Source organism: Monomorium pharaonis, chromosome 3 (assembly GCF_013373865.1).
Source record: "Monomorium pharaonis isolate MP-MQ-018 chromosome 3, ASM1337386v2, whole genome shotgun sequence".
NCBI classification, from domain to species: domain Eukaryota; kingdom Metazoa; phylum Arthropoda; class Insecta; order Hymenoptera; family Formicidae; genus Monomorium; species Monomorium pharaonis.
In genome coordinates, this window is record NC_050469.1 from 16420144 (window position 1) to 16482045 (window position 61902).

The window sequence follows — 61902 nt, forward strand, 5'->3', positions numbered from 1 at the left end:
GTTTTTTATCAAATTACGATAATATTTACACTACTTATATGGTATAACTCTCTGAAATTTCTTCTTACAGTTCGTGGTTACTATCATAGATAATAAATCATACATAATTTTAATATAAAATTTTCTCCGTGTAGATTTACAAATATATGAATTTATTAAATGTTTGAAAACTTATAAACAATATTTATTTAATTCAAGAAAATTTTAGTATGTAATGTGTGTGTGTGTGTGTGTGTGTGTGTGTGTGTGTGTGTGTGTGTGTGTGTGTGTGTGTGTGTGTACATACACGAAAATGTTAAACATTATTTGTTTTGTGTAAAGTGAGGTGTTTATTATCAATAGAATATTCTTTTCAACCGTTAAAAATAAGATAATTATTAAAAAAGAATAAAATTAAAAATGAATAATTGATTTTCTTAAAACTAGAATCATATTTTTCTACGTGTGCGTGTATTGTATAGTAATCAGCATGAATAATAATAGTGATATAAAATCGCGAACTAAGGAATGATTATTCATTTTCCTGACACAAAGTGATTATTATTCTTTTCTCGCACACACACACACACACACACACACACACGCACACACACACACACACACACACACACACACACACACACACACACACACACACACACACACACACACACACACACACACACACACACACCAAACACACACACACATTACATACTAAATTTTCTTGAATTAAATAAATATTGTTTATAAGTTTTCAAACATTTAATAAATTCATATATTCGTAAATCTACACGGAGAAAATTTTATAGTAAAATTATGTATGATTTATTATTTATGATAGTAACCACAAACTGTAAGAAGAAATTTCAGAGAATTATATCATATAAGTAATGTAAATATTATCGTAATTTGATGAAAAACATAATAAAAATTTTCATAATTTCTCCTTGTCACGCGTTTATTACTTACCATAATAATTTTTATCATAAAGTTTTTTCCGTGTATTATAAGTCTATCACAAGGATTAATTTTATTAAAAATATAAATATCCTCGTTATTTAATTTTTAATTAAGAATATAAAGTTGAAACAAACATTTTATTTGGTTGTTATTTCCATTTTAATCGATAAAATTTTCTAATATTGTTTAAAGAAGAATAAATTTATTTTTCAGCACATGATAATAGCTTCTTTTAAAATTTATAACAGTTTACAACATTTAAGACTATCATCAAAAAAATATTTTTTATTAAAAATAATCATTATTTATTAAAAAAAATAAATTTAGTAATTGCTTCTTTAAGCATTAAAATTGATATTTTTTTGTACACATGTATGTACACGTACACATTGTGCGTAGCCATTGCCGCTTGTTGTAACAACTCCCTCCGCGCGCCTAGCAATCTCAAGGTTCAAGCGCTAGGAAGGGGCGGCCACCGCGGTCGGGCGCTTGACGTGCTTGCATTTGCCAGTAGGCCGGGCTAATACAGAAATTTTACAAGTCTATAACTCGTTAACTATTGCGAAAATGGAAAAACGATGAGGATTTTATGTTCAGCTTAATGCGCTCTACCTGCTTATAAAAATTGCATAAATCTTTACCAAACACCCTGTATATTTGTACTTCGCAGATCGCATTCGAGTTTATCTTATTTATCGCATGCGTCGCCTCACATATATGTTCGGTGTTTATTTTATTACATCCTCGCAGGTCGATTTCGCTGATAGTTAGGTTGTGACCGAGGAATCGATCGACGGAATATCGTGACCTAGTGAATACTTGGATTTCTCCTTGACACGGTCGCCAGCTTTTTTGACCCAATAAGAAGCAAGGGGTTGCAGTACGGTCCTTCCAATGCCCTCGGAACTGCTGTTGCTATGTGGGAGGCCGCCGCCGTCGCTGCGCGTGGCGTCCCGGATGCTCACGCTACGATGCTCTGCTCGTCGCGCTGGGCCTCGTATGCGTCGCACAAACTCACTAATCCTTTCTATATTTCTGTTTTAGGTGCTGCTGCCGTCGCTGAGGATCGCCGTCGTCGCTGGATCACCACACGGGAACTTCGCCAGGTAAGTATGATTTTTAGGTTTTGTTTTTACCCGCGGTCGCGTTTTTAACGAGGTGACTTTTCTTTCACAGGATTCGGGCTCACCGTGAAGACGAGGATGCACGAGAGAACAAGTGAGTAACAGCGCCTTAATGTTTATGAACAGTAACAAAACGGTTTATTCATCATTTATTCAGGTATGATAAATGTTGGAGAAATGACACACACCTGTCCGCGGCGCTTATTCACACAAGTGTTATCGAAAATGGACAGAGCGGGCTATTTCGCTTCGTATCGCTCACGCACAGACGCGTGCTATCGATGTCGCACATGCGACGCGTGTGTATACGCTTTAACGTGTCGGCACACGGAACGATCGCGCACGATGTTGCTCGTATCGTTGTTATCGCGCGAAAAGCTCTCGAGAGCTCTCGCGGCTCGGTTTTATACCGCGTGGGGACATTTCCCCCACTCCGGTCGCATCGGTCAATCGCGCGTAGCGTCGGTCGGGATCGCGCGGAAACGGCGCATCCGCCCCACTCTCGCTCGCCTGCCCAATGGCGGTCCGCGCGCTGGCGCTGTGTCGCGGGTACTGTCGTGCTTCCCCCGCCATCGTGGTTTGACCAATCAGGATGAAGTGCGGTATTCTGCATCCGAGTGTGATAGAGATTGCTCCCTTTGTCTTTGGCGCTGGTTTCCGCGCCTTTTTGGGTATTGCACCCAAAGTGCAGTTCTATTGCACTAAGTGCAATCCTTAAATAACGCCTAATACATACGTTACGGCGTTTTTCATGCTTTAGGTTACTGAACAAGAGGAATACGTTGAAATTTTATACTAAATATTATAGAATAGTAAAATATAACGAAAATGCGTATGATACTACAAAAGAGATATTTAGACGAAGGAAAATTATATTTAACAAAAGAAAGTAGTATTCCTGCAGCTGAGTCTGCAGTTCTAAAATAGTTATTAATTAAAAATGAACTTTGACTGCCTGACTGGCAATTCTCTAATTCTTCGCGCTGGGCTTTACTTTTTCAACGCGGAATAGAGCAACAGATAATTATCATATTTTATGAAGAAAGTATTTGGTATTTTATTTTTAACCTTTTCTCACTTAATACTAATGAATATATATTTGTAATAATAAATGTATAATAAACTTAGCTTAAAACTAACCTATGCACTATGATTAATTGAAAGTACTAAACTTAAGGTTAAATAGGTAAACGCGAGGTCGGATGTTCGCGCGCAAGGGGGGTTTTCTGAGGTCCGGTGCGCGCTCCGTTGTTCCTCAGCCTCCCCTGTGAGTCGGGGCGTCGTCCTGGGTCTTTGGATCCTTGACTGCGACTGTGGTCTTCTCGTCGCCTCTCCGCTTTTCCACGCGAATGACTGGATAGGCCCGGATGGCGGCCTTTTCCCTGGCCAATGCTCTTTCCGGTTGCTGCTGCTGGGTGCTCCCTGAAGGCGGTCTCAAGGTACGTTTGTTTTTCCGCGTTTATTGCTAAATATTCTGTAGTCGTTTTTACAGATGAGAAGATGTTTAGGTGATTATGCACCGGTAACGCTATTATCCGCATAAGTTTATAGATCGGTAGGCTGGCTAAGGGAAATCTAAGTATCGTATACATGTTTTTTATGTCACAATAGGCGCTGATGTTAATCAATTTTTCTATTTTTAACTAGTCGTAATTTCGCATACCTGTAGGAAGGTAGAGTCCCTGGGGCCAGGTTAAACTAGCCTCACGGAGGGCTTCCATTATTTGGTCTATATTCGCGACTTTAGGGTGAAGTATTCCCTCTTTTATATATGCTAGATATTCGATAATGTCGGACGCGTCTTGTAGTAGATCGTTCGTCAGAGCGTTAAGAACTGTGAAATGTTCGTCTAAGTCGTAACGTCTGTTATGTATTAGGTTTTGGTTTTGTATTTTCTCTAGGAGTGTCGTCAGTGCGTTTTCGTTTTCTTCGATAGTTTGTTCCAACGTCTCCACGTGGGCTATCGTGGCGTTGATTACTTTTAGTTGATTTTCTACGGCGTGTTTTAATGCCGCATTGTTGTTCTCTAGTAGCGTCAGCTGTTCGTTAATCGTTTTCTCGTCGTCGGCGTCCATGGTTCCGAACAGTGTCTTGGCTATGGAGCCTACTCCGTCTATCAGTCCGCGCCGCTTATCTGTCGGCGTCCTGTATATCATCTGTATGGTGTGTATCAGATGTTTTGTCTTATTGTGCCCCTTGTCTAGGATTCCATGCAGGTTCTTGCATGTTTTTACATTTGCTAGTAATGATTTGCACATTATGTCGGTGTGTTCTATACTTTTGGTTATATGCTCTAGCCTAGGTGCTAGTGATGCGATGTTCATCCTTATCACTAGTTTCCAATGGGCTACGATTTGGTATAGTCGTCCGATTTCCTCATAATAAATCCCTGTTGTCCTTGAATTTTTCTATGTGGTACGCTGGTTGGGCTAATAGTCCGTCGTTGAGGCGCGTGCAGGTGATTATTCTGCAAGTTCAAGGTGCGTTATCGTCTCAGATGCTCAGACTTTTATCTTTGGTTTTTTATGTCAGCGTTTTGAGTCTTCCGGTACTGTCGTTACTCTTTGTTGGAGTTAGTCTTGGACTGATTTTCTTCCGTGCGTGTCGCGAAAAACTATTATCTAAATATGCGTTCTCTAGCTCCAGGTGTTATCGCGCTGGATTTTGCTCCTGACGAAGGGGAAATTTTTGAAGTTTTTGAGGACTTCGTAGAGAATGCGGGGGAGTTCCTCATGGGCGATGGGAAGATCGAGGAGGAGGGTTCTTTAGACGAGGTTCTATCCGGTGAGGAGTCCGATAGGGAGGATGAGCGTCCCGATTCTCCCTAACTGGATTTGCCTGGGCCGGAAGTGGATTTCGTTATAAATCCGTATTTTTTTCGTCGCGTACTTGACGATGTAGACGTCTCGGATTTCGAGGATGATTCTGATATGTTGGAATTTGAAGGTGATCGGGATCCCGATTTCGGGGTTCTCGTGGACCAGTACTTTGTGCGTGCCGCCTCCCCTGATGGAGGGGATGAGGAATGATCATCCTCTCTCTCTCTTTTTTTTAGTAATTAGCTTGTAGTGATTTATAGTTTGTGTAGTGCTGTAGTTACTTAGTTTTTTATTGTGTTTTTATTATTATTATTGTTCGTGCCCTTATACGTGGATTATCTTTATGGATTAGCTGAGATGCTGGGCTGTTCCTAGGTAAGTCCTTTTTATTCCTCGATAAATAACTTTAACCGGTTCGCGTGTACGCGTAAAGTCTTTCGTCCCATTTTTATCGTATAGTTGACGTCGTTATTTTTCGCGATTATTATGTACGGTCTGATCCATTTTGCGTCTAATTTTTTCGATCGGCCGTGTGTTACCGTTTCGTCGTAGAGCAATACCTTTTCCCCAACCTTAAAATTTGCTGGCCTTGAGTTTTTGTCGTATTGTTTCTTCGCTTTTTGTTTTTCTTCTTGTGCCTTTTCTTTTGCTATTCTGCTTGAGGCTCGCAATTTTTCTCGTAGCTCCTGCGCATAGTCTTCGTAGGAATATGTCAGTCTAGGCGGTTGGTTTAAGGCTGTAGGTAGGGTCGCTCTATGTCCATATATCAGTTCAAAGGGGGTTAGCTCGGTTACGGTATGTGATGTCGTATTGTACGTAAACATAGCGTACGGTAGTCACTCGTCCCAATCTGTCTGATCGGTGTTTATATAGTGGCGTAGATATTTTGCCAGAGTCCGGTGTGATCTTTCCACTGTTCCGTTGCTCTCTGGGTGATATGCAGTAGTTTGCATTTTTTCAATCTTCAGCAATTTGCATACGTTCTTGAAAATTTCACTTGTAAAATTTGTACCTTGATCTGTGAGTAGTATTTCTGGTATTCCGTGTTCAAAAATTATTTTAGTGGCAAATGCTCGTGCCACTGTATTTGCATCCTGACTTTCTATCGGGATCGCCTTGCTGAATTTTGTAAGAATATCTTGGAAGGTCAAGATATATTTATTTTCTGTGGTCGTTATCGTTAATGGTCCCACGATATCCATAGCGCATTTTTCAAATGGTTTTTCGGGGGTATCCGTTATCACAATAGGCATCTTTGTTTTTGCTTTTAATTTGTTTTTCTGGCAGTGTTCACATTTTGCGATGTAGTCTTCCACATCTTTCGTGATTCCTCGCCAATTATGGTCCAATCTTATTCGCTTCAGTGTGCGTGCAATTATTTGGTGACCTCCTAGAGGAGCGTCGTGATATTCATATAATATCTGTTCCTTTTCTTTTTCCGTGTATTTCCGGTTTGCTGTTTCTTCTTCTTCTTCTTCTTCTTCCTGTCGGTTTTTACGTGCTCCGTGTCTTCTATTACGGGGTGTCGGCTTAGTGCATCGGCATTGGTATTACCTTTGCCTGCCTTGTGTATTATCTCGTAATCGTATTCGGCGAGCTTGAGTCTCCATCTTATCAGACGAGATCCCGGGTCTGTCACATTAAATAGCCATACGAGTGGCTTGTAATCTGTAATTATCTTAAATTTTGTGCTGTATACATATGGCTGAAAATGTTTCACGGCCCATACGATCGCTAATAATTCTTTTTCGGTCGTATTATTGTGACGTCCCCGCCAAATAATAATTTTTTTTTTCTTTTCTTTTTCTTATTCATATTCTTAATTATATTATTATAATTAATTACATATTAATTAATTGTGCATTTATATAAAACTACCATTATTAATTCGCGAACAACATTACTATTATTAATTGTATTAATATTACATATTAATTAATTATGCATTATTTTCTATTTTTATTCTCGCGTACAATTATTGTAACGCTATTATTATTTTGCGTATGATTATATGAGTATTAAGTTGTGCCGAATATATTATTTTAAATACTACAATTCTATTATTAAGTTGTGTATGTTTTTATTATTAATATTTGTATGTAAATTTAGAACAACTAATTTGCGCATGATCCTAGCATTGTTAAGTTCCATATTATCTTATTAGCATAATTCCGCGATATGCGCGCGCTCATAGACTATATTAATCCTTATGTATGAGTTTCTAGCATAAGTATGCGACAATAGAATAGGAAATTGTAAGAGCGACAAAGAAAGAAACAGCGACCGTACTGCGTCTCTACTCCCACTACTATTCCTCCTGCACATGGCGTCCGTATTCCCACCATTACTATTTCTCGCATACGGCGTCCGTATTCCCACCATTACTATTTCTCGCATACGGCGTCCGTATTCCCCTATTACTATTTCTCGCATACGGCGTCCGTACTCCAACTATTACTATTTCTCGCATACAGCATCCGTACTTCCACTACCACTATTTTGTAACACTTTGCTAATCCACTACACCCCCACCCTTACTGGTGCATCCCCAAAACAGCGAAGCCTCGCGCTCGAGCGTTACGCAACGAGCCGCCAAAAAAGAGACAAGGGTGGGATATGCACGAGGAAGGGTTATGCAACGATATATATTCTTATGCAAGAGGACCAGAGCCTCAGATTTAGATTGTGGAAAGATCAGATCAGACTTAGAACAGAGTTTAGAATTGAGTCGTCTCAATCCTTCTATTTCTTCCATTTCAAACTTAGATTATTTCCATTTCCAACTTAGAATATTTCCATTTCAAACTTAGATTATTTCCATTTCCAACTTAGAATATTTCCATTTCAAACTTAGAATATTTTCCATTTCAAACTTAGAATATTTTCCATTTCGAACTTAGAATATTTTCATTCTTTACCTTAGAATATTTTCCATTTCGTAATTAGAATATTTTCATTTTTTACCATTTCGAACTTAGAATATTTCTATTACAAACTTAAAATATTTTCATTCTTTACCTTAGAATACTTCCATTCCGAACTTAGAATATTTCCATACTTTTGCGTATGTTTAGAATATTTACTAGCGATCACTGATAATAACCGACGTTTTTATATTCAAATATTAATAGCACCGCGCTGTAAATCCTGTGTTTCAATAATTTAATTGTAAATTTAAGATTGTAAATATACTGAATATTTAGTGAAACTCTTATTTCCTTTTATTCCAACAATTACCTCTCCTCTCATTCGAATTCGTGACGAACATAATCTTGGATATTATAAAACATATTAATTTCAAGTCTTTACTCGAATATACACTCGATTAATCAGAGACTGTGAGTAAGAGCCATCGGTGCGGCTGACCCGCACGGTCTGCGACGACTGTTTCAGTCCTGATTGATCGCAGGTTCATTGTTGCCATTTTTAAAAATGAGTACGAATTATTATTCTCTTCGTTATCATAAAAATATTTTCATCACGAATGCCGAAACAGCGACGTGGCGGACGTAAATACCAAGTTCGCAGAGTTAAAGCACAATTGTACCAGACATTACCTACTCACGGATTTCTCCACTACCTCGGTGTAGAAGGAGATTACGCGGTCGCGGATAAAACCGAAACGCTCGTATCCTTGCCAGTTAGAGTCAGTGATTACAAATTAGTGCCTATCATTTTCCACTCGCATCAGGCCGTCAGTCATTCCTACCGAAGACCCGCGCTTTGCTGCCTACACCACTCGCCCATCGACAGAGAAGGACGTCCCTGAGCACATTCTGTACAAGCCAGTACGAATCTCCGTTGGGAAGCGACCTGTCGACGTGACACATATTTCTAAGGAGGATCCAAGGTACGAGTTTTACGCCTCCAAAAATAGGGTAAGTGCTTGGATCAATTCTCAATACCGAACAGTGAATTCGGAGTGCCTAGAATCTCGCGAAGAATAGGTCTCGCCATTTTTACGCGGCCACGTGGCTGAGCGTGCCTCGCGCCATTTTGTACGCCGCGCAACGACGCCGTCGCATCGCTCCGGCTTCCCCACTACCGCCGCTGTAGAAAGCCGCCTACTCGAGTCAAACGTCTCCCCTCTACTCAGCGCCGTGATTTCTCTAACCGCCGCGTAAATTTTAATATTTAATATGCGCCTCGCACAAATATCATGGGCGTGATTAATCGCGTTTCCCCACGAAAGTATGAATTTCCTCTTCGTTCACGCGGAATCACAAACGAGATAATTTTGTGCAATAAAGTTTTCCTTTTTCGAAATCGCCTTAATAATTCAATTCTCTGTCACGATTGCATCGGCGATCAATCCGACCCTAGCAATTACAACGAAGAAATCCGTCACTATATCCACTGCGGTACTAGTCCTATATATGAAGAGTGCTCCGAATGTTGCGTAATCTTAAATACCACTGTCTCATACGACGATTGCAGCGACTGCACCGCGAAATTTGAGTCGTTTATAATACCTGCCCTTTCCGCGCGTTATCACACCCCTTTTTATAATATTCCGATTACCGTAACCGTCGCACGGTCTATATCTCTGTATCGTCTTTACGATTCCGACGAGGACACCGAGTAAAGAAAGAACGAGCAAGTTATGTGCCCTCCGCGTTCGCTTTATTCTCCGGCGACCTTTAACCCGAACGCGCGTTCAGCCCATTATCACGCATGGATCGCGTCTGCTAAATGTTCTATCTCGCAAATTTACCAACACCGCCTTGACGTAGAACATACAATCTGTTCCGCGTGTTATATCCGCGCTTCTTGGGAAGTCCGCTCATCCTACGTTTTGAAACGAAGACACGCTGTTCATATCGGATTTACTCAATGCTACGACGCGTGTATTTCCTGTTCAACGCGTTTAACAATTTTTAGACTCATCGATGAATGTCTTATCTGCAACGATATTTTAAACGATTTTATACAATACCTAAATCTAACGGGAGAAGATCCGTACAATTCGGAACGACCCACGTTAATCGCGATTTTACAGACAGACGTAAACTCCTCCGAATAAACGTCGCGAATAAGATTTTTTTTTGTCGTGAAATTGCCTGAATTTGCCTGCCACTACTTAATTTCCAGAGGAACGGTGGATCGCTCGACTCTGTTCCTCTAACCTTTTTCCCCCTCTTCTCCGGCTACGGGAGAATATCGGCGACGCCGCGCGCCGCCCCTCCCGCACGCCCGGGACGTAACATTATAATTATGTTCTGCTCGATTCATTATTCTGCTTGCGTAAGCAATCGGGCGGTCTTGGCTGACGGTGCCTTGAGATAACACCGCTCCTACCGCGTAATCTGACGCGTCGGTAGTGACGAGAAATTCTTCACTGAAGTCCGGATATTTTAATACCGGTGCGGTAGTTAATTTTATTTTGAGTGTGTTGAACGCATTTTGTTGCGTGGTCGTCCATGCGAATTTTTCCCCCTTTTTTGTTAGCATTGTTAAGGGTTTCGCTATTTTTGAGAAATTTTCAATAAATTTCCGGTAGTACCCCGCTAGTCCAATAAACGCTTGCACGTCCTTTACTTTTGTAGAAGTGGGAAATTTCTCCACGGCGTCCAGTTTTTTGGGATCGGGTAGAATTCCGTCCTCGGAATTACGTGGCCTAAGTAGTTCACCTCCTTGCGCATGAACTCGCACTTCTCCGGCTGGAGTTTCAAGTTACTGTCTCTCAGCCGTGTCAACAGAGCGGTTAGCCGTTTGTAATGCTCGCTCAGGCTCGGCCCGTAAATAATAATATCGTCTAAATATACTAGACATTTGAGACCTTGTAAACCCGTTAAGACTGAGTTTATTAGGCGTTGGAACGTCGCGGGGGCATTCCTTAATCCGAACGGCATTCGAGTGAACTTGTAATGCCCGTACGGTGTGGAGAATGCCGTCTTCCCCTTATCTTTTTCTGCTACTGATATCTGGTGATATCCGGCAGCGAGATCGAGCGTGGTGAAGTACTTTGCGTTTCCGAGTTGATCTAATATATCTGTTATGTTCGGGATCGGGAAAGAGTCTCCGATCGTAATTTCGTTGAGTTTTCGGAAATCTACCACTACTTTGAATCTCGGTTTTCCTGTAACGTCAGGTTTTTTCGGGACGACCAGTAATGGTGCGTTCCATTGGCTTTTGCTTTGGCGAATTATTCCTTGTTCTAACATTTCACGGATTTGTTTATCTACTTCCGTTCTTTGTTTTTCGGGCAGTTTGTATGGTCGTACATTCACGCTCGCAGATTCTGTCCTGGTGTGTATCTCGTGTTGTACGAGAGTTGTATATGTGAGCTTGTAACCGGACGATTCCACTTTCGCCGTCGGGTCGCGGTATTTCGCGGAATTTTCTCCGGGTTCTTGCGTTATTCAGCAGAATCGCCGTAATCTAGACTCACCGTTGCTTAGGTTGGTCCTTCTGTCGGTCGCCAGGTCGGTTTAACCTTCGCTACCGCCAAGGTCAGCTCGGCTGCGTGGGAACGCTTCGTGTGACGTCCCGTCGTTTTCCACCCCCTCCTTTTTTATTTTCCTATTTTCAATATTTTTATTTTCACTTTTAATTTTTATATATTTACCTATTAACTATCCTTTATTCTTAAAGACAACTCTATATCATTCTTAAATAAAAGCTAAAACTCGTTCGTACCCACAGGAATAAGAATTAAGGTCTGTTTGAATCATTGACGGAAAGTACAGATTACTAGAATAACGTCGAACCAACCCGGTATAGTAAAACCGAAAAAACCTAAAACCCTAGATACTTATTTCAGAATTATACTCGTAATTACATATCCGCCATAAGGATCTAGTACATTAAAGCTAACTAGCGGTCAATTTTATTCTACCTTAGTAGCGTCTCTTAATTTTACTAATACATATACCTACCGTGTACTTACCTTGATACCGCGAATGACGTCACCGCTCTCTGTAAATATGATAGCCACATTTAGACCGATGTTACCTACAAGAAAAACTAAATTATGAATATTCTATACTTAATCCAAAAATTTTGTAACCTCCATATCTCGCACACCAAAAATCCTAAAATTATAAAAACACTATATACCGTGACAGTACGTCATGTAGTATTTAACCATACTATTTTTGTTTCGGCCTTGAAACTCAAAATTTGAATTTCAAAATTTTCAAAAATCCAAAATACCCATTAGAAGCGCTCTTGAAAACAAAAATTTTCGGCGCAAACCAGAACTCGATAGCTCAAACCGTTCTTGAGTTATGAAGAATCCAAAATTGGAAAACCACCCCTCAAAAAATGAAAATCTAAGTCTCCCCGATGGTACTGGTATTGTTCTGCCTCTCCTCCTACACCTAGTTCGCGAGATATAGCTATTTAAGGGTTCTACTTGAGAACATACGAGTAAAATGTTAATTAACAAATAGAAAATTGCTATTAAATAAATTAACTCTATCAATTTTATTATGCTAAATTAAAATAACTACCCTAAAGTTTATTATGTCAAAGTTTCACGAGTCCAGACGTAGATTAACTATTTGTTTATGGCTAATAAACAATTACGCCTCATGGGAAGAACACTTAAATAGCAGAGACAATAATAAAATTTTATTATACGAGTTCCATATGACTATAAGCGATAAAATTATTAGATAACAAATTAGTTTATTGTAATGTTGTACAAGCTTTAAACAATTAAAATTAGTATAACACTTCTGACAATTTAACAATTAAATATTTAAAGCCGTAATGCCATTTCGAGATCGTATAATGATTTAAAGAACATTGAATATAAATTAATGAATTAATTTAACTGAATTACTATTTAAATAAATATAATTAATGCATAAAATTAGTTAACAATCATTTTTATTGCTACTTTCAATAATAACTATTAATAATAAAATTTAATAATGACAACTAAGGCTTTTGCAACGTTACGAACAATGCGCTTAGGATTATTGCATAATAGCAGACGATTACGTAATAAGATATTTTATATATTTATTTCAGCATCTTGCAAAGGTCCAGGTAGCGCAAAATTATTTATATCATTTAAACAAACGATTATAATAAAACTTGAACACGTTGCATTAACTGCAAACGTTAATTAACAATTTATGAATAAAAATCTTATTAATTCATATAATATGACTAATGCATAAAATCATATAATAATTAAATTTGCAATATTAAACTTTAACATCCGTTCGAAACCTCTCACTAGAATCTTTGCAAGATCATACATGGTTAAATTGTAAACGAATGTTAATTTATTAATTTTCGTGCCCGCATATGCATAATTAATTAATATAAGAATAATGCGAATTAATCTTGAAGCCAGAATAATTAAAGTTAATCAAATCATTACTATCAAAATTACAATAGACATATATTACTCGAGATTCAAAAGGAATAAAAGAATTAATTAATTTAAATAAAATAATATTTTTTGTCATAAGGCTTCAAGAATAAAAATCGCTTCACGGTAACCGATTATGCAATTGTCGATGTGCAGTGAAAATTAGATCATCTGCATTCCTTTGGGATGATACTCGAAGACAACCCCGTCCCCCCGTTGCATAATATATAAGGCGCCCCTCATTCCATCGCGCGCACTCCGGTCGAAGTTTTGAAACAATTAATTACTACGGCATAAGATTAACCATTATAACGTCGTCAGTCATACGTGCTTCATCGTGTATAATTGTGAAGTGGACGAACCCTTGTCGCACTTTTAGAAAAAGAAGCACGATCCTGCGATAGTTGCGAATTTTGGAAAGACGAGGAAAAGAACGAAATAATAATATCTCGAAATTGTGGCCCTTGCGTGTTTCGGAGTCGCCCGTAAGTACCAGCAATTTCAATCTGTTAAAATAATAATTTGTGAACTGTGAATTGTGAATATATCTATATATCTATATATGTAAAGACAAAGGAAAAATTAATAATATTAAAAGAACACGAATTTGAAGCTAAAAAAAATATCACAAGCAAGTCAAGACCATTAAATAACGAAAGGAACAATCAGAAATAAATAGCTCCAATTAATTAACTAATTAAAGAATTAATAAAATTAATTACGTGACAGTTCGAATCTATCACTCGAACTCTTCACTCTTGTACGAAGTGACAGCTCGAATCATCTCTCAATTCGTTTAAGTGTAACTTACTAATTAATTATTACTAAAATTGCTACGATCTTATTATCCATTAAATAATAACTTAACTAATTGTAAAATACCACTCAGAATAAGATTTACAAAGAAAAAGGAGCATTTAACAATTTGGCAATTGTAATTAATTTTTACTTTGTCGAATTTATACTCTGTGACTATTTGATTTATTTCTTGAATATTTTTGCAATCGAACCATGTACTGATTTGTCTGTTATGTATTTGCATCTATTGTCTCTTGAATTGATTGAATTTTAATTGTTGAACCAGCTGTGGCAGTTGCTACATGCATGTGAGTGACGGCTGCGATCCGCGCTCGGTCAAACTATTTCGAAGTATTTTATATTATTTTTAACTATTGTGAACGAACCTAATTTGACTGCATTTTATAATTTATGTGTATTTGGCAATCTTAGAGCTCGAATCGAACCATTGTATCGTAATTTGTCAAGCAACTTAACAATTATTTAGATCGCTAGGGATACTGCTAGAACCTAAAGCCCCATATGCCTACGAGCATGTGATTGGTTGATTTTATTTGCATGTAATTGGTCTATTTCATTTAAGTGTAAGTCTTTTCTTTGGAGTAACCACGGGTGGTACAGGAAGCCGGGAGATTCGGGACCGAGGGAAGCGAGACCGGAAAGTAACTACAACGTTTCTAGGAATAATGCTTAGTGATATATTTGAATCAGGTACACGGACCACTAGAGTGACACGACTGGCTAACATCGAACTCCGACTACGACTGCTGCTACTCCGATTCCTCCTCGAGGCGGCCACATGCGGTCGCCCTCTACGCTACGCCATTTCCGGTGTCCGACGCTTCCGGTACGCTCTACGCGCCATCTCCAATGGATGAAGGCGCTACCCACAACACACACGCCACGCTCAGATGCCAACTGTCACCCTAGGGTCTAGTTAATTTGGTTACATCAGGTTTCAGGCCTTACAACTCGGCCATTCTGTTATTCAGCTGCGTCCCGCGGCTGCGCCTTCAATTTGAAAGCGTTAACTATTACATATATTTATAATTATCACAGGAATTATTGGTTAGACGCTGGATCAGTCCATTTTTTAAGTTTATCCGAAGATAAAATAGTGTTTAGCGGTCTCGGTGTGTGATTAAACCCTGGTATGTCCTTTATAACGTATCGGTTGAAACCGAGCACTTTATCCACTACGTAAGGCCCCCTGTAATTCGACTTAAGCTTAGCACTTTGGCCGGGTTTGGTTCGTGTATCTCTTATAACTACAAATTCGCCTTGCTTATAATTACTTGGTTTTCGGAATTTTTGGTCGATATATTTCTTATTATAATGTTGTAGTGAAGCCGTCGCCTCCGCCGCCTTTTGCCGGTCATTCGTACGATCTATTTCCAGTCGTGTATCGCTTTCGATCAAAGCCCTAGCGAGTCGCGTTAAATGCAAATCGGTATGATTCCGTTGGTCAAAACCGAACATTAGGCGGGCGGGCGTCGACTTGACTGCAGAATGCACGGTATTGTTTATCACATATTGCACTTTGCTCAGCTGGCTTCCCCATTCATCGGGAGAGGCTATCAATTTTGCCAAAGAAGTTTTAAGAAAACGATTAATACGCTCGACTCGGCCATTGGCCCAAGGCGACGCGACAGCGACCTTACGGTGCTTAATATTCAATTCTTTCAGGTACGAAGCGAATTCATCGGACGTGAAACTAGTGCCTCTATCAGAAACCACTTCCAGAGGTCTACCAAAGGTACTAAAGATTGTGTCGAGGCACCTGATAGACTCTCTCGAGGCAGTAGATTTGACTGGGAACAGCCAGGTGAACCGCGTTAACGCTTCCACCACTACGAGAACGTGCCTGTATCCATCGACCGTGACTTGTAGCGGTCCAAAGTGATCAAGGTGGAGTATTTCCATAATCGCGTTAAGGTCGGTGGGTACATGCATGTCTCTTTCTAACCTATTCATAGAGCTATTCGCAATAATGCATGTAATGCAATTGTCTACATATTCTTGAACCTTTTTTTTCATAGCCGGGAACCAATAGGTACGTTGGATGCCCTCGAGCGTTTTCCTACACCCGCAGTGTGCCATCTCATCGTGATAGACTCGGATAACGCTGGTGGTCATCGCCTCAGGTACATAAAACTTCAGTTGATTGTCTACTATTCTATACACTAAGCCGTCTACAAGCGAGTAATTTTCCATAGGTGTGTCTTCGAGCGTGTGACTTATTTCTACTATCTTCGGATCCGCGAGTTGTCTGTACATTAACATAGTCTCGAGAGGCAATGCATCAACAACCGCTATGCTACGACTCAGCGCGTCGACGTGAGTCATCTTTTTGCCAGGTCTGTGTGTTATTTCGAAATTGTAATTTTGCAGGGTAAGTATCCATCTGGCTATTCGAGGATTTACATTAGCTTTTTTAACCGCATGTACTATTGCGTTGCAATCGGTAACTATCGTGAATTTAATGCCGTATAGGTATACATGGAACCGCTCTACAGCGCGTACGATTGCCAGCATCTCGAACTCGAAGCTATGGTAGCGCATCTCAGCCTGGTTCGTCGTACGACTGAAATAAGCGACTGGAGCCCATATTTTATTTTGGCGTCTTTGCAATAATATGGCCCCGAGACCCATGCTACTAGCATCCGTATGAAGCTCGGTATTTGCTGCTGGATCATACAATTGAAGTATCGGTGACGAGATGAGTTCGTTCTTTAATAGATTAAACGATTCTACACACGCGTTGTTGAATTGGAATTCAACGTCCTTTCGCAATAAATTCTGTAATGGTCTTGCTTTGCCAGCGTAATCTTTAATGAATTTACGGAAATAATTCGTCAGACCGAGAAAGCGTTGTACTTCATGGACAGATTGCGGTGGTTTAAATTCGCGCACTGCTTTCGTATGTCGCGGACTTAATGTAATTCCGTCCGCCGAAATGATGTAGCCGAGAAATTCTATTTTTTTCTTGAGAAACTGACATTTTTCAAAATTTAATTCAAACTTATATTTTCGTAACGTGACTAGAACTTCGCCGAGGGTCTCCAAGTTCTGCTCCACTGTCTCTGACGGGATTAATACATCATCGATGTACACCATTATGCTGTCGGCTCTAATAAACGTGTTGAGTATCTGGATTAACCGTTTCTGGAATTCCGCTGGCGATTCACAGAAACCAAACGGTAGGTACTTGTATTCAAACTGGCCGTCCGGAGTCGCGAACGAGAAATATTTAGTGTGTTCCGGGCGTACCTTAATTTGATGAAAACTATCTTTTAAATCTAATAACGTGAAAACGGTTTTGTTACTCAGCCGCGTCATGAAATCCTCGATCAACGGGAATGGATACTTTTGTTTATTAACCCTGCTATTAAGCGGACGGAGGTCCACGCATAGCCTCATCTTCCCATTTTTTCTTCTTACAGGTACCACGCGCGAACAATACGGTGAGGTACTCGGCTGGATCACGCCTCTATCCAGCAGATCGTCCGTGATCTCCCTCAGCTCAAGTCGCTCCGCATGTGCGAAACGACGAGGAGCATACGCGTAAATTGACGTATCATGTAAGTTTATGCCTACCATGTAATCGTCGTTCACCAATGCAATCTCGCGAGACTGAGTTTCGAGAATTATCTCCTTCAAACGCGACTTTACTTTCGTGTCGAAATCAACAATCGTATCATCTATTATTTCAGATAAACGGTCCTGGCAGCTGTTTTCGATCACAAGCAAGGGGAGAGTCGAAAACAAATTGACTCTCTCCTCTTGTTCTGTCAACAGCGGACGATATACCAAGGTGAGCCTTGTTTGTTCGAGAAAGTCGCGACCCAAAATAATATCCCCGTTAAACAACTTATCACGCATCACGTAGAGCCTAACTTCAAATTGCTTGCCTGGCAACAAGTCCAACGAGATTTTAGTTTTAGCTATCCCGAGTAAATCCAACGGTTTACTATTTAAATTTGTCAACATTTTATCCACCGGGTCGAGATTATTACTATTCGCGTCGAGATATTTTTTATACGTTATCCCGTTTATAAACGAAACGGGACTGCCGGTATCTACGAGTGCGGATAAATTACAATAATTATTTTCTATCTTACAGATGCCCACCAACGGGCCGGAGATTTCGAGACGACCTTCATGCTGTGTTGCTGCTTCCCGCACGGCCGCTACGGACTCCGCTTCCATTGGCTCGTCCTTCACCGCTGCTGAGGCTTCTGACGTCCGGGACGTAGCCGCAGGACGGGTTCCGGATCGGGCCGGTACAGTGTCGTTCTTCCTTCTTTTGCTGGGGCAGTCGAACTGCCGGTGCCCCTTGGATTTGCAGTAGAAACATGTTGTTTCCGCTCGGCATTCCATGTGTGAATGCCCCTTTCTTCCGCAGTTTCGGCAAGCGTCGGGATCCTTAGGCTTCGAGTTTGTCTTCTGCGTCGGTTTTCTTTCTAATTCGTGGAGGCCTCGCGTAAGAGGTCTCATTTTTTCAATAAATTCCTCTACCGAATCTGCCATCATCGACAGAGCTGTGAACTTGAGCGAACTAATAGTAATTCCTCCTGCTATTAAGCTGATAGAGTCGGTTACCGAGAGGTCGAGGTTGCTCATAAGCTCTAGTTTGTCCATCGCATAATCGACGAACGTTTCTTTGTTCGGTCTCCAAATCCGGGCTTCAATCTTTTGCATGGCCCCGTACATTGATACTCTGTTGTCAAAAGCTTTAATTAACTGCTGCTGGAGAACCGTCCAGGACTGTAGCACTTCGCCCTCCTGCCTATGGTACCATTTCTTCGCAGTTTTCGTAAAGCGGCTGGATGCTGCGAGTAGAGTTATTCCGTCCGGGGCCGCGTGTATTTGCGCTATTGCGTTTACTCGTCGCACCCACACCTTCACATTCTCGTGTTCCGTGCCACCAAATTCCGGTATTTGCGGTACGAGGGCCGATACCTTGACGGGAGCGACGGTTGCTATCGAGGTTACCGGGGTTGCTTGGGCATTCCTTGGAGAATTGCCTATCGATGTCGGATAAACCGGGCCCGCCGCCGGTCCTAAGTCGAGAGCTTGCCGGGCCGAGGAAGTGTTATGCTGTTGCATCAGCATTTGTGCGAGGCGCTCGAACTGTTGTTGCTGCCTTTCCATAAATCGCTGCTCTCTTTCTTCCATTTCTCTCTGACGATTGAGGAAGTCAGCGGTTACGGTGGCCAACAGTTGTTTGATTGTATCTACGGGAGGCGCGTTATCATTTTGATTGTACGAGGTTGCAGAGGCGCCGTTCTGCTCTACAATACTCTGCATCGTGTTTGCTTCTTCTTCGTCGGGATCGAGATGAGCCTCTGCGTCTTCACACGCGAGGAGCATATCGATTAGTTCGTCGCGGTCGACCGGTATTTTAATCTGATCTGATAAACCGGCGCGCACGGCTCTTTTCTTAAGAGCTTCTGTATTGAGTTTCACTAATTTTGCACGATCCATATTCGAAACTTTTTTTTTTTTTTTTTTTTAGGATTGCTGGGCCGAAGACTGCCGCACCAATTGTCCTTCACGAGACCGAGAATACCAGCGATTAGGCTGCCCTTCACGTGTCTGGCACCGGGTAGCGCGTACCGCGGAAAGCCTGCACGAGAATGCGGGGTGAGCTTTCCCTGTTGAATAAGATCGAGGTGCGAGCCACTCAACGCGAATTCCACGCACTTTTCAAGAGTTCTCACACACACAGCGAGATCGAGATCGAGTCCGACGGGCACGTGCTCAACGGCGGCCGCGGAGCGAGGCGCGACGAGAAATTTGCGGACCGCGCACAGAGACACGGGGCGAGCGAACGGATGCCCTTTACAAGGCACGAGACGGAAAAACCGGAGCACCTATGCTCTTATCACCGGGCGAGACGAGTCGGAGGTCCTAGCCACGAGGCGGGAAAACGAGATGGATCGGAGCACAAGCCACGCGGCGCGGAGCGGAACGGCTGGAACTGTATCCCACTTCTGAGGTTGTAAGTCTTTTCTTTGGAGTAACCACGGGTGGTACAGGAAGCCGGGAGATTCGGGACCGAGGGAAGCGAGACCGGAAAGTAACTACGTTTCTAGGAATAATGCTTAGTGATATATTTGAATCAGGTACACGGACCACTAGAGTGACACGACTGGCTAACATCGAACTCCGACTACGACTGCTGCTACTCCGATTCCTCCTCGAGGCGGCCACATGCGGTCGCCCTCTACGCTACGCCATTTCCGGTGTCCGACGCTTCCGGTACGCTCTACGCGCCATCTCCAATGGATGAAGGCGCTACCCACAACACACACGCCACGCTCAGATGCCAACTGTCACCCTAGGGTCTAGTTAATTTGGTTACATCAGGTTTCAGGCCTTACATAAGCATCTGAACACCGTAATTTTGATAGATCTGTGTATAAAACTGATGAGCTTTTCGCATACCTTACTGTCTCTCTGTATACTTGATAATATTCTGTAGAAAAACCGAAACTTTATTGTCATACTGTGAAGACCCCTTGTACCTGTCCCATGATTGGTCGATCGTTTACCTTAGTGACGTATCTACCTCTATGCTTGTCCCGCGATTGGCAGACTTATTGAAATTGTGAAACTCGGCGAAAATACTGAAGAACCATCGAAAGCTTGCTTGAACTTTACCCAATATTCCCTTATTAATCCGATTATTTTGTTTCAACCCCCGTTCAACCCCTATTTGAATTAAATAAGAAGTAATTGAGTAAAAGGATCCCCTCGTGTAAAATACATCAGCAGTAACTACATTTGAACATTATTGATAGTAACATCGTATTATTTCACCAACTTGCTTCCTCCCTTCACCCCCTCTCTCTCCGATATTAGGCTTAAAGGTGATTTTCGAGCATTGCTGCTTGGCAGTGTGCAAGACTATCACAGTACGTGGTTGCGTCCTTAATTGAGACTAGCACCCGCTACGCTTGCTAAGTGCCGTCCACAGTTCTGCGTGCGATAACTGTGAAGTTCCAGCAAAGACGCATCCGCTGCAAGTCAACGTGCTGTACGCAGGAAGCGTAGTCTGGCATAGTATTTCTTCTCGATCCAAGATAACTAACATTCTACTTCCTCTTGAATTGGTGGAATAAGACGGAAAATAAGACACTAGCCAACCCCTCAGTAATAATCTTAGCGATAAGAGTAAGGTTTAGCTCCGTGGTCACAGAAGCGTAAAAGAGATAACCACTGCAAACGCCAAAGAGCTGTAGCCGCGACTAGCTAAAAGCTGACTGCTGGAGGCGATGAAGGGCTTTGCAGAAACGCTTTCCGTTGCAATCCGAAAGGATTTGTGTTGATCTGTGGAATGATAGGAATAACGTATCCGCCATATGCTAACACGCTGTGAGCTGGAAGCGTTTATTAGAATAAATTAGATAGACTTGTTCCCTTCTCTATCCCTACTTTGGCAGTGCTTATTTGAGATTAAATAATTTAGGAAACTTGTGTTGAATTCTTAAAGATTTAGAATTTGAGAATCTACCAGAACTTCTGAGCTGACGATTCCCCTCCGTCATTTTTGGTTTCATTATATTAATTTCTTCCCTCTTTCCCTCTCTTCCCCCAGGCATCTCATCTAATTTCTTACATAGCCGTAGCTCCCTTAACAATTCATCTTCACCGCAAAGGTAAGATCATGTGCACATCACTTTAAAGTATTTTCTAATATTTTCTAAAATGCATTAAATCATTCCCCCTTCCCTCGGATCCCGTAGATAAATAGATCGGTGCAGAGACAAGCCCGCAGGCAGAATATCCGACAATTGGAACGATATATTGAGTCAAGAGCCAGGATTCTCCGACTTTTGCACTCTATTGATAGGCGCGCCCCTCAAATATTCCATCTACCTAATCACTCGCGACAAATTCAGCACGCGATTGACCTATCGACTTTTTCTTGTTTTGATGTCGAAATTGTTAATACCGCCCCCCGTAACATTGTCCCCCGACGCACCTCGCGACGCGTACCCCCGCAAGCTATAAGCTATCCCCCACAACCCCCAGCAGCGGTTGCTTTGCCATCAAACCCGCCCCCTTCCCCCTCTCGATCTAATAATACAGCAATCGACATCGAGGAGGCCCTCCGAGACACCATCGATGAGAGTCTCGCTCGAATGATAGAAGCAGTGCAAACCTTTAATGCCATACCATCCGAAGCTCTCCCTAGTATAAACCAAGACGAATTCGAGGAATACCTGCGATCCCTAGAATTGCGCCCAGTCCAGCCCAGCGACCCATAATTGTAACTCCCTTTAAACATGGTAATTTAGTAGTTGTAGACACCTAGTATAATAATAAATTAGAAGTTGTTTTGATAAAGAGACCATTTCTGTTTCTTTCGCGTACGCACTCAACCCTCCCCACTCCGATCTTAGCTCTCGACATCCCGAGGTATTGCCGGCCCAGCAGGTAGCTTCAAAAGCAGAGAGAGCACCCCTAATTTGTGCGACCTAGGTACGCATAAGCTAGGAAGGTCACTTTTCCGAGACGTGACAATACTCATTTTCGAGCTCTCTTTTCAGTTGTTCGAAGCTGTATACATCGCGCGTGTAGAAGTTCATCATTGCTTTACCTTTAAATTTCGTGCATAGGATGGCTTCTAGCAGGGTATGTTCGTCGGCTGGGTGTATGTTTTTCATCGCGTATGTACCGGCGCTAATAAATTCGCGGACGCGGTTTCGCTGTGTGCCGTCGATGTCCGGTATGTTTTCGCGCTTCCTTCATACTCAGAAAATTTACTGTCGATCCGCGCTGATTTCTAATGTCGTTATTCGATCGTCCGTACGACAAATCTAAGGCGTGATCGTGTAAATTTTGGGGTCTCAGGGGTGCTTCCATCCTTCGCTGATAACCCGGATCTCTTCTACTTAGACCTAATTGAAATTTCAGGTCGCGTAGTTCATGCATAACATCATGCAATAACATTGTTTCTCGTGGCGGGAGATTTGGATTTATCCTCTGTGCCAGTCGTTCTTCTGCATGGTCATTTTCCTCATGCAAGGAATTGTGAAGTCGTAATATTTCTGCATCGACTTCATTTCGCGGTATATTTCCGGACGCTTCGGCGGGAGAGTGAGCCATTGTCGTGGGACTGGATGTCAGTCGATTGTCGGTCCGATTTCGTCCGTTTAAGTCACGCGTCGTATTAGGTTCGGCGCTTATCAAACTAAACTCGCGTGCGTTCGTTGTGGTTCCCTGTTCAGTGACGACGTGTGTTCCGCGGTCGCCTATAACACGTAGCGCGTGTTGCGTCGCGTCTCGTATATCGCGTAACGCGGTTTCCGCTATGCTTACTGCCTCGTGTTCTGGAGAATCTATTGAGAATCTCCCGAGGGCTGCTGGCCTTCGTTTCGCGGGCTGTCTCCGTTATGGGACATTAATTATTTATTTGAATTATTCGAGACAGTGTGCAGCTCGCATGCTGTATGTCTTGCGGTCGTCTCCCGAGTATTATCGATGGAGTCGGATTACGCAAGGCTAAGCGTCTTATCGCGGTCGCGTGTGTACGTGCTAGAGCGTCGTACTTGAATCAAAGTTTTATTCGCTGATACTGTATTATTGATTGGCGCGAGAAAAAAAATCTTTTTTTTTAACAGGCGTTTTCTTTCGCGGATAAACTTCGCGTTGCCTCGTTTTTTTCGCGCGGTGTCAATTTTCTGCTGTATTATTATTTCTTGGTCGCGTTGCCCTTCGCACAGGACATTACAATGAGTGCGCAAATATATTTGTTACAATTCTGACTTACATTAGTAGAACGGCGCGCATGGCGGTTGTCGTAGGTCAGCTCGCTGGATGGACTGGCGCGTACGGTGTTGTAGTAGGATGTAGGGATGGGCGATACAGTAGAAAATATCGATATTGCGTATCGATACGTATTATAAATAAGAATATCGATACACTAAAAATATCGCATTAAAAATATCGATATTTAATAGTATCGATACTCGATACTGTCCATAATCCATACCTCTTTTGAGAACAAAGCGGTCCGCTAATCATTGTCATCGTTAAATCATTTAGTTTTCTAATTAATGTAAACTAATTTTCTTAAGTATGTAGTTTAAGTATGGAACTCTGTTGCAAACAATTTGTCAAATTATTGTTTAAAAAGAGAAAATTAATTACAACAAATACATATGCAATAAGTAGTCTAATGTTGGTTTTATTACTTCCACATATAATAAGAAAAAATGTTATAGAAATATTAAATATTAATATAACTTATTAATATAATTCTTAATATAAATGATCTTAAAAACTAATTATCTTAAACTAATTAAACCTTACAACTTAAGCGAATTACATTTTAATATTCCGGGTGCTTCTTATCAAAAGTGAAAAGCAGTGTGTGCACTCGCGATCGGACGAGAAAACAAAAAATCTGTGGAATTAACGGACCGTATAGGAAGTTCGAATATCGATACAGGCTAATATCGGAAATCAAAATATCGATACAAAATATCGATATTCGACATCAAAAATATCGATACACAGGTGTATCGATACTGTATCGCCCATCCCTAGTAGGATGTGCTGCTTTTCCTCGTAGTCTACAGTTGTCTAGTCGTCGCCCTTTGTTGTGGTCCACCTCTCGTTGACTGGTCGGCCATTCCGTCCCCCGGCAGAGAAGCTCGTTCTTTAAGGACTCTTAGCAACGTGTAGTGATGCGTTGGCACAGATCTTTGCACTCACGCACTGAATAACACGATGGTGCTGTCTCAGCTCGTCTTACTGTCGGCTGGTCTTCTTCTCGCAGGATTGTGCTTCCTTTGAGTTTTTGGATTTGCTGGTCCTTTGTTAGTTCCTTTTCAGCTTTTTCTATCCGTTTTTCTATCCCTTATTCTTGACAGCTTCTTGAATCCGTTTTTCTGTGCCTTGTTCCTGACGGCTTCTTGAATCCCACCGCTGCCACCAATTTTGTTGTGAGCGTTTGCTCGTTTTGAGAATTCTTTCCCGTCGGTAGTTGGGATTCGTCCTGCCTTAAGGGTTAGGACCTAAAGGGTGAAGGTTCGGCTCGGTGTATGAGAGAAAAGAAAACGCTTCTTACTTGCTTGTTCGTTGTCTTTATTTCTTTCTCTTGCGCTTACAATCAGCTGTGTTGATGTCGCGTAACACTCGCGATAAGGTTTACGGTATGCGACAATGCTCGGTCGCTGTTATGATACTCTCCGCTCGGTCACGGCGTGGTCGCGTTTATATATTATGATATCTGGCGCAATTTCGGGGGCCAGTGACCAGGCGTCGGTAGCTTCCGCGAGGCTAAGCGTTTCGGAACGCGGTAGCCTTGCGGTTTGATTTTGCAGCGTAAAGCCTATTTCTAGGGCAATGCAGACTGCTTCCGAGCGCGCTGTTGTAATCTCACGGAAGTTGCTTGGGACTTCCGTGAGCGCGGCGGATTCTTGTGCGTCTTTCGGAAGAGGTGCTTCTTGCAACGTCTTTCGAAAGATGCGTGTCGCAATTATAATAGATATGATTGTAATCGGCTTACAACACCCTGAATGGTATGACTCGCAGCAGAACTTATGCAGAACAAAGCCAGGTGGAATGAGGAGGATACGAGGATGATGGCGCGTAAAGAGGCAGAGCTGGTCCTGCAAGGAGTAAGATTTATTAATCAGGCCCTTACCCGCGTCTTCCCAAGATCTTTAGATAGCATTAAGGGTAAGAGAAAACAACAGGACTATAGAAGGCTGGTTGAGACCATAATGGAGGAAATGGGCGCTGATCTTGAAGCAATGTTAAATGTCGAGGGGAACAGCACAGATTCGGAGGGAGCTGCAACTTCTGAAATATGTCCGTACCAAATCAAGATCGCGGATTATCTTGCAAGACTGCCGGACCCCACCGACACCCGTTATTCCATTGCAAAATTAAGTGACATATGCAGGTCTCTCTCGAGAAAGCCCCCTGCCGATACGTTCCGGGATCTCTCTCTCTATTTACGGGAGACCTTCCCAAACACAGTTAGAGGAAAGGGAAGAGAGGAAAAAGAGGTGGTAAAAGACCAACCACTTACTAAGAAACAGCGTAGGAGAGCGGAGTACGCGAAGGCGCAGGATCTCTGGAGGAAAAATAAGGGCAAGTACCTTTGGATGCTCCTTGATGACACCTCAAATGTAGTGCCTTCATCAAGCGAGATTATGACTCCTTACTGGCGCTCTGTGACGACGCAAAGTAAGAACACCTTTCCCCCGGATGAACCACCCGCGCCAACTATCGGCGAACTGGGACCCTGTCTCCTCCCTAGAGATCAAGAAGGCCTTCCCAGCGAACACCACAGCCTCTGGTCCAGACGGACTGACGGCGAGGCAAGCTAGGAGGATACCTATAGAGGTGCTGGTCAGAGTGTTAAATCTGTTGATGTGGGGAGAACGAGTACCGGGACACCTGCTTGAATCTATCACCACCCTGATACCTAAGAAGGCAGGCGCAAAAGAGCCAGCTGATTTTAGACCCATCACGGTCTCATCAGTGTGGGTTCGAATGCTCCATAAGGTCTTAGCAAGCAGAATGGCCAGGCTGATCCCCATTGACCAGCGGCAAAGAGCATTCCGACAAATCGTTGATATAGCCAAGGCGTTCGACTCAGTGAGACATAAAACCATCTATGAGACACTTAAAATAAAAGGAGTACCACCCCCTATGATTAGGTATATTTAAGCGGTATATACTGAGAGCACTACACGACTCTCATGCGGGGCGTGGACGTCAGAGAGGATCCATCCAACATGCAGAGTGAAGCAAGGAGATCCTATGTCTCCGATTATATTCAATATGGTCGTGGACAGACTCCTTACCAGGTTATCGCCAGATATTGAAACAAAAGTAGGTGGACTCGCAATAAACGCCGCTGCTTTTGCAGATGACATGTTGTTGTTTGCCTCAACACCAATGAGATTGCAAAGCAGGCTGGACAGTACGGTGACCTTCCTGGACCAGTGCGGACTGGCGATCAACCCCTCGAAATGCTTTACTGTGCTCTCAAAAATGTCCCCCACGAGAAGAAAACCGTTATAGACAAGAGTACGGTCTTTATGTGTCAAAACAGACTGTTACCTTCCCTCAGTCGAAGTGACGAGTGGCGGTATCTTGGGGTGCCTTTTACACCAGAGGGTAGATTTAAAATGCGCGTTACGAACGAGCTGACGGACATGCTCACGAAACTAACCAAAGCACCGCTCAAGCCGCAGCAGCGGCTGTTTGCCTTGAGAGTATTTGTACTATCAAAGCTGTATCACAAGTTGGAGTTGGGAAACACTTCCGTGGGTATATTGCAGAAAGGTGACCGAATTGTGCGACAGGCAATACGCGGTTGACTGGCTCTTCCATCAGACACGCCAAACGCGTACTTCCATGCCAGGGTGAAGTCGGGTAGTCTCGGAATATCATCGCTTAGGTGGAACACTCCGGTGCGGCGGTTGAGCCGCCTTCAGAAGCTACCTGTTGCCGAGCAACACAGAGATGAGTTGCCGGGTTCCTCCCTAACGGCGGAAATGAAGAGATGCACTGAGACTCACGGAAAATGGAACGACACATCTTACCAACAAAGATATTAGGAAGAGATGGGCCGAAGCATTGTACGCCAGGATTGATGGGGGTCCACTGCGTGAATCGGACAAAGTCCCCCAACAGCACACATAAATCCAGGATAGAAACAGATTCCTGAGTGGCAGGGACTTCCTTTAGTCTTGTAAGCTGCGTATTAACGCCCCACCAACTAAATCAAGAACAACACGGGGTAGGATCGGAGACCGCCTCTGTCGTGCTGGCTGTGGATGTCCGGAGACCTTAAACCACATACTCCAGCAATGTCATCAAACGCATGGGATGAGAATCAGGCGACACAACGCGATAACAAGCTACATAGCAAGATCGTTAACAAAGAGCGGTTATGTGGTAGAGGAAGAGTCTAAGTTCAATTTGGAAGGCCGTATTAGAAAGCCAGACATCGTAGCAAAACTGGGAATAAGAGCCATTGTAATAGATGCCCAAATAATTAATGACAAATATGATCTAGGTTTAGCTCATTCGAATAAGATGCAGTACTACCAATCACTTGAGGAGCAAATCAAACATAGGTACGGAGTCAGAGAAGTGGTATTTACATCGGCCACATTGTCATGGAGACGGATATGGAGTGAGGCCTCTGCGAGAATACTTACGGAACTAGGTGTAATAAAGAAGAGCGCATTAAAGATGCTCTTCTCAAGGGCTGTGATAGGAGGACTAGCGTGTTTCCATGTCTTCAATAGATCGACGATGGTCCGATGAAAAAAGCAGGATGGAGTAGGACCGTTGCTGGCTTGGAGTGCGGGATGGAAGTGTGGCACACTCCTCTATACTATTAAAGTATAATGTCGCTTTACACTATATTGTATGGTGATTGAAAAAAAATAGCCAAATGCTTTGTCATCTAATTAGTGACGCGCATGAATGGATTAACGAGATTTCCACTGTCCCTATCTACTATCTAGCGTAACCACTGCCAAGGGAACGGGCTTGGAAAAATTAGCAGAGAAAAAAGACCCTGTTGAGCTTGACTCTAGTCTGGCATTGTAAGAAGACATGAGAGGTGTAGCATAAGTGGGAGATGGCAACATCGCCGGTGAAAAACCATTACTTTCATCGTTTCCTTACTTACTCGGTTGGGCGAAGCGCGTGCCCCGAGGGCTTCGTGCCCCGGCGGTCACGGTGTTCCAGAGCCAAGCGTGTCAGAGTGGCGTGAGGCCTCGGCCGATCGCCGTTAATACTCCCGCGTGATCCGATTCGAGGACACTGCCAGGCGGGGAGTTTGACTGGGACGGTACATCTGTCAAAGAATAACGCAGGTGTCCTAAGGGCAGCTCAGCGAGGACAGAAACCTCGCGTAAAGCAAAAGGGCAAAAGCTGGCTTGATCTCGATGTTCAGTACGCATAGAGACTGCGAAAGCACGGCCTATCGATCCTTTTGGTTTGAAGAGTTTTCAGCAAGAGGTGTCAGAAAAGTTATCACAGGGATAACTGGCTTATGGCGGCCAAGCGTTCATAGCGACGTCGCTTTTTGATTCTTCGATGTCGGCTCTTCCTATCATTGCGAAGCAGAATTCGCCAAGCGTCGGATTGTTCACCCGCCAACAGGGAACGTGAGCTGGGTTTAGACCGTCGTGAGACAGGTTAGTTTTACCCTACTGATGACTCGTCATTGCGATAGTAATCCTGCTCAGTACGAGAGAAACCACAGGTTCGGACATGGTTCACGCACTCGATCGAGCGGCCGATAATGCAAAGCTACCATCCGTGGGATTACTTGCGTCTATACTGCAAGTTGCCCGAAGGAGAGCTAATGTAGCCAGAGAGTAAGCATGTACGCTCGCCCTCATGAGGTAACGTGCCCTTGCAGCGAAGGTTTAACAGCTGTTCTGGCTTTACAAAGTCCAGTGCGGCGGGCTGGTGTTTGTTGTTTGAATCCACAGATCCTAGTGGCCTGAAAACCATGTCGTACGGGTGTCACAGAGGCTGGACGCTCATTTGGGTAGACTCTTGGGGGGTATCATTGTCGGGGAGTGATGCGCAATACAGACCTCTTGTAAAGTCCACTAAGTCTCTCACAAACAAGTCATCCAGCTATCTCCTCGTGGTAACTCCGGTAACGCTCCGATTCGTCGGGCGGCTAAATGCTGTGGTGGCGCTTAAGGGCACTGGAGTTGCTAGCTCCTTTGTCTGTATTAGTTGGCCCAAACAATAGTAACAAGCCTCGGATGGAAAATAACCCCGGGCCCTTTGGCCTTAGGGGTCCAACTACTAGGAGTAGGTGGGCCGGTGCGGGCGCGTCGGTGAAGGACGAACTCGACTTTGTTTGCGAATACTCTGATTGTGATAGGGCCTTTAGCACCGTAACGGGCAGAAGTTTGCATCCTCGAAGGGCACACGCCGATTGGTATGACTCTAGGCAAAACAAAGTAGCAGTCAAGGCGCGATGGACGGACGAAGAAGTGAGGATCCTGGCCAAGAGAAAGTCAGAGTTAGTAAGGCAAGGGGGAAAATTCCTAAACCAAGCCGCAAGTTTCCGGAGCGAACCTTGAAAAGTATCAAGGCAAAACGTAGGCAAAATACTTACCGAGCCATAGTCCAAGAGTTCTTGGAAACGGAACCAGAGGAGGAGCAAGATCCAGAACCTCCTGACGAATATAAAGCGGAAATTATCGCATACTTAGAGGCGTTACATAGACCAGAACGCCAGGACTACCACATGGCCGAATTAGTTAGGTTTTGTAGGGCACTACCAAGTTTTCTAGTGAGGAAAAGATACTCAAGAATCTGGAAATTTACCTCAGGAGAGTATTTCCGCCTAGAAGAAGAAAAGATAGGTGTACAAAACCGCCCAATGAAAACAGGCCGGAGCTAAGCAAGAAGCAGAAGCGGCGAGCGGAATACGCGAAAGCGCAAAATCTATGGCGTAAAAATTGTACTAAATGTATACGCATGCTCTTAGACGATGTGGGAAATGTGAAAGTACCACCTAAGGATGTCATGATCCCCTTCTGAAAAGAAGTTATGAGTGGGAGTAATGATATCTCCCTAGGAGTTAAAAATGCGAGAGCGGTTAACAGCGTATTATGGGCACCAATCTCAATAGCGGAAATAAAAAGAGCTAGCCCTCCTAATAATACTTCTTCAGAACCAAACGGTCTAACAGCTCGTCTATTGAAAAAAGTACCTCTGGACGTACTTGTCCGGATATTAAATTTAATCGTGTGGTGTGGAAGGGCACCCACTTATTTGCTGGAGTCGGTTACCACGCTAATACCCAAAAAGTCTAACGTGTCAACACCATCGGACTTTAGACCTATAACTGTCTCGTCTGTGCTGATTAGGATATTGCACAAAGTACTTGCAGGACAACTATCGCGGGAAGTACCGCTAGATCAACGACAGAGAGCGTTTAGACCAACTGATGGATGTTCGGACATCTTTCTGTTGGACTTAATATTAAGGTACTACCATAAACAGCACAAATCACTCTTCATAGCATCAATCGACATTGCCAAAGCGTTCGACTCACAAGGAAACCTCGCGAACCCGAAAATTCTGAGTTTAATGAAACTTGGCATAAATGTAGAGGGGGTGAATACATGAATTTAGAAATTATAAGTTGGTGCTTATAAACGGTTTAAAGAGTTGAAACCACCCTTCAAAAATTTTGAGTTTTTGCCTTTTCTCGATATATCTCGTAAACTAAATAAAATAATAAAAAATGTTTCATACAAAAGTTTTACAATATAAACACCTCTATTTAACTATGTTATTTATAAAAAAAAAATTTTTTTTTAAAAACAAATTTTTTTAAAAAAAAATTTTTTTTTGGAAAAAATAAATATGATAGTTGAATAGAGGTATTTATGCCGTAAAACTTTTGTATGAAACATTTTTTAATATTTTGTTTATTTTACGAGTATATCGAGAAAATGCAAAAATGTCTCAACTTTGAAGCGTGCTTTCACCCCTTCAAGCCGTTTTTTAACCAAAATAAAACATTTCTAAATTAATGTATTTACCCCCTCTACATTTATGCCAAGTTTCATTAAAATCAGAAAATTTTCTGTTTGGTCTTATAAACGGTTTGAAGGAGTGAAACTACCCTTCAAAGGTTGAGATATTTTTACCTTTTCTCGATATATCTCGTAAACTAAACAAAATATAAAAAAATGTTTTATACATAAATTTTACAGCATAAATACCTCCATTTAACTATGCTGTTTATTTTTCGAAAAAAAATTTTTTTTTTAATCAAGATAAATTTTCAATAAAATTGACTTTTATGTATATAGCATTTATAAAGTAATTATACTATCTTATACTACGTTTCATTTATATTATCTATGTGTATATTATATATGTTATATATTATCTACGTTATAATACTATACATTTATATTATCTGCATCCTTGTATGTATTAGTTTTTATCTAACAGTTGCGCAATATTAGTAGTCACGTTGCTTTCACACAGTGTTCATTCTCTCTACGTCACATATTTCACATTCAAGTTTTATATTCGTCATATCACGGTATGTATCATATATGAAATCACGTATTAATAAAAGTTTGGTATCTTTATTAATGGTGTTACGCGTCATTTTCACATCAGTGTCAAGTCTAACGTGTGTTTGATCAGTACATCAGTATCACATCTAACATGTGCTTGATTTTTCTTGTTAGATTGTTTTTAATTAAGCTGTAACCGTGAATTTTCAATTTACGATGTGCTACGAATAGCCGCGGGTAATTCAGGGTTCGGGCGGCGGGCTGGTTGAATGACGAAGGCAAGCGGTATATATATTTAACAATTAGTATTTATTCTAATATATCCTAGCTAATATATACAAAGTCCCTACTCTAACAACTTACAACTAAGATCTCGCTATGCGAGTCGCGGGCGATTGGTTATGGCGACGTGTGTCGCGGAGCGTATGTGCGCGTTGATTATTCGGCGCCGGATTGGCTGCGGCGGGCGTACGGCCCGTGTATCGGTCGGTGCGTCGATCGGTGGTAGCGGCCGGTCTTACGAACTACATGCTCGTGGCGGTGTAATCGCGGCGGTGCAGTGTGTGGCGGCGTTCATGTCGGTCGCGGCGGTGGCCGGATTGGCTGCGGCGTTACGGTCGCGGCTGCGCGGTACGGTGCGGTGTCCTTACTCGCCGAGTCGGTCCGTGCGGCGCTATGGTTGGTCGCAGCGGTGCGCGACTGCGCGGTGCGGCGCGGAGCTCGGCTCGACAGCCACGGTGATCAGCTGTTCGACGATCAGCTGTTATTATCGTCCAGGATCATCCCGCGTGGATGATCCTCCGCGTCGGCGGTTTCCCCTCAGTGCGGGGTCCCCGTGTGCGGTCGGGATCGGTAGCTCAATACGCGTACCGGGATCCGGGTGACGAGCGGGGCGGTGTTCTGCCACTCACTGCGTGGCGCGAGGAAGCGCTCAGTGCGCGCTGACAAGGAGAACCGGGTTTGCGGTTATGTTTGGCACTCAGTGCGTGCTCTGGATGCTCAGCTCAGTTCGCTGAGAGGATCGGTCGGCTCAGTTCGCTAGACCGGGGAGATCTGATTCCTTATCACCAGCGGAGGGCTTTTATAGCCCCCGTTTGGTGACAAGAGGAGCGGAGATGTGCGGGGAGACCGAGATAAGGGGACTACACGAGGTAGGAGGGTAACGGCCTCGTATCTATATGTCTTAACGTGGCGGAGGAACGGCTCGTTACAAAGCGAAGCATAATGTTACACGTAAATGTTGCGAATGTTCTTAATATGTTAATTATTTTATTTCAAATTACACATATTCCACCAACGCCTATAAATAAAAGAGAAATGCAATTACGCGATGTGATAAAGGATATTATAACAAATGCAGTGAATAACTTGTTATTTGATGTACACACTCATTTTGCTTTAAAATTTCAAAATTATTTGGAAGTGGATTTACCTGACATAGAATATGTAACAGATAAAGTGGAAGAATTTTTAGAAAATGATAATGTTGATTATGAACCTGATAATGAATATAATTGTGAACCAGAAGACGAAATTTTAAATAGTAGCAGAGAGAAGCCTGAGAGCGGCCACCGCGGCCTTTTTCGTGCGACCGAAATGTGGATGTAGCATCAGCGCCAAACGTGGATGTAGAACTACGTATCACATCCACTTTTTGACCCTGTCAATAAAATCGTTCGTTGGTGTGCGTCCGTACTACCTGGTTGTGTTCCGTGCTATATGGACGGAATGTTGGTAACAGAATTATCGATTTTTCGTAATGTGTACGAGCGAGAAGGTACAAGAGCGAAAGAGACATTCAGTAAGAACGAGCGAAATAGTAAGAGGAGCGAGCGAGAGATCAACAAGAACGAATGAGATAGTAATAGAAGTGAGCGAGATGAGAATAATAACAGCATGCTGGAGCCCGAGAATCGGATCGAGCTTCCTTGCATGGTTATTCTCATCTCGCTCGCCCCCCTTACTGTCTTACTCGCTCACGTAATGCAAATATATGCTTCAGACCGACACCTTTTTTACTTAAAAAATTTATAATATCTCAAAGATTTTTTAATAGACCCGTAAAATTCCCGACACACAGCAACACATACACACATGACACATAGCCTTAATTAATTGGAATTTAAACAACACGTATATTTTAAGACTCGTTAAACTAATTTTTTGGTTTTAAGAAAAATTTATGTTTTAAAATAACACGTGATGATTGTCTTGTATCTCAAGTTTTAAAATTAGTCATTCTACTTAGAGTCTAAAAAATACGTATTTATTTAGAAAGAAAGATAAAGATAGATATGTTTAAATTTTTTAAATTAAAGTAATATTGATGCAATCGAATTTTACATGCTTTTGTTATGCTTTTCTCATAATTTTTTCAAAGTAATGCATAATAACTACCTTAGATCTTAAATCTTAAATGTGAATACAAAATTAATATATATAAAAGGTAACACATTTAAAACTTGATATTATAAGATAATTATTATATTTAATTACTTTAAAATTTAAATATTAAAATAATAAAATATTTTAAAATATCCCAGGAAAAAGGTTTTATATAAAAACATAAGTATATAAAAAATATGTCCATATATATTTATACTAGTTTCCTTTCTCTTGAAAAATTTCTATTTGATATAAATAATAATAGTCATACTGAAAAGACAGAAACTAATTATAAAAGTAATTTTCACATTGCTTCTTTTAACAAAGCTAAGTATGAAAAATTATCCATATATAATCGTATATATTCCGGAATATATGAACAATTTTTCATCCTTAGCTTTTTTAACAGCAGCAATGCAAAAATTATTTTTTACATTAGTTTCCGTCTTTTTAGTACAACTTATTTTTTTTTATTGAACAGAAATTTTATAATGAAAAGGATACTAATATAAACATATATAAACATATTTTATATATATTTATATATATTTCTATATGAAACATTTTTTCCCGGGATGATATAAGTCAATGATATAATTCTGTTTGGGCTTTATATATTCTTTTGTCAAAATATTTTGAAATATAATATTATATTTAATTTTTAATTATTCTATTTATTCAATTATACTTTTTTCATGCAGAATGTCACAGAGAATTTTTTACGTAAAATAATTAAGAAATTTTATTTTAAAAGAATAAATTGCTTTTCATCTCTTCGAACGCCTTTATTTAAAAAAATTGTTTTATACTTTTTTAAAAATATACAACAAATTTTTCAAATTTAAATCTTGGCTTTCAATAAATTTTAATGCATTATTTAAAAAGGACCGTTCTAACAGCGTATCTGGTCTGATAATAATTTTTGGTACATAAAGCGGGTTAAATAGAAAAATAGAAAAATTCTTTGTTTTACGATTTTTGCAATAATGGGAACATAATAAAAATTCGCAAATTAGTGTGTATAATTTGAGTAAAAGAAATAGTGTTCTCAGACGGAATCTTTATTGATATATGAAAGGAACATCTTTTTTGAACAATGTGCAAGTCGTCCTTCCCTCTCTCTTTCTTCGCCATCCTTCAAACTAATCTCTTTAATTGTTTTTTTTTTTAAATAAACTCTCGCGATATACAAAATATTATAGTGTTATCATTTCCACACCACCTTGCGGTAGATAACATGGTGCATTTTTTTTAAAGTGGTATCCCCAATAGGTCTAGTCCACTCTCATATTTAATACAATTGTTCGCCTCTTTAAAACAGAAAACAAGGATAAAAGGATAAGAAGGATTTATGCAAGTTACGTTAAAAAAAAAATACTAAAAATTTAAACTTTATCAATAATTATTGCATTAATATTTATTTTATAGAAATTATACATATGTATAAAAAACATAACATATATTATATATATATGTATATATGATATGTACTATATATTATTATATATATGATATATAATATAAATACATCGCATTTGAAAATAAAATGTTTTAAGGAATTGTGCTAATAATAATGTGATATTATTTCTTACGTAGAATTTGTATTTTTTACATAGAATGAACATTTTATTGTTTTCTAGTTATCCTTGTATTACGAAAACTTTTGTTTATTAATGGAGATATATAATTCTTGTTGGCATTAATCGCAATCACAGTGGAAATAATTGCATAAATCTGAGACTAGCAGATTATCATCACGGGAAAATATACATTATGTACATTTTCTTTGAATGGAAGCTTAGTTATGCTTCTGACGTCTCTTTTCCCTATTGTCTAGATACTCTAGATATTTAGACGTCTTATGGTTTTATGGTTTTATATAATTTATGAAAATGTTTCACGGTATTTATGTATCCCTTGTCCAATAATAATATGAAATACCGTGTGCCAACATTTTATATCTCCTACAATTTTATTATCATTCGTATCTTTCATTATATCATTGATAAGAAAATGTATAATTTTTCAATTTTATAGCATGATCGCATGATCGAAAAAAACCTCTAATGTAATCCGTGATTTAATCTGCTAGCATGATCGAAAAAAACCTCTAATGTAATCCGTGATTTAATCTGCTAGTCTACAATTTATGCAATTATTTCTACTGTGATTGCGATCCTTTGTTATAAAATTAAAAAATTTATACTTATTTTTCATATTAATAAAAAAAATATTTGTTGTAAAATATTACAGTTTGCAAATATTTGAAACATTACAAATATACATGCAAACTGTAATACAGTACCACAATATTTTTTTATACAATGATAACAATGTAAGATATAAACAGTAATAAAAAGATATAGTAATATTAAGAAAGTAATATTAAGAATTATAAATATTACATTTAAAATATAACAATTTAAGTTTTATAATATAAAAAACACTGCATTTTATGTTGTTTTCTTTTTTGCGTACCTTGTTTCTGTTGTACTGTTTGCAGCCACTTCATCCTTTTCTGCAAAAATCAAAGAACCTGCAACAAGTTAATAAGAATAACTATGGTTTTATATTTTTGCTGAATAAATAGCAGAATGTTGAAAAAGAGCACGATCAAATTTTATTACACAAAAGCCAATAAGAGTCTAACAAATTAGAATTTTATTGGCCTTTTTTCATGTTTTACGTTTTTTTTCTTTTTTTTATTCGAGCGATATTTGGCATATAATTTTTTCTTTTCTTCTTTTATTTATTTAAAATATTTTTCATTTTTCTTGCAGAAGTATTGGTAGCATTAGCTATTTTTTCTGCACGGTTGTTGTATCTCGTGCGAGAATATATTTTTACAAGAATCATATATCTCAATGCTTCTATCCGATGATTATAACAAGCGTCTTTTTTATTAAACCATTCTGTATGTATTTTATTTGTTGCAGCTATACATTCTTTTACAATATTATTAAGAACTTGTGCAGATGCCCAATGACACAGCCATGTACGATTAAATGTCATTAATTGTATTTTTATGACATTTGTTAAAAGAGTTGTCGGTCGTATTAATTTTGTTACGACTGGCGCATCTTCATCTGGGTTCGGATATTCCCGAAATTCTATATATTTTTCATTTGTCGTCTGATCGTCCATTGGCGTTTTCATCATAATATTACGGCAGTTATCGCAATCAGTTTTCTCAAAACATCTCCTTGCTACAAACCCTGCAAAATATGTCACGGCATTCTCGTCATAATTGCTAAGTGATTCCATTTTTTCGATATCTTCATTATCATCGTATTCTTCTAGAATATTAACATCTTCCTCAAGTAATTGAATTTCTGGATCGACCTCATTATCTGCAGTGATATCACTTATATTCATTGATTTTTCTATTGTCTTAATAAGCCGATTTGGTTCATTAATAAGACTCTCACTTTCTGGACATTGGACATTGCCTTTGTCGCTTGTTTGAATATATCCTGTAGAAAGAATATGTCTCATCGATAATCGTATCATTCTTGCGGTTGGATTAGGATTAAATCCTCCGCGTTGTCTTAGTTTAGAAAACAAATGTTCCACTGAATCTTGATTACACAAGCCAGTTGCAAGTTCAAACCCTTCATATTTGCTTGCAAGTATCTTATAAGTATTAAGAATAGCTTGTACAGTTATAGCAAAACCTTTGAAACAGGGAACTTGTTTTATCTCTTTTGGTGACTTTGACCATTTTAAACACCATTGTGCAAAATTTGTTAGTAGGTCTATAATGTCTGAATTTTTTTCGGACAATAGCCGCTTTCCACCGAACGTCATTTTAAAACTATAAGAGTTGCAAGCATCAATAACAGTATTCATGCGTTCTGCAAAATTAGCTGTCGCTTCCCATGTTTCTGTTTGCAACTCTTTTCCGTAACCAACTGTTTTTATTGCGGCTGCAAAAGTATGGCTGAATAACTGAAACGCTCTCTTAACATTCATTGCTTCAAAAGTATTCGGACGAATGTGCGCTTCTGTTATGTGCGATAATAAATTGGAGCCTCCCTTTGCAGCATTATCAATAGACCATGTCGTAACAAAATCTGAATATGATGCGATTGTTTTTCCTTCGCAATAAATATTATTATGAGTTCTAAGAAAACTTGTCAATCTTTTCACCAAATGTGGGAAATCATATGAAGTATTATATTTTTTATTATTATGTATGAAATATGGTTGCGATGGAGTAACATCGAGTTTTGTATATGCGCTTTGATTACATGTGCCTTGATCACATGTTAAAAGTTGCACGTCAGCACCAGTTTCATTTAATCTGTCTAAACATTCTTTTAATAATATTATTATTTCGTCTGCTTTCAAGCATTTTCCTGGCAGGAAGTATGCCAAAGGTTGACGCCATGGATGGCGCGCATTTAAACTATCCAGACAAAATGCAAATACACATTTTGCTCTTGCAAAACTTTTTCCTAAAGGTCCAAGATCGACAAGACCTTCTATTTCATCAAATTTTGATGAATATTCTTCATAAGATTTTATACACATTTCGTCCCATTTTAACGCACATACTCTTTCTTCCATTGGTATACGAGATATCTTTTCTTTTAATTTTTGGAATATGAAATCACAAAATCCTGGTCTAATATCGTATTCTTCTAGCCATCGTCTAATAGTTCGTTGTCCTGGAAAATTACAACCTGCCTTTCTTAAACGACAGAACGCAGCGGTTGAATAATAATATAATTGTCTGGAAAGAGTTTTTTCTTCTTCTGTATAAGCTGTACGTGGCGTATGCAATTGTAAATGTATCATTGCCTTTGCTACCGGATGCAATTTTTGCTCATTTACCATTTCTTTTAACGCTTCTTTTTTCTGTTTTTTACTTTTTGGCTTTTTATATTTTAGTGCCATACGCAATCGATACTTTAAATGTTTATTTTGACATCGTAATCGTTTAACTTCTAATTTTAGAGCGTTTATTGTTTCTTGTAATTTAGCATTGTTTTCATTGGTTTTTTTCTCTTGCTTCTTTTCATATTGAGAATTTTGTTCAGATGTAGAGATTTTTTCATGTATAGGTGGTTCTAGATGAATCCATTCCATCACATCTTCCTCTTCTAGTGGCGTATCAAAATTTAAACGTGCAGATCTATAAGTTACAGGTGGAGGTCGTTGAAAGTGTTCATCATGTGTTAATAAAGTATCACAAAGTGGTTCACATAATTCAGTTGCAGTTTGTTCTACACATGGTGTTTGTGCAGTAATATTTAAAATTTTCCCATTCTGCAACGTTTGTTCTACACATGGTATTGGTGCAGAAATATTTAAAATTTCCTCATTCTGCACCGTTTGTTCTACACATGGTATTGGTGCAGACAGGGCCGGATTAAGGTATTTTGAGGCCCGAGACTATTGACTTCATGGAGGCCCTTTGACGAAAAAGCGGAGGGGGGAGGGATTTTATAGAAAAGATATACAAATTATTTTTTTTCATAAAGTTTTTATACAAATAAATGCTAACAATAAAATAAAAATCTAATAAAAAATCTAATTTTAATTACATTTTGTTTATTTAAAAATGTTTCTTTCGACATTTTTTTTCCGCGAACTCTTTAATAATGTCGTCGAAATCCAAAGTTCTCAACAATTCGGTTTCGATAGCTAATCTCGTCAAAGATGATAGACGGCTATCAAGCATTGTTGATCTATACACATTTTTTATTCTTTTTAAAACTGAAAATGACCTTTCGGCCTCACAATTTGCGACGGGAGTAGTCAAAAATAATCTATATGCAATGCAAACATTTGGGAAAACATCGACCATACCGCTATTAATTATCCAATTCAAAACTTTTAAGGGATTTAATAGATTGTTACTTTTTCCATATTGATTTGAAAAAAAACCTTTAGGTTGTAGTTTTAGCAGCAATATGAATTGTTCCAATTCATGAATCAATTGTTCTTCCAAGTCTTGAGAATAAACTTTTATAAGGTTTTTAGCACTTACTTGCATCTCATCAAGGCTAATAATTAATAGTTTTGTGAGAAAGCCAAACAACCCTGTTATTTGGCTATAAGCTTCGCTCCGTTTCTGTAGTTCACTTACAAGTTTATCGATGATCGCGTAAAACGTTTCGATTCGGAATTTATCAGATTTTTCAAATGTTTCCATTTCTTTCACACCGTCGCATAACTTTTTTGCTTTTCTTCTTTTATCCGCGTCAGAATATTCTTGATTGACAAATTTACTAAGGTCTTTTGATTCACTTTCTAGTTTTGAAAATTTATCTCGCAAATTTTTCACAAATTCGATCAGTGAAAAAAGCATGTTACTAGCTGTGTTCAAATCTATTTCAACTTGTTGAAGAAACTGACTAACGGTATTAAATCGATTGAGAATACGATGCCAAAACACAGCCATAAATACATTTTCAAGTTTGATCATACTGTTTAATAAAGATGTAGCTTCGTGTCGAGTATCCGATTTTTGATCTTTATCTTCCGCTATGGAAGACAAAGCTTTATAAATTCCGTCGAAATTTTCAATCAAATCTTTAGAAGCATCAGCTCTACACGACCATCGGGTAACTGATAAACTTGTCAGTTTTGAGTTATTTTGATTTTCTAGAACATTCCATCTATGCGTTGAAGCGCCAAAAAACGAATACAATCGTTGCAAAAGACCAAAATAATTTTTAGAATGAATGCATTCATCGACGCTACGTTCTCCGACCAAGTTTAAAGAATGAGCAACACAAGGAACGTAGAATGCTAATTTATTTTGTTCTTTTAAACATGCTTGCAGGCCGGAGTATTTGCCAGACATATTACTAGCATTATCATACGTTTGTGCACGACAATCAGCTATATTTATATCATGTTCTTCAAGTAACTGTAATATTTCGGTACTCAATGATTTGCCTTTATGGCTTGTAATTTGTAGGAAACAAAAGAATCGTTCATGAATATGATCATTGAAATAATATCGAAATATCACAGATAGTTGATCTACGTGCGAAATGTCTGGAGTAGAATCGACAATGAGTCCCCAATACTTAGATTCTTTAATCTCATTTTTAATCTGCGTTAGAATCTTTCTAGACATTAATTCAATAAATTCTTCGCAAATAGTTTTTGATAAGTAGGAAACATTTCCTCTACCTTTATTTGCATACATATTTATATGCTGTTTTAAAAAAGGATCAAATTCACCAATCAATTCTAATACGCCTAAATAATTACCATTATTTGATGATCCAATCACTTCATTAGTACCACGAAATGAAAGACCTCTTTCAGATAAAAATCGAATAGCGGCAAGAATTCTTTTTAATACTTCCGTCCAATATTTAATTTCGGATTGCATTTTATTAATCATATCTTTATCGACGTGTGCATCTTTTTGTATAAAATTAATCCAATCTACCGTACATCGATTATGCTCTTTACTATTTTCATGATTGCAAATCGTTTCGTCGGCTTTTTTCCAATTAGAGAATCCATTCTTCACAAACGTGTTGTCATGATCCTTTGAAAACAGCTTACAAACATAGCAAAATACTTTTCCAGTGGATTCAGAAAACATCAACCATTTTCGATTACATCGTTCGCCATTTTTCAATTCTCTTTCAAAATACTTAGGAGAAAAATATCTATTTTGTTTTAAGTACTCTCGTTTTGAAGACTTAAAAGTAGAATTCTTATTCTGGAAAATCGAGTATCCTGCATTTATATATTTTTCACGCTGATTTTCGTTTAATTTTAGTGGCCATAAAGCAGGATCTTTTTGTAACACATCTAAAAGTAAAAATAAAAATACTTTAGACGAAACAAATTTTTAAAAATGAATACTTTAAACAAAACCCGTGTTCCTGCTAAAATGTTGGATACAAAAAGATATAAAACTTATGTTAATCATAATAATGTTTTTCATATCCTATAGGATTAAAGGATTTTTTTCGCAGACTACGTAAATATGTGACATTGAATGAACCATTGATTGTTTGAAAGCATGACGTATATCAATTTTACAAGCTAAAATATGAATCTATTAATCGATATTAGATCACGACAATAACGATGATAAATTATACATGTAATTAATGTACACTTACAGATTGGTTATATTTTTCCAAGAAAAATAATTTTTTTTAAATATAAAAATATATAATTTTGTTGTTCTGTCTATCCTAAGAATAATTATAAAATTGTGAAAATATACCTGCATTTGTTTCCGTCGTTATGACTGATAAACTTTCAGTTTTATTTGTATGACTAGCTTCAATTGAAACTTCGTTTTCGCTATCATAAACATCATTTTCAATGCGATCTTTATTACTCTGATATGTATCTTCAGTATGCAAGTAAACATTAAGATTTTTTTTATTTGCGATATCTTCGTTTTCAGTCTTACAAGTAGAATAGTTTTCGGTACTTTTCTTTTCATAATCTACACTTTGGGCATGTCTTTGCTCATTTGATTGAGAGTCACTTTGGGCATGTCTTTGCTCATTTGATTGAGAGTTTAATTGATTTGATGAAAAATATTCTGTCAATTTCGGAAGTTTATTTTGAAAATTTTCTCTCTCTTTTCTCAACTTCCTTTTTTGAGCTCCACTCTCAAATCTTCTCGACATTTTGAAATTTTACATATAAAATTGTCACAGCTCACAATTGCTTATTACTCGATTATATTAATAATATTTTGTCATATAAAAGAAATAAAACTCAGAATAATATGCACTGCACACTTCTCGCTTGAGCGAATATATCACTATTAAAACCAAAGAATCTCGTGTGATCTCTTCTCCGGGAATCAAAACGAGCATCAACTGGCACAGCGATACGTGCTAAGACACATATAGCGCTGTTACCAGCGACACGCGCTTTCACGCATAGCGCTATTGCGCTTTTCGTTTGTTGGAACAAACGACGTCTCGCGTAAAAGAGGCAGCGCGTACACTTGGCGCGAGGCACTACCATGCTTTTTGATAATACTGTTTTAAGGTGTCATTTGCTTCTAGTGACCGTTTCATTAAAATTTTATAAAAAGGAAATCTATTAAAGATAATAACGGCTTATTGATAATGAGAAATTTGAAATGCTACAGAGTTAAAAAGTCTGTTTTTTGTAACATAAATTATTTTTAGTAAAAGTAAATATTTTTTATATTATTTAAAAACTGTTTTGTGCAATGAGTATTGTTGTAGTTAATATAATTTAATACATAAAGTGATTATTCTATTTTTACACGTTTATATATTTTCTTTGATAGATTGTTTCATTTTTAACAGAAAATTTATGTTTATGCAATGGATTTCTTAAAATAAAATCTAATACAACACAAGTATGCCCTTCAAGAAAAAAAAATTATAACGAATCTTTTAAAGAATCTCGCATTAGCGTTTAAAAAATATTTTTAGTTAGTTGAAAGATATTTTTGAATAGCTCGAGTGAGGCCCTCTAACAAACGAGGCCCGGGGCTATAGCCCCCCTTAGCCCCCCCCTTAATCCGGGCCTGGGTGCAGAAATATTTAAAATTTCCTCATTCTGCACCGTTTGTTCTACACATGGTATTGGTGCAGAAATATTTAAAATTTCCTCATTCTGCACCGTTTGTTCTACACGTGGTATTGGTGCAGTAATATGTAAAAATTCTTCATTCTGCAGCGTTTGTTCTTTCAATGTTTCCATTCTGGATTTTGAATCTTCATGACAAGTGGTGATATTATATGGAATTGGCACTGCATCTCGTTTTAATTTTTTTCTTTCTACATTTGTAAAGGACGATGCACTAAAATGGTCTTCACATAATCCCGCACGTCGAAGAGAGCTAGGAGACCAATTTTGTAAATTAGTATTTCCTGTAATTAAAACAAAATTAATTATTTGATAATAACTGTTACTTTAATATTTATTCAAAAATTATATTGTAAATTAAGGCTATAAAGAGTTAACATGCACAAAAAATTAATAGTAATTCATATATTGCTACATTTACAAAAAATACAATAATTAACACATTGCAAATATTTTCCTTTTATTATTTTGATTTATCTACAGTGCACAATAGCGTTGTAGAATTATTATAAATTTTATGTAAAAAATATATTTATTAAATTGTTGTAATCCACATGCTAATGAAGGTTGAATCTGTTCCACAATGTTCCATAACTGACTGTGAAAAGACTCAGAATCTGCACAATTACGTTTCGGAAGTAATGTGTTCACGTATACAAATTAAAATATTACTTATCTGAATATAAGTGATGTAGTAATTAAAAATTGTAGTAAATTAATTTCAAATATTGTAATAAGACATTAAAATTTTGTATAATATTATTTACATAACTGTTATATATTTTTTCACATAGAAATTATTAATTTTAAAACACAATTATGCAGTAAATTATGGTTCAAAATAAAGCTGGAATGCAATTTAAAAATTACTGTAATTTTTTCATAAATTATAGCATTATGCATTAAAATATACACATTAATTTTGTGCGGATAATTTATTGCGCTTACTTCTTATAGCCCGTTTATTTACAATCAATTTTTTCAATTTTAAAACATTTAAGCATTTTTATAAAAAAATATTCCTATAAAATATTAAGTAAAAATAATACATATTTAATACATAATCACAAAAAAAATATACATATTTCATTTTCTCACATAATCATTAGATTTTTACAAAAAAAAAAACTAGAACTATAAAACGGAGATATTAAAATTATATTACATGATTTTAACAATCTTTTTTTTTTTAACATAAAATAGGGATAAAAACTAAACGTTTTTATGCGCGTATGTATACATGCATGCGTCCAAATGTGCGGGTTTTCATGCGTGTGCAAGTATATGCATATACACGCACTGGCAGAAATAGTGTCTTTCGGTTACGTAGATATGTGTGGCTCGGAAAACGTTATTGAATGCATTAGTCTAACGGTCTAACCGAATTAACTTAAAAAAAAAGCCAGTTTGGGAAAAAATTGATCTCAGGTTTGACTCTGCATAAAGCATAATAAAAAGACGATTTTTTTAAAACTAGGTTATCTCGACGAGACAATATTAATGAGCTAAACTAGTTTTTTATATCTCTTCAAATAAATGTAATAATTATTTTTTTCTTTTTTAAATTATTTCTTTGACGCGTTAAATATATATAAACATTTTATTTATTTATGCAGCGTGTGCATATGCTCTTAAATATTTGTTAATTGTACTAAATTATGCGAAAAAAATAAAAAGACGTACACATTCCTTGCAATAAAAGTAATAAAAAATTTTTAATTAATAGACACGGTAGTTATAATAACATAGAGCATATGCACACGCCGCATAGGTAAATAAATTATTCATACATATTTAACGCGTCAAATAAATAATTTAAAAAAGAAAAAATAATTATTACGTTTATTTGAGGAGATATAAAATAATTCAGCTCATTAATCTTGTCTCTTCGAGATAGCTCAATTTAGAAAAAAAATCGTCTTTCTAGGACGCTTAGTTCTCGAGATATGACGATTGAAATAGTTTAAACGCGCCAGATCAATTTTGTACGTACGCGTCATTGTAAATTGCGGAGATCGAGGAATGAAGAAAAAAGGTAAACAAACTCCGATGTTGCATCTAGTTTAGATTTTTTAAAATTTTATATTTTATTTTTATTTATAAAAGTAGTACAAAAGGTTTATAAAATTTTTGGTTTATAAAATTTTTAGTTCTTCTCATTTTCGTTATAATAAATGTGTATTCCCCCCCTACATATTATGGAGTTATTTCTTCCCCTGGCACCCCTGCCGCCCCTGCCACCCCTGCCTCCTCTGCCTCTTCTGCTTCCTCTGCTTCCTCTGCCTCCTCTGCCTCCTCTGCCTCCTCTGCCTCCTCTACCTCCTCGCTTATTTTTTGCTGCCTCCGCCAGCACTTCCTTCATCATATTAATTAATTCTTCTTTCTGTAATGTAAAATAATAAAAAATAAAGAAATGTATAAGAATTTATGTATAATTAGAAATGCAGACAAATTAATTACTACATGCTACTTGTATACATGTGTACGCACGCATACACGCACGGACGCGCACATACAGAGTAAATAAAAATTTTTGACAGCATTTGCATACAGATAAAACAGACTAAATTGAATAGAAATATCCTCTAAGATATTCTATTCTACGATTTTTGCAATAATTAATTCAAAAGAACAGTCGAATCGCTCGACCTACTGTATCGGCACGTGGCGAGATAAGATCGCCTACCAAAGCACGCGTCCGCAGTCGCTAGGCACGCAGGGAGTTGTTGTTTACAATACAAATACGATAATGACTGTGCCGAGCTTGTAAACAACTCTGCATGCCTAGCGACATTATTTATTGTCTTCTTAATGACTGTGGACATGTGTCTTGCTAAACAATATTTTATCTCGCCGCATCCCGATATTTGGTAAGCCGGGCGAATAAGTTAAGATATTCTTAAGATAAGTACAAATAATTCAATCGACTTACAACTTAATCTTATAATGCATTTTTGTCATGTATTACTGTTGCGACAATGTAGACGAAATCACGCATCAAAAATTTATAATTTTCATTGTCTGCATACTCTATAGTACATCGTAACAGTAATATGTAACAATGATACATTACGGAGATGTATTTCATTAGATTGTATTAATGATGTTAATTAGATTGTATTAAAACAAAATACAATTACTTATTAAAGTTTACTTACAGTTAAATTTGTGGACAAATTAGTCCTCTCTTTTAATGGGGTCGTTTCTAGAACGGCAGTTTCTGCCGTTGTCGACCCCGCCGCCGTCGTCGTTGTCGTCGACGTCGACGCTGCCGTGCCTGGTGTAATCGTCATCGTCGTCGCCACCGCGGCCGTCGTCGTTGTCGTCGACGTCGACGCTGCCGTGCCTGGCGTAATCGTCATCGTCGTCGCCACCGCGGCCGTCGTCGTTGTCGTCGACGCCGCCGTCGTCGTCGACGCCGCCGTCGTCATCGACGCCGCCGTCGTCGTCGTCGTCGTCGATACCGCCGTCGCCGTCGCCGTCGCCATCGACGCCGCCGTCGTCGCAACGTTCGTAGGCTGGAAAAATACAAATAATATAGAGTTTACTGTTATAATTTATTATACAGAATGATAATTGCTATACCTACATATACATATACTTACATTAATCATGTTGGAAGCAGAACCAGAACACGTCCTGTGATGCTGTCGTGCTGCGACTGCGATTCCAAGATACTGCCTACTGGCACGTGGCACACTCCCACTCACGCACTCACGCACACATCGCGCTCCGTCTATCCATGAGCCGTGAAATCGTCGCGCGCTCGGCTGCGTTCGACTACGTTCGATCGGTTCGACATGTCAAGCGCGCTTAGCTCTGACTTCGAGGCGATCGCGGCGTCTAAATGGTTTTTTGTCATGTTTATCACGCGGCGCGGGCGTCCGCCGCAGGTTCTCGCGATTATGATTGGTGCATGATAATAAAAAAGATTATATACAATTTAATTAATTGTAATAGGACATTAATTGTATAATAAAATTAATAAAAAATTGACTTCAGAAGGTTTAAATAGTTTTTTAAATTGAGAATTAAAATGTTAATTCTTAATTAAAATAAAAAATTAAAACAAAAATGCAATAAAAATTAAATGTTAAAAATTTTTATTGAGAAAATATAAATTTCTAATTCTCAATTAAAAAACAGATTAAAGAATTAATATTAAGACTTCAATAAAATTTTTCAATAAAAAAAAAAACTTTAATTAGGTTACATTTTATATTTGTGCTGAAGAGTAATTTTTACGTTTTATTGCACTTAATAAAAGAAATAATTAATTTTTAGTAATGAAGTAACGTATTCGTTTTTTCATTTTTGTACTAGACAACTACTCACGCTTTGCGTACCTTACTTTTTATTGTTATATAAATGGTATTATAAAAATTTAAGAGTAAAAAATTTTTATTTAAATTTCTACAGTCAATTTTTTTTATTTTTCTTGTTAAACAATTAATTTTCTATTACAGTTGATTAAATTGTATAATAATCATTTTTATAATCATGCATTAATCATAATAATCGCGAGAGTCGGCGGCGCCCGCGCGATAAATATTTGCCGAAAAAGCATTTAGACGCCGTGGTCGTCTCGAAATCTGCGCTGAATGCGCCTGGCACGCCGGCCAAACGTAAGGGCCGAAGCACAAAACATAGCGTAATAATTAAGACAGTCGTAGTCGTAGACGTAGACAACGCATAAGCTTGTTGCACTACGACTGTCTTAATCATTACGCCACGTTTTGAGCTCGGCCCTGACCGAGCCCACGACGATAGCTCATGGATAGACGGAGCGCGATGTGTGCGTGAGTATGCTTGTGTTTGGAATCGTAGTACAAGCTAGCCAATCCAGTACCCAACCCTTTTCGGACCGATTTCTGTACTTTAGAAGCGTTTTCATATTGTTTTAGATAGAAATATGTTGAAATCAAATCTTTAATACCTTTGTTACCTTTTATACTAAATCTTCACTAAAAGTATAAATAATTTTTTTCTTAAAAATACTAAAGTTTATATAAATATATTAATTAATTATATAAATATATAATAATACATTTATGGCAATAATGTACACTGTAAAAAATTTTTGTAAAATTACAACTACAATAATGGATAATTTTGAGATCCACTATAATAGTTGTAAATTTTAATGTAATTTTGTATATATATAATTTTGAATATAAATTTTGCAATAATTTCTTAATTTGTTTTTTACACTTGTCTATACACTGTAAACAAATTTATGACAAATTAAATTATTTTTACTTGTACACTGCAAAATTATGAACACAAAATTTACAACTATTATAGTTATAATTTTACAAAAATTGGTCTCAAAATGACCCACTATTATAGTTATAATTTTACAAAAATTTTTTACAGTGTATAATTATTATAATTTTGATAACAGCTTTCTATATAATATCCTAGAGATATTATTAAAATTGTATCTTTTATGGTTTTACCCATAAATCTATTTAACAAAATAATAAAAGATAATGAAATATATACAGCTCGGCAAGAAAGCGAAAGAAGAATATTTTTAAAGATTTTCTTGGCGATTATTTTATTTCAACATTCTGTTATGTATTTTTCACAGAAACCGAAAAGTATCAATAAAATAACGCCATACTTGAAAAATTAGAAATTGGTACATTAAAATAGAGTAAATAAAATATTTATTCGCATTGTTAAAATTGCTGTCAGTTATGCTTCAATAATTTAAAAATACAAAAATAAAAGTTTGATAAAAAACAATTAATATTACTTAGCAAAAATTTAGTTGTTAATATATAATATTCAATATTGTACAGCGTAAATTTAATTTCTTTGTATAATAATTGGAATATAACTACGCTATATAATGATTTTATCAAGTATTGCTTTTCTACTTTTTTTTTACAAATCATTGACTATTTCTACATTCCATTTATATCGAATATCGAGTATAATATATCGATTAAGAGCAAAAAAATTCGTCTCATAAAACAAATTTCTTATTCACATACGAAATATAACTGTACCACTATTGAACCACCCAAGAATAAAAAGAAAATTAATAAAGAGAATGGAATAAAAATTCAATAATTGATGTATTATATCGTATTTTCAAGTTGTCATGTAAATGGGCCTTATAAAATTATTAAATTTTTATATAACAAATGTTACGGTGAAAAATGTAATCTCACAATTTGCGATGCAATATTATTTCGTTCGCATGTATTCAAACTTGAGTTTAATTCTCAAATTATTAAAGCATAACTGAGCGATTTAATTACGATACAAAGAATTTTATTCGTGTTATTTAAATGTACCATTTCTTTTTAATACGGCATTATTATATTGATAATGTTTAATTGGTACGATAAAAAATACATAAGAAAATGTAGAAAATAAAACGATTAGTCACCCAAATCTTAAAAAAACATACTCTTCTTTATATTGTTCAAAAACAATAGTACTTCACGAATGTCGAAAACTATAGTAATACAAAATCGTAATTATTATATTATTGCCATAAATGTATAATTATAATAAATAATACATTTATAATCTTATATTAAAAATAAATTCCGCTGTACATTTGAAACTCTGTACATTGTTGTCCTTGTTAGTTTGTACATTTTAAATTATTGTCTCATGTTACACAAAATATGCCACGGATTTTTCGTCTCAATAAAATTTTAGGAAAATACTTGTTGAAATAATTGTAATTGACAGTAAATCCAGTGGTTTATTATGTTTCATGTTTTATTATGCATATTAATTATCTTTTCTCTTAATTATTTAATATTATAAACTTAATATGTTTTAATTTTGTTATGTTTATTTCTATCGATGTAGCTAAACTTAAGACAATTTATTTAAATATTGTATAATTTTTTTCTTATGCGACACAAAGTATAACACACGTTAACATAAGCGTCTAATTAACACTCAGCATTTTTATTATATTTATGTTTAAAAAAGTAAATTGTTATTATTAAAATCTGAAATTTAATAAAATATATATTATTTCAAAATTACAATAAGTCTTACTGAGGAGTTTGCCCCTTCTCCCTTTTGTTCCTGCTCGCTACGATACTGTACCACATATCCCATCCTTTCTCTCCTTTGTACCATATACCGCAGTGCTTGTTAGTTTAACGAGCGATGTAAACAACGCATATTGATAATGTAACAAAAATTAAATAAAACTAAAACCTGGTTGCGCGGATATCATTTTAACTTTAAGTTAAATTTAAGAGACATAAATAGTGTCTGTCTTTATTTATTTAAAGAAAAAGTTAAAGAGAGACATATGTTTAAGTCTTCCTTAAAATCAAAGCAATGTTGGTAATCAAAACAACACCGGGCCTAAAGTAGATTTTTTAAAAATTATCAATTTTTTAGCGATATTTAAAAAATCTATGAGGCACCAAAAATCTTTCTCGCATGTTTTCTTTATCTAAAAAACCTATTTTTTTAATTTGAACTAAATTGAACATGGGCGTTTTCGAAAGTACAATCGAAAGTATTGTTAAAAATGTTAATCGTTTGACAAAGAATCGCCTCACTTTATAATCTGTCAAAAAACTGATGCTTGGAAACGTCGCGTGTCATCGAATGTTTCAACAACAAAAAACAATGCCGTTGTTTTCTACTGAGCGCTTAACTTGTTTGTCGCATGCCCAGAAACGATAAATAGGCCTTTTTTAATCATCGAATCACACGGACACATGTTGATACGCGAATTAAATAAAAAAATAAATATCTTTCATTGTAAGAAGTAGAGGCGATAATAATATAAAGCAGAGAAATAAAAATTTCATGCCAATATATAATTATAATAAATATTTTAAAACAAATATTTTGTTTTAAAAACTTAGCACTAGTAACCGAAATATAAGCATTAATTAATCGAAGTTAAATACATATACATTTAATCTTTTGATATTAAAAAACTGATTTCGATAAATAAAAAAAATCAACTAAAGCAAAAAATATAAAAAAGAAAGCCTGTTATCATGCCGCACTTAAAATTAAAAAAAGATATTAACTTTTTTTGCAAATGCTTAATAATATATTGAGTGCTAAAGAAAAATCATGTAATATGTTTAATATTATTAAAAATAATACACAGATAATATAAAAAATAATACTTACCACTGTTGCGTATCCATAAAATATGTCGATAATTCGTCTTTAGTGGAAATCGGAATAAATGCTTTCCATTGGATATTCTTCCATTTAAACAGTCTTTATAAACACACTTGTCGAAAAAACTATCAATTCCACCGCACCAATTAGACATTGTTCTTCCAATATCAAAATATTAACGATTAAAAAAAAACGGATGTTAAAAAAACAAAAGTTTATATAACTTTGTAAACAAATTACAAAACTAAGTAATTAATAAGTGTGTAATACACAAAACGTACACAATATGTGAAAATGTCGTTTATACGAATCGCATAAAGACATAAAACACACGATTTTAATCGCTATTTTCGCGAGCTCACGACACAAAAAAACACCTATCACGGCACGCGGTCAGTAACCAAATGCGAAGATGCGAACTAGCAAATAGACAATCTGCAGTCTCCTCTCCCCCTTTCCCGCCGCTTTCCTACAAAGCTAAACGCACATACATGACAAGCCCATGGCGAGATTAGTAAACAAACGAGTTAGCAAATAAACAACTATTGAAAAGTATCAAAAAGTATTATTTTAAAAAGTACTTTACAAAAATCAATTTTATAACAAATTGTTACAAAGAAATAATTGAAAGCTGACTAAAAAAACTAATTACGCTGCTTTTATGAAAAAAATTATAAAGAAAACGTATATAACATTTTTTGTGTTTCTTTGATTATGCAAAAAATAAATACGTTTATAACAATTTGTTACAAAATTTTTAAACCTTAAAAAATCCACAAAATAACAAAATTATTTCCAAATTATTTAATTAATTAAATTAATTTTTTAATATTGATAATGTATATAAAAAAATATTAAATATAATAATTTGTTAAATATTATAAATTTTTTAAGTAAAAAAGGTGTCGGTCTGAAGCATATATTTGCATTACGTGAGCGAGTAAGACAGTAAGGGGGGCGAGCGAGATGAGAATAACCATGCAAGGAAGCTCGATCCGATTCTCGGGCTCCAGCATGCTGTTATTATTCTCATCTCGCTCACTTCTATTACTATCTCATTCGTTCTTGTTGATCTCTCGCTCGCTCCTCTTACTATTTCGCTCGTTCTTACTGAATGTCTCTTTCGCTCTTGTACCTTCTCGCTCGTACACATTACGAAAAATTGATAATTCTGTTACCAACATTCCGTCCATATAGCACGGAACACAACCAGGTAGTACGGACGCACACCAACGAACGATTTTATTGACAGGGTCAAAAAGTGGATGTGATACGTAGTTCTACATCCACGTTTGGCGCTGATGCTACATCCACATTTCGGTCGCACGAAAAAGGCCGCGGTGGCCGCTCTCAGGCTTCTCTCTGATAGTAGCTATAAAAGGAAAGCCGTCGAATATTGGAGAAGTGATAAAAGGCCGACACTCTCTTTTAGGAGTGCAACGTCGCTTCAGAAAGGTGAAGTTACTACCACAATTATCATTTTAAAAAAATTCTTCCTCATCATTTGTTACATATTCTATGTCAGGTAAATCCACTTCCCAATAATTTTAAAATTCTAAAGCAGTATCAGTGTGTACATCAAATGATAAGTCACATTCACTGTTATAATATCATTTGTTATAATATCCTCTATCACATCACGTAATTGTATTTCTCTTTCATTTATAGGTGGAATATGTATAATTTGAAATAAAATAATTAACATATTAAAAACATTCGCAACATTTACGTGTAATATTATGCTTCGCGTAATTAAAAAGAACCTAACAAAAAAATCAAGCACGCGTTAGATGTGATACTGATGTACTGATCAAGCACACGTTAGACTTGATACAGATGTAAAAATGACGCGTAACATCATTAATAAAGATATCAAACTTTAATACGTGATTTCCATTTCATATTTGATATATACCGTGATATGACGAATATAAAACTTGAATGTGAAATATGTGACGTAGACAGAATGAACTGTGTGAAAGCAACGTGACTACTCTAATATTGCGCAACTGTTAGATGAAAACTAATACATATAGGGATGCAGATAATATAAATGTGTAGTATTATAACGTAGATAATATATAACATACATAATATACACATAGATGATATAATTAAAACGTTGTATAAGATAGTATAATTATTTTATAAATGCTTTATACATAAAAGTCAATTTTATTAAAAATTTATTTTAATTAAAAAAAAAATTTTTTTTTGAAAAATGAACAGCGTAGTTAAATGAAGGTATTTAGGTGTAAAACTTTTGTGTAAAACATTTTTTTTTTGTTTAGTTTACAAGATATAGCGAGAAAAGGTAAAAATATCTCAACCTTTAAAGGGTAATTTTACTCCTTCAAACCGTTTATAAGCCCAAACGAAAAATTTTCTTATTTTAATGAAACTTGGCATAAATGTAGAGGGAGTAAATATATTAATTAAAAAAACGTTTTATTTTGGTTTAAAAATGGTTTGAAGGGGTGAAACTGCAGCCGCCAGCAGTAGCCGATGCTGCACCGATCCGGGATCTCCGCATCAACATCTCGAGAATGGAGGAGGCGCCAAAATCGACGCCGACACCGAGGCCGACGCCGACACCAAGGCCAACGCAGTCGCCGAGGACAACGCTGACGCCGACGCCGAGCCCGACACCCGACTCTGACATACCGATAGCAACGGCGAGGCAGGGACCAGCGAACGAGCCAATGGATGACTCACCGATCCCGCCGACTCAGCCGACCCAAAACAATGGAGGGGACGAGGGGGATTCCAGCGTTCCCCCGGCATCGCGTTACGTCACGCTGTGATGCGTGAACTTTAAAACTCAGTGCGCGTAGAGACAATCATTCCGTGCAGTGTAATTATAAGTTTAGATGTAAGATATTATTAGTTAAGTATATATATATATATATACACAGTGTGCGTTAAATAATACGTAAGTTAAGTTGTTTATACTTATATTGGATTTACTTGCAGCGGCAAGACCGCACGTTACTTATAGCATTAGATTATGTTATATTCTTTAATATTGTTCTATTCATTAGATATTATAGCAGCGGCAAGACCGCATATTACTCTTAACGTTAGATTTGCGTTATATATTATAATATTACTTTTAGTATTAAATTCACAGCATATAGTGTGATATTATTCATTAAATTAGATATTGTCAGAGCGGCAAGACCGCATATTGTTTGTAGAGTGTTAAATTCACTCATAGCATTATATTCTTATATTCCTATAATATATTAGACGTGTTCATAGCGGCGAGACCGCATACTTTATATTACATGTGTTAAGTCATTAATATGACAAAATTATTCTATTTAGCATTGGATATGCGTTAGCGGCAAGTCTATATAATATTCATACAAAGTATGCCGCATAAGTTTATATAATATTCATACAAAGTTTGTTACTGCGACAGCGGAAAACCGCGTTATATATATTTTATATACTTTATAAAGATTTATTACTCATGTATTTGTATACGACAGGCGTCGCGACAGCGAGCGGCGCATTGCGAGCGCAATAGCGCATATTATATTCATATTCTAATACAGCGACACGTAGATGTCGAGATTCGCGATGGAACGCGAGAATTATATTGATTTACTTGTCGTGCATGTTAATAAACGCATTATAGCCCGATAAAGACACTCGATCCGATAAACGCTGAGCCGTGCGAGCATGCGTGAGAGAGAGAGAGTGAGTGGCGTGCGTGCATGCATATATATTATTATGAATACATATTTTGCGTTAAACGGTATAGCCGTGAATAAAGTTTTGTTAGTTGCATGTTATAAAACATATTTTATTTCATATTTATTTGCCTACGTTCCGACAACACAACCGGTAAACGTTTGTGCTCTCTTTAAACAGAGACAGGTATATCCAGGGACAGCGAGCGGCTTAAGACCCCTGAGAAGCGGGCAACCGGCTCGACGTACTTTGACAGGTTGAGGTTAGGTTGCCCATGGACATACATACATACGACGCTACGGCGAGCGAACGGAACGTTTTACATAGACAACGCGTAATTCCGCGTTAATTATTATTTTGTATTAATTATTAAGTGACGCTTAAGGCGCGTTCACTTCATAAGTGGTCCAGGTCCGTAATTTTGCATAACGCGCATAGCGCTTGAGTCGAGCGCATATTCTCTTATTATTTTGCATTGTTCTATGCCAATTTAGGCAGTTTATTTAATTAAAGCTATAATTAGCTAATTTCGGAACCCTAAGGGCAGTCTGTGTGAACGGACCTGTACCACCAATAGCGTTGCGATTTCACTCGCTCGACGCTGTGGATTTCTTACGCAATGCGCATGCGGTGCTACAGCATCCGAGCGAGAACGAGAGTGAGTATGAGTGAGATACCATTCGATGCTCACCGATTGGCGACAGACTACAGCCTGACAACAACAAGCCAATCGGGGTGCACCGAGTGGTAGGGATGCATGGGGACAAGCGGCTCAGCGTCCCGACGCTAAAAAAGTCTGCAACGGGATCTCAAAGGAGACGGACGTGCGTGCGTAGTACGTTTTCCGCGCGATCTCGTTAACGTAGAAATACGTAGTTAGTGCACAGGCAGTAACGGGCGCGACTAATTAGTTTTGCGATACCACCCGCGAGCCTTGCCAGCAGATTCTTTCCGCGCTGTAACTAATCGCGAGCGCGTAATAAAATCGCGAGATCTACGTGCGCTGTGCGAGAGGCGTCGCGTAGACAAGTGAATCGCGACACACGCGTGGGCGATTACAAGCCGCAGTGTGAATGTGTGCGCGAATGTTATAATAAAATTGAGTTGAGTGATATCCTTGAAGCCTTAATTATTCGTGCGAGCCAAAATTCCCATCCTGGGCGAGTATCTCATAGTGGCGGGAGATTGCGTCATCCGACGCTCACCACGAATGAGGCGTCCCAGAGGATTCTAACGACGCGGGGGTCCCAGCCAAGTTCGAGCAGACACGACAACAAGGACTTCCGCATTTTGCAGCCGTGTAGGCGAATTTCAACGTCCGGCCGAGACACTCAGAGGGCCGTGACCACACCCTGGCGGCGGGGCTGTACACCGACCTGGCGATCGTGTAAAGTAAGGAATCTTCGGAAATCTTAAGATTCTCTAGGATTTTTATAATTCTGTGAGTATGTCCGGTCACAAAACCACACTTCAAAGTTGAGACATTTTTGCATTTTCTCGATATATCTCGTAAACTAAACAAAATATAAAAAAATGTTTCATACAAAAGTTTTACGGCATAAATACCTCTATTTAACTATGCTATTTATTTTTTTCAAAAAAAAATTTAAAAAAAAAAAAATTTGTTTAAAAAAAAATTTTTTTTGAAAAAATAAATAGCATAGTTAGAGGTATTTATACTGTAAAACTTTTGTATAAAACATTTTTTAATACTTTGTTTAGTTTACGAGATTTATCGAAAAAAGACAAAAACTCAAAATTTTTGAAGGGTGGTTTCAACCCTTTAAACCGTTTATAAGCACCAACTTTTAATTTCTAAATTTATGTATTTACCCCTTCTACATTTATGCCAAGTTTCATTAAAATCAGAATTTTCGGGTTCGCGAGGTTCCTTTGTCAGTCACTCACAGGACAATACAGGAAACACTGCAGGTAATGGGATTGCCACAGCCTATGGTGAAGTACATAATGGATGTATACAGCAAAAGCACAACTTCGCTTTGTTGCGATTCCTGGATGTCAGATAAAATACATCCATCCTGTGGAGTTAAACAAGGTTACCCAATGTCCCCAATCATATTTAATCTAATCATGGATAGGCTGCTCATGGAACTACCGACCGATATAGGAGCGAAGGTTGGGGACATGACCATCAACGCTGCAATGTTTGCGGATGATATGGTCTTGTGTGCATCTACACCTGTTGGACTACAAAGAATCTTGGACATAACAACAAACTTCCTGGGAAAATGTGGTTTTAAAATTAATGCAACAAAGAGCATGACAGTTGCGGTTAGGAACGTGCCTCACGAAAAGAAGACCGTCATTGATAAAGACACAGTATTCCAATGTGGTGGGAAGATGCTACTAGCATTAAAAAGGACCAGCGAATGAACATATCTGGAGGTCCCATTTACGCCTGAGGGTAGAGTCAAAATTGACATAATCCCCAAATTGCGGTTGTCATTAGAGAAGTTAACTAAGGCACCTTTGAAGCCGCAACAACGTCTATTTGCATTGTGGACAATGGTCATTCCAGGAATATATCATCAGATGGAGTTGGACAATGTCAATATTAGCGTACTTAGGGAGGGAGACAGACCCTGAGAAACGCGGTTAAGGAGTGGTTGGCTCTGCCTGGAGATGTCCCGAACGCGTACATCCGTGCGAACGTGAAAGATGGTGGATTGGGTATATCCTTGCTGAGATGGACAGTTCCAGTGCGAAGGAGGAACAGACTGGAAAAACTACCTATCCACAATCCAGTAGACGGAAGTGTACACGGGGCGTTTTGGCGGCAAGAATTAGAGAAGTGCAAGAATAGGCTGCAGGACGGCAACCGGCAGTTAAGAATGCTGGGGGATGTGAACGTGAAATGGGCGGAGCAGCTGTATGGTAAAATCGATGGCACTGGTCTTAAGGAATCCTCAAAGGTCCCACAACAACATCGGTGGATTCAGGAGGGAACCCGCTTCCTCTCAGGAAGAGATTTCTTGCAATCATGCAAGTTGCGTATAAACGCACTGCCAACAAAATCCCGAATAACTAGGGGCAGGCCTCTGGAGAGGCATTGTAGAGCAGGATGCAATCAACCGGAAACCTTAAACCACGTGCTACAGCAATGTCACAGAACACATGGATTTAGAACCCGGAGACATGACGCTGTAATGTCGTATATGTGCCGCTCATTGGAAGTCAAGGGATATAGGATAAGTGTGGAAGCGGAAATCAAGGTCGGTGCACTAACCAGGAAACCTGACGTGGTAGCCAAGCTCGAGAGAACGGCAATTGTGATCGATGGACAGGTGATCAACGATCAGTATGATCTAAACACAGCCCATAGGAATAAAATAGACTATTATAGTAACTTAGCCGATGAAATTAAGCAGAAGTATGCTGTGAAAGAGGTTATCCTGATTTCGTGTACACTCAACTGGAGAGGGGTATGGAGTCAACACTCTGCCGAACATCTGATAGAGTTAGGATTGCTAAGAAAGAAGGACTTAAAAACCCTGTCCTCACGAGTAATAGTCGGAGGCCTGGCATTATTCCATGTTTAACAAGAGCACAACGGTCAAGGATACCAACGGAGGAAGAAGGAGGACTTGATTAGTGGGCTAGCTCTCCTACAACTACTTGTAAAAGTATAATGTCAAGTTCCATTATAGGAACTTGATTGAAAAAAAAAAAAATTTAAATGCCTCGTCATCTAATTAGTGACGCACATGAATGGATTAACGAGATATGGCGGGAGTAACTATGACTCTCTTCGTCGCGGCGTTGCGAAAGCAACACGCGACGGGAGAGTTAGGCTCTCTTAGGTCCTTGATTCTTACAAGTTTTTTTGGGCCTGGGGCCTCGGAACTATTAGTTACTCGGGCAGATGAAGCGAATATATAGCCACTTCCTGTCAAGTCGAATATGTCTATCTCTAAGTGGTCTTGCTGGAAACGCTACTTCGTAGCGGCCAAATGACGTAACGGCGAACTCCTAATCGAGGCAACCCGAACCTCGAATCCGCTAACAAACGGATGCCACCGGTATCATTCCGGACGGGATAGTACGTGGTTTCGTAAGAGTACCACCAGGTCAACAAGATAAGCGAGCAAAGAAAGGATCCAAGGGAGCTTGCTCCCATTTACGAGGAAGCAGAACGAAGGCAGTTCTGCAAAGTTTGGATGCGGACATACCTGATACCAGGTGATGCTACTCCTTGAGCTCTGGCTTAAGCTGGGAACACGGACCAGCTCTAACGTCAAACCAATCACCGAAAAGACCGTAGGGGTGAGGAGCAGCCTTGAATGCCCGCTCGCCGTTGTGACTCCAAACGGCGTTCTAGAGAAGGAGCACTTTATGAAATGATGGAAGAAGAAGATGAGGCCTCGGAGACGGACGTCTTCGTTCGCGCCTCTAGCGAGATGTACGCTGCCTGTGTAGCGAATGGGCGCAGAGGTGCCAGCGGCGCTCGTGTCCCAGGGGCGCCGCAGAACGGGCTATGGGATAAAAACCCCATAAGAGCCGCTAAGACTTATAACATCCAAGGAAGTACTGAAACAGCCATCGGTTGCTCAGAATGTGCCGAAAGGGATCAACAAATTAATTGTATGGGTGCGAAGCAATTGCACGAACACATTCTGAAAGAGCACCCAGACGATAACATAAATTGGGTATGTGACCAGTGCGGGAAAACGTTGAATAAAATACATGCCTGGCGCTGCCACCTCTCTAAGTGTAAAGGAGCATTGGACAGCCGGCGAAAAGAGTACGCTTGTGAGAATTGTCTTATGTCATTTGACTCCAAGATAGGACTCTCGCAACACGAGAGACACGCCCATCCCAGAACACGCAATGCAAAGAGAGCGGCGGAGGCCGAGGGGCCCTCCGAGAGAGCAGGCAGGAAGCTCACGCTGTGGACGGAGGAGGAGATGAGCAAGTTGGAGAGGCTCGATGCAAAATACAGTGGCGAGAAGAACGTCAATATTAAATTGATGGAGTTCTTCCCGGGTAAAACTAACAAACAAATTAGTGATGCGAGGCGTCGCCTCAGGGCACACGCTATCTCGGCGTCTGAAGCCACTCCTGAGGAAGCCCCTCAAGAGATTGTTATGCCGGCACCCGCAGCTGGTGAGGATGAGCAGAGCGTGCGGAACGACGAATGGGAAAGTGCAATCGTACTCGAGCTTGGAAAGAACTATGAAGTCCCAGGGAGGTGGACCAAACTGGTCACAGCATTGGCTGAATGTGGCAAGTCCAATATTAGCAAAATTGACTCACTATACGAGATCCTAATAGTAGAACTGACGACGCGCAGGGACTCTGCAGGGAACCCAAGCGCCAGAATAATAACAGGAGAAGGAAAAGCCGTAAAACTCCTCCTAACAGAGCGGAACGTAGGCGATATGCCTTCGCAAAGTGTCAGGAGTTGATGAACAAATGCCCAAGGAAGCTGGCGGATGCCGTCGCCGCCAATGATCTGTCGCTCCTACAGATACGCAAGCCCCCGGGCTTAACGGAAAGCTCTCTCTTTGTTATGCCATTCAGGCCAGCTGCCGAGGAGTTGGAAATACGCTTGATCTTGCCCATTACTTCCACAGGGGTGACTGAGAGTAATATGTCGCAATTTTTAATTGTCGTGGCGTGCTCCACTGATGGTTGCTGTGGGCCACTCACGCCCCAGAGAGCTGTATGGGAATCTCTGGGGCGTGAGTGGCCCACAGCAACCATCAGTGGAGTACGCCACGACAATTGGAAACTGCGACATATTACTCTCAGTCACCCCTGTGGAAGTAATGGGCAAGATCAAGCGTACTTCCAACTCCTCGGCAGCTGGCCTGGATGGCATAACAAAGAGAGAGCTATGGGCCGCAGGCACGTGTACCGCTCTAGCAAAGTTTTTCAATCTCCTGTTATTGAACAAGGCTTATCCACATGCGTGGAAGCTAAATAGGACCACCCTGGTACCCAAAGCAGGGCAGGATCCAAACGACATCAGAAACTGGAGACCGATAACCATCTCCTCGATGCTCGGTAAAATATTCTCGTCGTTA

The 61902-nt window shown here is 38.7% G+C and overlaps 2 protein-coding genes across 3 annotated transcripts; both read right to left on the reverse strand.

Moving 5' to 3' along the window:
* Positions 1 to 28715: 28715 nt before the first annotated feature.
* LOC118644890 (putative uncharacterized protein ART2) lies at positions 28716 to 29049 on the reverse strand. Its single transcript, XM_036284664.1, has one exon. It carries the CDS (start codon positions 28961 to 28963, stop codon positions 28760 to 28762), a length of 204 nt encoding a protein of 67 aa, XP_036140557.1. The 5' UTR covers positions 28964 to 29049; the 3' UTR covers positions 28716 to 28759.
* A 16653-nt stretch (positions 29050 to 45702) lies between these two features.
* Positions 45703 to 47482, reverse strand: LOC118644858 (integumentary mucin C.1-like). Of its 2 annotated transcripts, none has more exons than XM_036284575.1 (2): positions 47182 to 47482; positions 45703 to 46379 (listed from the first exon to the last, which is right to left on the reverse strand). In XM_036284575.1, exons 1-2 carry the CDS (start codon positions 47452 to 47454, stop codon positions 46170 to 46172), a joined length of 483 nt encoding a protein of 160 aa, XP_036140468.1. In that variant the 5' UTR covers positions 47455 to 47482; the 3' UTR covers positions 45703 to 46169. The 2 variants fall into 2 exon arrangements, with proteins under 2 accessions (XP_036140468.1, XP_036140467.1); XM_036284574.1 differs by having other exon boundaries at positions 45703 to 46406.
* Between the last annotated feature and the right edge of the window lie 14420 nt (positions 47483 to 61902).

Bases quoted from the DNA above. Each gene is read 5' to 3' on its own strand.
- LOC118644890 (XM_036284664.1), bottom strand. From the start codon at position 28,963: ATGCGTACTGAACATCGAGATCAAGCCAGCTTTTGCCCTTTTGCTTTA.
- LOC118644858 (XM_036284574.1), bottom strand. From the start codon at position 47,454: ATGACGACGGCGGCGTCGACGACGACGGCGGCGTCGACGACAACGACG. The intron at 46,407-47,181 runs GTAAGTAAACTT...TTTACATTACAG, and splicing joins ATTTGTCCACAAATTTAACT to AAAGAAGAATTAATTAATAT.